This window comes from Anolis carolinensis, chromosome 4, assembly GCF_035594765.1.
Source record: "Anolis carolinensis isolate JA03-04 chromosome 4, rAnoCar3.1.pri, whole genome shotgun sequence".
NCBI lineage: Eukaryota > Metazoa > Chordata > Lepidosauria > Squamata > Dactyloidae > Anolis > Anolis carolinensis.
This window is the reverse complement of record NC_085844.1, coordinates 139,894,606-139,966,694: the sequence shown is the minus strand read 5'-3', so window position 1 is coordinate 139,966,694 and position 72,089 is coordinate 139,894,606. Positions and strand designations below refer to the sequence as shown.

Sequence of the window (72,089 nt, the reverse complement as noted above, 5' to 3'; positions counted from 1 at the left end):
CAGAGGAAGTTCTGAACTAGTGTGTGCAATCTTTGAGGGAATGGATACTGTCTACCGAGTTTACACTTAGGACTTCATCACATTGATGAGGTCTCATGTCCAATCTGTGACAAATCAGCGGGGCAACAGGACAATCCCGGTGCTCTGCCTCACCGGCAGCGACGCTTCCCCATTACATGTTCCTGCACAGCTTCCCCCCCATGCTAGCCCTTCTTTTCCTAATGGAACATGGGGAGGCTTCCGTGTTTCTGGCAAAGCATCATAGGATGCTTGCACTCTTGTTGAACCATGGAGCCCTACCAGAAGTGAGTCTACATTGTCTGATAGGCGGCATAGCACTCCATGGCTAAACTGGGGCAGAAGCATCCTACAACACTGAAATTTAGTCATATGATGAGGTCCTTAATCTAGCCAAAACAGAATTGTTTTGCTCAGTATTAAAGGAATATAATTCTTGGCTTGACATTTTCCATTCCTTCCATCCTCTGGAAAGGTCAGGTGTTGGTATGTAGCCATGTCATTGATAAGGAGGGTAAACCTGATTTCTCAAATATCTACCATCCTTGGACATTATTCTTTTTCAATGACAGTAAACTTTCCTTTTGAAGAAAGTTGGGAACAGGATAAAACTTTGAGGGACGTGCTCTCAACAAAGCAGGTAAATGGGTAAAGCCCATTCATTCATCCCTCTTTCAAATTACTTTTTTGTTTCCAATAAGGCAACATTGGAGATAAAATATTGATTGACCTTCTAGAGGTCTTTAATAAAGTCTAAGCTGACTTAGATGCATAGTCTGCAAGTTATTATGCACCCTTTGATATTCCCTTGACTGTCTTGGCTAAAGAGGTAGAATAAGTGAGTTAAAACTTTGAAATAATGCCCCAGTCTCTTTGCTAGCATGTTACCTCTTCAGACTCAGTTCATCAAGAACCCTGTATGAAAATGCTTTGACTGCTACTTATTCGTCCTGTTCTAATGAACACAGAAATGTCTATGGGCAACATAATTTATGGGTGAAAGGAATTCCAGTAACCGTCATTTCATCTTTGCCATAATAAAGCAGCCAGGGGCCTGACAGCTTTATAAAATACTATTGGAACACAGGCGAGGGAAACTGCTTCTGAAGGATGGCCTTCGAAAGTTTGTCCGATCTTTGAGATGAACTTCATATTTGGGAATAGCGATAGTTAATAGTCCAGGAAATGTTTTAAAAACCATACAGCTCCCGTTCCTTAAGAGACCTTTCCTTCTCCACAAAATGAAAGCAAATCAAATACTTTATTGAGTAGGCTTTGATGACCTCTGAAGTTTTTAAATGAGCAGATCTGTAACTTTAAAAAAAGGCATATGAAAACACAAACTAACTTCAGATGGTGACTTTAACCTCCAGTGCTCTCTATAACTAAAAAACATTAAATCTTTTTATCTAAACTCTAATAAAATCATGTCTTGCACAGTTTCAGTGACTGCTTGGAACTCCATTTAAAACATGTTTCTGTAAATTCAGATTATGTGAATGGCAAAGGCAGCTACATTTTTTCCTCATTTTTTCTTGTGAAAATAGTATATTAACTTTATTTTACAATGAGCAACCAAAATCCAGCACAGAGACCGATATACTTAGCCCATTGATTTCAAGGTGGTTAAGCATGCCTATCTCTGAGTGCTGGACTATAGCCAGCAACAGTTGGTTTGTGCTAAACATTGAAAACACATGGGCAGTTTTTTAAAACATGTTCATAATCATACGTATACATATAATACACATACTACACTTCTATTTTTATTTGGGAAATGTTTCCCATCAAATAATATAATATGAAATACTTTTTTAAAGTAGCATTTGTGGACTGTATACAAATCTTCTCAATTAAACATTTTTCCCCAGCAAAACTGATATGAACCTTGAAAGATTTGGACACCTTTAGTAATGGCGCTCCACGGCTCCATTCAGTCATGCAGGCCACATGACCTGGAGATGTCTATGGACAACGCCGTCTCTTCGGCTTAGAAATGGAGATGAGCACCAACCCCCAGAGTCAGACATGACTAGACTTAATGTCAGGGGAAAACCTTTACCTTTAGTGACATCTTTTAAGGAACTTATGGTGCTCTGTCTGTTCGCTATCTATCTTCCTATCCCATTGCTACATTGTTCAATGTGTTGTTGAAGGCTTTCATGGCCAGAATCACTGGGTTACTGTGAGTTTTCCCGGCTGTATGGCCATGCTGGGCTGTGGTGCAGGGGCCGGGCTATGGCGCAGGCTGGTGAGCAGCCTGCTACAATAAATCACTCTTACCATGGGGTCATGAGTTCGAGGCCAGCCCGTGGTGGGGTGAGCACCCATCAATTAAAATGAATAAATAAATAATAGCCCCTGCTCGTTGCTGACCTAGCAACCCGAAAGATAGTTGCATCTATCAAGTAGGAAATAAGGTACCACTTATAAAGTGGGGAGGCAAATTTAATTAATTTACGACGTTGGAATGAGGAAGTGTGGTCACATTGGATGATGAAGCAGCTGCTCCCCCTTGTGGCCAGAATCGAACATCCCCTCAGGAGAAGGTTAAATTGCCTCTGCATCTGTCTCTGTCTGTGTATATGGGCATTGAATGTTTGCCCTATATGTATATAATGTGATCCGCCCTGAGTCCCCTTCGGGGTGAGAAGGGCGGAATATAAATTCTGTAAATAAATAATAAATAATGCTCCAGAAGCATTATCTCCTGATGTTTCGCCCACAATTATTGCAGGCATCCTCAGAGGTTTGAGGTCTATTGGAAATTAGGCAAGTGGGGTTTATATACCTGTGGAATGTTCACGGTGGGATAAATAACCCCATTTGCCTATTTTCCAACAGACCTCAAACCTCTGAGGATGCCTGCCATAGATGTAGGCAAAATGTCAGGAGATAATGCTTCTGGAACATGGCCATACAGTGTGGAAAACTCACAGCAATCCATTGCTATATTCTTTTTCTAATGCTCTGTAACATTTTGCCAATATTTCATGGGACATATAGCATCATGACCAAGACACAGTGCTAAGAATTATTCAATGGAGAGAGAGGGGCATGCCTCACTCTTCCAGAGCTTCCGAGGGCAAGGAATATGTTTAGCTAAATAAGCTAAGAGCACTGAGAGGTTTGCATTTTTGGAAATGTTGAGAAGCAACCCTCACCCTCATTATTTATTAAAAAGAATTACTGAGGAATTATTGCCCTTGCGCCAAATTGACTTCATTTTCCACGCTATACATTAAAGCAAGGGCCCCCAATTTCTGGTCCTGTGGATATTTGGGTCCAGCTCCCAGAGACTCCACCAAGCTTGGCCAGCTGTCAGGAATTCTGGGAGCTGGAGTCCAAACTAGATGGAAGATCAAAGGTTGAGAACCACTGCATTAGAGCATCTCTCACTAACTATGACTACTGATAAAAACAACACAAGAAGGAGAAAGAAGCCTTAACTAGAAAGAAAATGGCATGAGAAAGCAGCAGTGCAGATGCACCCAATGATAACTATAAATGCAGTGCTTCATTTTTTCCTGTGTATGAACAAAAGCCATTCAGTCATATGAAGAAAAGTGATTCCTGTTTGAAATATAATAAATGGGAGGTAATACCTGTTCATTGCTCTCAACATTGAGTGGAGCATTATCCACTGGAAGGAAACATGTTCAAGAACAATGTACAGATTCTACATTGTCTCCTCCCTTTATGTCAGTGGTTCACAACTTTGTTTTGACCAAGGACTACTTTGACCAGGGACCACTCTTCAACATTAGTACCAAAAGGGTTACAAGTCGGGTTTTGGTCAACTTCAGATTTAGTTTGGTTACTTGGGGTACTGATTCAGAAAATTGCATTGGATAGACCACATCAGTTCTAGTTTCTTATACAGAATATATGCCATCTAATCTAGAGCTGATGTGGTCTATCCAATGCAATTTTCTGAATCAGCACCCCAAATAAACCCAGGAACAGGCCTAAAAACAAAGACACCAAAGCACCCCCACTTCCAGGTTCCACATGAAACAACTCTGCTCAGGGGGAGGGAGGAGGAGGAGAAGCAGCAGTCAGAAGGCTTGTTGTTGCACCTTTCATGGGTAGTCAGCCTCTCCCTTCCTAACATCCCTGTTGCCTCGGCACTATAAGAGGGTTTTGCAAGACTAGTCACTCTCATTGCAACATGTAGTAATGGTGAGGCATCAGACCACATTTTAGTTCTTGGGAACCACTGGTGGTCCATGGGACAAAGGTTGGGAACCACTGCTTTATGTGAATAAGACATTAAAGGCAGGTAACTGTCCGCACGGAGCTGCGGACAGATGCAATGACAAGATTTCCTTGCAAATATCCAAGCACATTGTCCTCAAATTGTGGTTGGATCTACACAGCCATATAATCCAGTTTCGGAATCCAAATTGTTTGCTTTGAACCGGATTATATGAGTCTACACTGCCATATAATCCAGTTCAAAACAGATCATCTGGATTCAAAAACTGGATTATATGGCAGTGTAGATCGGGCCTTTGTCTCTATCTAATTCACTATCAGCCATAGAATATTTCGGGGAAGGGGGGGAAGGAACCTAACCCACAAGTTAATCTTTTTTCCCTTCCCTTTTTACTTTACTGTTTGAGAAGTATGGCTGAAAATGGTGAATCAGCTTTTTAACTTAAGTAAGGCATATGACTGCCAGAATGAAATACGGGACATTACAGGAAACTATTTGAACTTTACATTCATAATTTCAGTTAAATGGCACTTTAATGAAAGTTACTGCATTTCCTAACAGCTGAAGTTATAAATGGCTTTTATTAACAACTTCTGTTCGTTGAACTTCGAGATGGAATACATTCATATAACCAAACATGGTGATGCATAGTTAATGTACAGAATCATAAAATCGTATAAATTGTCAATTCTTTGATTGGGCTAGAAAAAGCATGGGTCGTTTGACTCAACCTTCTATCCCAAGGCATGACGGAGCAAGAAAACACAAATATGTGACAGACTTCAACCAATGCAAACAAAAATGTAGTGTATTTGAGAGGGAGGTGGTGTCAGAGCAGAGCTCTAAAATACATAGTATGCACTTTGCATTAAAAGAATTGGGACTATTTGTGACTGTAACACAAGCTTATGCAGTCTAGGGAGGATGTGCTATCCCCTTTTCAGAGGTCTGAAAGAGAACCCTAGACATCTTGCTTTAAGTTCAGTCTCTGATTGAAGTAACAGTTTGAAACAATTTTAACTGCTATGGCCCTATGCTATGGATTTGAAGTTTAGTGAGGTGCTAGCACTCATTGACAGGGAAGATAAAAGACCTTATAAAATCATAACTCCCATGATTCCACAGCATTAGGCCATGGCAAGTAAAGTGATGTCAAATTGCATTAAATCTGTAGTGTAGATGTACCCTGTGACATGTTATTACACAGGGGAAGCCAACAGGTGGATTCTTGTTAGTGGCACAGATGCAGGTCACTTGAGGCTACACACGCATGCAAGGGGACTCCCCAAAAGTAGTTGTCAACATCTATGGGGTGCTATTATAACTATTAAATAGCCTAGGAAGTGACTGAACTGTCTGGGACTGCTTCTTATCCTCAATACAGGGGAAGAATCATAGTGTAGCAGTTTCACATTGGAGTAAAAGTCTGGAGACCATGAGTTTGATTTACTGCTCAGCCATGGAATTTGATGGAGTGACCTTGGGCAAGTCACACCCTTTCAGCCTCAGACACCCAGAATACTTTTGCCTTAAGGTCACCATGTGCTAGAAATGACTTCAAGGCAAAATGGTAATCTCATTCCTCTTCATCTCTCTCAAACTGGATCTACACTGCACTATATCCCAGGATCTGAGCCCAGATCATCTGCTTATCCCAGATTATCTGGCAGTGTCGACTCATATAATCCAGTTCAAAGCAGATAACCTATGATTAGATCCTGGGATATAAGGCAGTGTAGATCCAGCCTCAGAAGATCTCCTGTGAGGACAAAAGGCTAGGTAGCTGAATGGAGGAGATGCAGAAAGCTGCACATGTAGATTTATGTTCTGCATGGGCAATGCAGGATCTGGCTCAAGTGTGTACTCTAGAGCCTATATCACTATTTAAGAAAATGTTTATGTGCTGCTACTGGTGGAATACTCATGGCTCCTTTGTCCCATACAGCAACTACACATAATTTCAGTATAGTTACCTTAACAACTGTAAGGTGCCATCTGTTGTTGTTGACCTCCAACATAGTGACTACAATGGGCCCTCAAAATCCCCCCCCCCCCACACGCACACACACCAAAATCTTCTGATGCTCAAGTCCCATTATATTTAATTATTTATTATTTACCTCATCAACCCCAAGGAGGCCTCAGAGAGGCCTCACATATCAGCAACAATTCAATGCCTTCAAATAACATATAACTGGTAAACATCTACATTAAAAACAAGAGAATTAAAACATCTAAAAAATAACATTGATTATTAAAATCACATAATCCAAAGTCATAACCCAGGGCCATTCTAATTGTCATTGCACAGATTCTACGTTCATTACCATTATAGGCAATGTATGTATGTATGTATTTAGTGACATTAGCAACATATTCAGTTTTTGTCCCTTACTCATTACTGTCCCTGTATCTCTAATGACGCTTCACAAGAAATAGTCCAAACTCCAACCGGTATGGAAGAAAGGTTAGTTTTCTCAGCTCATTGCTTTGCTTAAAGGCCCCATCTACATTGCCATATAATTCGTATAACCCAGTTCAAAGTAGATAATGTGAATTCAGAAACTAGATTATATAACAGAGTAAATCCAGCCAAACTAAAGCAAACTTGGGGTAAAGGCACAAAATCTGGAATATTCACTGGAAGTAGCTATGCACTGTGTAGACAGACAGTGCAGGGTTCAAGGTGAGTCCAGGATTATTGTTTCATGTGTGTGTGTGTGTGTGCATGTAAGTGTCTAGTTTTCTAGAAAAAGATCAGGGTCATATCCAGAAAAAAAATTCGGGGGGGGGGCATTGGAACTTTTTTTTAGTGAATCATGGAGAGTAGTTCCATAACACAAAACAATTTAGAAATCAGGCTCCATCGATAAACTTCAGCGGACACTTAAGACAGATAAACTTCAGTGGATACTCATGGGGATTTGGTTAACCAGTTAAAATTCATGAGTAAACCAGGGGTTTTTTTAAACCTGAATATTTTCGAGGGGGGGGGGTTGAATCCCTAACCCTCCTCCCTACCCTTGGCTACAGCCCTGCCATAGATGCCCATTTATTCTCCTCTCCAGTGACTTTTCCATAGTTATTATTTGCACACATACTATTTCTCCCAACTTTAAATCTTTAGTTTTTCAGTTGCCTAATTTTATGAGCAATTTCCTTAATAATAAGGTCAATTAGAACATGGAGTAGCACTTCCAGAGAAGCAATGGGTAAGCTGTCAGAAGCATGATTCAAATTTAGCTCAGACAAAAAAGCCATGGGAACAATCTCTACAAAGCGGTTCTGCCTAGCCATTTTGGCATTGGTTGGATAATGTAATAATCCAGGTATTTTCCACTGATAGATTTCAGAGGTTTGTTGTTTCCTCTCGCAACACTAGTTGCAGAGCCTCGTTGGGATTATTGGGGAACAGAAGTGGTTTGTTAGTTCAAAACTCTTAGGAGGACAGCTTTTTCATCATTCTATGTGAAATTATGCTGGGTAATTACTTGAAGCAATTGCATAATTTATGAACTGAGCGAGCCTAGCATATTTCTTTCTTCAGCTGAATAAGCTTCCCTTTAAGATGTAGATGTGAAAAAGAGTCATAAGCATGTATACATTTTATGTCTTTTGTGGTTTTGCTAAAGAAGCCCCCAGTTTTCTTACAAACAGATTCTAAATGGATCTATACATTCAGTTCTGGACTTCTAGAGAGTATTATGGTTGTTATCATTCCTTTTCTTAGCAGCAATGTAGTTTTAGATAACATCTTAGCAAAAAATTGACCCACAACCTGTTGTTGGTGTGTTATGTGCATATTGCTAAAAATAGCCATGCTGTCCTCTCCTCATCATACATGTGGCTCTTTGTACTGTGGGATTTTTCAGATCCTAGACTGAAACAACCACAATAAAGTACAGTTCTATATCCACTTACATGGAAATAAGCCACAATAACTGGATCCAGTTTGGTTTGCTCTCCTATAAGTATTCATAAGATTATAGCTTCAGTTTATGTTTTGCTACCAGTTAATCAGTTCCAATCCCATTTGGGTGTCATCATTTCCTTCTTGAGAACTTGTGAAATACTAAATGACAGGTTAAATATTTTGCGGCTTAACCAAAGCCACTGTAGAGAGGCCATCTGCTAATATAGGTTGATTTTATTGGGAATTCTGCAATTGGAAATACTCTGAAATTTAAACTGTTCCACAAGACTGGCTGAAATGGTGACACTTTTGCTTTCTGATGGTTCAAAATTTACAGAATTTAGAAATATTGGGTATAATATTGCCTTCAGACAATGTGAATAAGATGTATGTGAATATAAAGCATCAGTGGATTTTGTGTTTAGATTTGGGTCTCATCTCCAATGCGCATCATTATGTATAAGAATGCAAATGCAGGTATTCCAAAATATGAAAAAATCCAAAACACATTTGGTCCCAAGCATTTTGAGCAAGGGACAGTGAACAAGTACTCAGCATCATTCATTGAAAATTAACAGCTTCCAGTCATATTGATTGCCACAGGAGGAAAGCATGTGAACTAAAACCAATGGGCAAGATCCAGCAGTGAGCTTTCTTTTGCGCAAGCAACTTCTATAGGCACCATTGGGCTTCTGCAGCCCCCATCCTTGTGAACCATAAAGACCTTCTCCAGATGCCTAGGAAATCTTCCAAGGTTTTCCTGATATAAAAGGTGAGGTTGGATGACACTTCTGGTGTAGGACTGAATTTAGCCGGAGCACACGGCGATAAAGTGAGTTAAACCCTTGTGCCGGCTGGACTGATGACTTGAACATTGGGTCGCTGACCTGAAAGTTGCCAGTTCGAATCCAACCCGGGGAGAGCGCGGATGAGCTCCCTCTATGAGTTCCAACTCCATGCGGGGACATGAGAGAAGCCTCCCACAAGGATGGTAAAAACATCAAAAATATCCGGGCGTCCCCTGGGCAACATCCTTGCAGATGGCCAATTCTCTCACACCAAAAGCAACTTGCAGTTTATCAAGTCTCTCCTGACACGAAAAATCCCTGGATTTAGCTCATTGTGATTTCTGAATTACAAGTTATTACACGTTAACTAAAAATATGGCATAGCACGAATTAGTTCTTTCTGACTTGAGTCTTTTTAAAATTCTTTGTCAGTTAATTAAAGCCATATATGCTTGCAACCAGACAGTCTTTGGGGAACTAGTTCATATGTATTCTAAACAATGCATTCTTATTCAAATTTTTATACATTTTAATCCAAAATGTTTGGATTATCTGCAACCAATCTGTTCATTTGCCTTTGTTTAATTCAGCACACTTCCCCAAGCCAAGACAAGTATATGGAAATAATATTGATGTATACAGTGAGGGCAGTGCCTAATTGCCTTGATATCGTAATACAAGCACATTAATTTAGTGTACAAAGTAAATTAATAGAGATTGTTGAGATTGAGCCAACCCCTTTTTATTTTGTTATTGAAAGCAAAGAGGAGGCTGAAAATTGAGCTGGAATGTGCAGTGGTTTTTAAAAGCTGTTCAAAGGAAGAGGAAGGCGATTCATAACAAGATGACTAGTCCTATAGCACAGACATCGGGAAGTTTAAGCAGTCTGGGCTAATGTGGGCTGGAATTCCAGAGTATGACATTTCCAAGAGGTTTCATGTTTTCTAATTCTAGAAATAAAAATACCAGGCATACATTTGTCTTCCTTTTGCACCTTTGGTCCTCCATTTCCAGATTCTGCATCCACAACTTCAACCATCCAAAGCTTTAAAAATATTCAAAAAGTGCAATTTTATAAAAGGAACACAATTATACCATATATATAATGGGACAACTATCCATGGATTTTGGAATTCATAGAGTGTCCTAGAACCAATTCCCATATGAAGGACCCACTGTTTTTTTTGTTTAGTGGTTTGTTTTGAAGATATGTAGGTTTGTTCTTAGGGATGGGTTGATTGGATGGTGCCTCAGACATCAGTAGTAATAAAGAATACAATTGCTCCCTTCTTATTTGAACCTGAGTTTACAGTGTTCCCTCACTTATCGCTGGGGTTAGGTTCCAGGACCACTCGCAATAAGTGAAAATCCACGAAGTAGGGACACTATATTTATTTTAATATTTATACATTATTTTAGTTGTTATACACTATTTTAAGCCTTTATCAACCAATCGTGTGTTGATAAATCGCCTCTTTCTCCTGTTGCCGCTTGGGCTCCTTTTCTCTCCCTTAGGCTTCTCCTTCCTCCCTTCCTTAGGCTGTAAGTTGTAATTTTTTAATGATTTATAAAAGTCTTTTAGTGTTTATTGAAAAACCGCGAAATAGTGAATCCGCAGAAAGTGAACCGTGAAGTAGCGAGGGAACACTGTGTTCCCAGCCATGTTGAAGCTGGCTTGGTGACACTGGGCAGGGCCCCAACTGCCACCTCCCTTCTCTGCATGTTGCTGTTACCTATGGCAGCAACAATGCGACCTACCGGATGCTCAGAGATCCCCCTTCCTCCTTCTGTGTCTTGTAACTTGTGGCTATCAGGATAGCTACAACCAGTTCTTCATCCTGCTTCAGGATACAGGCGGACCCCTGAGTTATTTTAATTTGGGGTACAATCACATTAAATCTGAGGATGTTCTGTGGCTGTCCCTGGGCTGATCCAGCTGATCAAAGTGCTATAATTGTGTAATATATACACTACTACCACTTGCTGCTGCTGCTGCTGTTGTTGTTGTTGTTGTTGTTGTTGTTGTTGTTGTTGTTGTTAAACCACCATTATGACTAACTCTAATTATACCAGACTCTGAATTTTGATAGCATTGATTGTAGTTGGCCATTGTAGGTTTGAAGGAGAATTCATATAATAAAATACTGGAATTTGATACAAGACCAACTATTTGTTATAAGGGGTTGATTAAAATTCTGGTTTGCTAGAAAAATTGAATTACTGCGTCGCAAAATGATGTATGTCTAAACAGTGTGTCACCAACATGAAATGTTTGGAAAGCTCTGCTCTACATGTCCACCTCATCTACCCTTCTCCTAGATCTGTGTGATGAAGAAGACTCAAGGTAGTGATTCCTATGGTAGGTGTGAGAGGTGAGAGTGTAACATAGAAAAAGCCCAAGCTGTACTGTAATATAAGAGAAGAAAGTACAGTGGGTCCTCAAGGAGCTGGAGGAGGAAAAACAAATTGAAGCTGAATCCAGACAAAACAGAGGGGCTTGCCATCTAGGGTCCTAATCTGGGGATGGAGGTATGTCAACCAATTCTGTATGGGTTTACACTTCCCCTGAAAAACTGTGTTTGCAGCTTGGTAGTGCTCATGGATCTATCTCTCAAAACATCACCCCAGGAAGATGCAACAGTCAGAGTGCTTACTATCGACTTCAACTGATATGCCAGCTGCACCCCTTCCTAGATTTGAAGGACCTTAAGATGGTAGTGGGCCCCTGGTGGTGGCGCAGTGTGTTAAAGCGCTGAGCTGCGTAACTTGCAGACTGAAAGGTCCCAGGTTCAAATCCCGGGAGCGGAATGAGCGCCCACTGTTAGCCCCAGCTCCTGCCAACCTAGCAGTTTGAAAACATGCCAATGTGAGTAGATCAATAGGTACCGCTCCGGCGGGAAGGTAACAGCGCTCCATGCAGTCATGCCAGCCACATGACCTTGGAGGTGTCTTCGACTTAGAAATGGAGATGAGCACCAACCCCCAGAGTCGGTCACGACTGGACTTAACGCCAAGGGAAAACCTTTACCTTTACCAACCTAAGATGGTAGTGCACTATTGGTAACCTCAAGATTGGACTTCTGCAATGCGCTTTTCATTGGGCTACCTTCGTACCAAGTTCGGAAACTCCATTTGGTTCAAAATACGGCAGCCAGATTGGTTACAGCACTGGCTCTCAACCTGGGGTTCCCAGATGTTTTGGCCTGCAACTTCCAGAAATCCCAGCCAGTTTACCAGCTGTTAGGATTTCTGAGAATTGAGGGCCAAAAACATCTAGGGATCCCAGGTTGAGATCCTCGGGGTTACAGGAACATACAGGAGTGAACATATTACACCTATACTAAGATCACTTCACTAGCTGCTAGTTAGTTTCGGGGCAAAGCACAGTGTTGTTTTTGACTTTTTAAGCCCCACATGTAAAATGTTTTCTGATGATTGTGTGCTTTTAGCAATGTTGTAATCTGCCTCAAGTATGAGTCATGAGGAGAGGTGGGTAAGTAAGAAATTAAATAATAATAATTATTATTATTACATAGAATCCAAATAATTTGTAAAGTATTCACAAAAGCAACATGAAAAACCAACTAGTAAAAGAAGTGACAATTTTCTAGGCAATAAAATATTATTCTAAGTGCTGAGACAATAAAATATGCCTGCAACAGAAGCCCTTTTGGAGTTAATTCATTACAATCCTGAACAATTAGTGATTGAAAAGTGTAGATTTATTGCATGCTCAAAATGATGATCTGGAAAGCCCACTGAGAGTGAAGGATCTTATATTTCCATAAGACAAATCTTTTGGTTAGATTTTAAAAGCTGAATCATATTACTTTAATGAAATGCACATTGCCATCACTATATTAATTTGTTTCATACTTCCTGTATTGTTAATAGTTGACTTTCTTCTCCCCACAAGCAGGGTGGTCATAATTATGCTGTTCTTCATTGTGTCTTATGAATAATATTTTTATTATTGTCAGGCCCAACTGCTCGTAGAAAGGAGAAAAGGAATAGGATCATTGCCATCTTCTTGCATAGGGCAGAGGCCTACCTTTAATCACTTTGTGTGTGTGGGGGGGGGGGGGAGAGAGAGAGAGAGAGAGAGAGAGAGAGAGAGAGAGAGAGAGAGAGAGAGAGAGAGAGAGAGTTGGCTCTTGTTCCAGATGGGCTTTCTCTGTTCCTAATAATCATTAGAGCAGTCAACACAGTTATGTGCAACATTTAATTACTCAGTACATGAGAACTGACAGTTGAGAATTTGAAAGTCAGAAAAATCAAGATTCCATAGAAAAATCAGGATAGAGAACTTTTTCTCGTATACTTTGTATGGGAGTTATAGTAATAAACCATGAAATGAAACCCTGAGCAAGACAGTCTCTGTAGTTACACCCCTGTTGTGATCCTCAAGGTGCCTATGTTTATTTAAACCATTTTTAGCAGTTCTCATCTTATCAGGACTGGATTTTTAATAAACTTTCTAGCTCAATACAAAACTATACTAGAATTATAGAGTTGGAAGCAGCCTCATGGACCATCAAGTAAAACTCCCTTCTCAATGCAGATCTCCAATTAAACCTTCTCCAGTAGGCAGCAGTCTAGTTTCCTTTTGAGGACATCCAGAGAAGGAGACCACACCAGCTCTTTGGGAAATTGGTTCCACTGTTGAACTGTTCTCACAATCAAGAAGTTCTTTCTAATGTCCAATCGAAATCTACTCTTCTGCATCTTCAAGCCATTAGATCTGACTCCACCATCTTGGGGCAGCAGAGAACAACCCTGAACATCATTTCTGAAAAAGCTCTTGAGGTATTTAAAGAGTGTCATCATATCATTTCTCAATTCTTTCTTCTCCAAGATGAATACACCCATTTATCTTTCTATTGGTCTCTCATGAGCTCACTTAGAGTGCTTCTGCACAGATACTATAATCCAGTTTGAAAGTGGATTGCAACAAATTGTTTTCTCTGTGCAGAGCCTACTACACAATCACTCCAGGAACCAGTTCAATAGAAAGTGAACCGAGGAAAGTTTTTTTCTCACCCAGTTCAGTGGAATACACTGATATACATCGCATATTTGGGATCAAATATGCAATGACCAGCAAATATGCTAGACCAGGGCAGGGTACAGAAAATGTAGGCAGAAGGGTAGAAATCAAGTATTCCCAAGGGAACAATGAAATTTACTCTGTGATTACTTGTTTGCCTTCTGGCTACCTGTGTTTTTGGGTTATTTAAGTGCATCAGCGCTACCCCTGTTCTGACATGAGCACCACATTTTTCAGTCCCTGATTTCAGCTCTGCGTGGGATAGACTCTGATTGTCTGCAGCAGATTTTGTGACTTCTTCCAGACTTTCTGGTGAGTATTTTTAATGTGCTGTTATCGCCTACAAAATAAGAAGAATATATAATGTTAGGTAAAGGCATTCCATGCAGTCAAGCTGCCACATGACCTTGGAGGTTTCTACAGACAGCTCTTTGGCTTAGAAATGGAGATGAGCATCAGCCACCAGAGTCAGACACATGAGACTTAATATCAGAGGAAAACCTATACCTTTACTATAATATTAGTCATGATAACTGCTAGATATGTGGGGCAATAAATAGTTGTTTTTTTCCCTCATAATTGCAGTTAAGGTGAGCACAGTTCTTTCTATGAGCAAAATATTCCTATATTATATTTTACAAGAGGGACTTAATAAAATGCTATAATATGTAACATTCATACAGAATTAGTAACTTTTCTACAATGTTTCCATCACTTTTTTCCACCCTCTCTCCCCCCCCCCCAAAAAAAAATAGCAGTCCGGCAGTATTCTGTGTCTATAAAATAAGCCTAGTGCTTGTTGACCTCCCTGCCCCATTCTTAAGATTTCTTTTCTTAAGTAATTGTTGTACTCTACAAATCTGAAATTCTCCCTGGCCCAAGACTATCCACCTTCTGGGTGGATAAAGAGGGGTCAGATGGAGTTGTTTCAGCTATACAGGAAAATGAACTGCTATTATTATGTGCCTTCCCCAGTCTGGTCAGTGATGCATCCCATCATCAAGCTAGATCAGAGGTCCTCAAACCTTTTAAACAGAGGGCCAAACTATAGTTTGAAAGAAACAGGAACGAATTCCTCTGCACACTGCACATATCTTATTTGTAGTGCAAAAAAAAAACATGAAAGAACAATACAATTATTTTAAAACTTACCAGTATTTCATTGGAAAGTGTGGGTCTGCTTTTGGCTGATGAGATAATCAAATTAATTAGGATTGTTGTTGGGTGTCTCCGGGTCATTTCAGACTCAGGGAAGACTAAAGTTTAGGGGTAGATGCCTGCTAAATGATCTTGGAGGGCCGCATCTGACCCATAGGCCTCAGTCTGGGTATCCCTGGCATAGATGCATGCACCCCAGGTCTGAGAAAATAGCATTTAAAGCTACCTGTTGGGTTCATAACTGACTGAGGTGAGATTTATAGGAAGTTTCCAGATATACTTCAGCAGATTCATTATATTGCATATGAGTGCTACATTGTTGTCACTTTTATGATTATTTTTTATTGTTTTATTACACTTGATTAGTCATCTTTCTACAAGAAGCCTGTTCCACACACAAAGTTAAACATGCATTACAGCATCGAAAGTTTAAGACTCTTTGTGAATATTTCTGCTGCTCCATGGGACGTACCTTAAATATCATGAGGTCTGCTTAATATATTTCATAGTGTCCATTAACTGAAATCAGCAAGGCAATTTATTTTTTAGAAAGAGATTTATGAGCTGCCTAAAAATTGCAGTCTAGAATAAGAAAAAATGAAAGCTTCATTAGACTGTTATTAATTTTTATGCAGATCATGCAAAGTTACAGCTTGCATTGATTTTCCTCTCTTTGTTGTCAATAATAACAACAATTTCTACATAATAAAAACAACAGAGATAGTGAAGGCAAGTGAAAAATATTTCAACTGTCTCCTGTGCCTTTCACTTTAAATGAATATAAATGTTTGGATGTGTCATAAATTTTAAGCTGCAGCTAAATTGCTGCCAGGGTTGTGAGGCACATCTTGTAGCTGTGCTTGAGTCCTTTCTTGGAGTGGAATCAAAACCAGTTGTGGAGTCAGCCTGCGAAAGAGGGAGGGAAATGATGTCATGCTTGTGAAATATGCCATTTTGATCAAATCCAATTAGCGCCACGGGTTGCTCTGTAGCATATTCAGAGTCGATTGGCTGGAAGAAATCACCACCAAGAAATGCAACAAAAACGGTAGGGTCCCTCTTGAAGAGACAGCAGCAAAGTAATTGCCACCGCAGGGGGCTCATTTTCGCTTCAGGCAAGTAGACAGCTCCATGAAATTGCTTTGACTTTACAAGGAAAGAGCGCACGCCTTTCTCTACTTGAGTCTCTTTCTTAATTTCTTCTTCTTTGTTTCAAAGCAAATATTTCTCACGGCACCAGAAAACAGAATTGTAAAAAGCTGTGGGGTGGATTAATAGTCCTTAATTTTCAAAGTACATTAAATATGCAGTTAAGCAATGTGTTGGTTAGAGCCAAACTAGCTTGCTGGCTCAGACCAAAGGTCCATGTAGATTAGCTTTCAGTCCCGGGGAAGAGGCAGCCGTGTCCACAAGAAGGGCAAAAAGGCAGGGCTGGCCCTACCATTAAGGCAGAGTGTGGCGGTTAGCTCAAGCAGCAAATTGCAAGTGTCTTGAAAGGGCAGCAAATGGTTACTATTTGCTTTTTAAATTATTGTATCTTTACTGTCAAGGATGGGGAGAGCAAAAATAACTTGCCTAGCTTTTGATACTATGCTTGGGCCAGCATTGCGTGAAGGTAGCACTTTATTCCTGCTGTCTGTGACCAGCATCAGAATTTTTGCACAGTACATGATTGCTGAATGCAAAAGCTCCATGATTAAAATCTCCTGGTTAATAGACCACTCCTCCATATATTCATCTAATTCGTCTAAATGAATTTATTTGTCACTTTCAAGTGTTGACCTTACAGCGTAACGCCATAACAAATGTATAAACCCATTTCACATAGCACTCCAAATCACAATAAATATCCTGAGGTATTTGGGACCCATTCAACCTACACCATTTTAGCACTATTATTCTAATTGGTCACCCTCCTGTAGAATCGTGGGATTCTCAGTTTAGAGTATTCAATCAGATAGAAAATCAAGGACAGGTTTCCCTGAATTAAAGCAAGGAAATGTGGAATTGAAGACTATAGGTTGTGACTACATTGACTGGTAATCCAAGACTGATCTGGCATGTCATATACTCACCTGGCATTTATATATGTCACACAGGGATTCCCCATCTGCTGTGGAGGTGGGAGAGAATCCCAACCGCCAACAGCACCAGATGAAGTTCAGTGCCACTGGATGGCCACCCAAACCTTCTGTATTGACACAGTCTCTGGCTGTGACATGGGTCCTATCTGTTGACCATCACCTGCAGTGATGCTGGCCAAGACAAAGAGGGATGGGTGAGAAGAAGAATCACCTCCTTCTCTCCACCCTTCCTCCCCAGAGTGCACTAGTGCCCTGAGTAGTGTCACTACAGGCAACAGGTGACAGATAGGACCTGTGTCCCAGCCAAAGACTACTACAACATGGAGGGTGGGAGGAGACAGTGGCTGCCTTCCTGTGTCCCCAGGCTGCCCAAACCCAGGAAACACAAAATAAAAGTGGGAATAATTGAAACTAGCTCTATTCTGGGACCAGTCCAATTATTCAGATAGACCCAAAGCTGGGGGATAGTCTGAATTCTGGGACAGAATTTTGACTATCCTCTGACTTTGGCTGAGGTAGCTTTGCCCCATGTTACTCCAGATCAGCTTCATGCAAATGTTGGCTGCCATAGAGCTCATTTGACCCTATACCAAACTAAGTGTAGATGTGCCCTTTGAAGGGATCTAGAAACTCTCAGTTGGTGCTAGAATTATGCTTTCTCTCTGCAAGTTGTTGTTCTGATTGTGTGCCTTCATACCATTTCTCAGTATGACAGTCCACAGATTTGTTCAGAGGAGATTTGCCTTTGCTTTTCTCTCAGACTGAGAGATTGTGACTTGCCCAAGGCTACCTACTGGTTTTTATGGTTGAGAGGGGATTCCCTGTTATTCAGAATTCCAAAGCTTTAACCACTATGCCACCCTGGCTCCACCCAGCATATCACTTTCCTCAAAATTTTGCTGTTTCCATGTTATTTCTCAGACCTGCCACCACAACCACAGTTTGATCCTCTAATTCATGACTTTCCCTGCATACCATATTCCTTTCTGTCTTGCCCTAGATTCTTTCTTCTTCTTCTCAGTACTCTGGAAGAATAAATTTCGAATGTCAGGCTGATTATGCCATTGTTACATAGCATATGTAAGTCAGCACACATTTCAGTCATGATGGATCACTATATCTTCCATGTGTCCGCAGGTGAAGATGGAATGATATTAGATGAGAAAAGAAGCCATATAGAACTGGGGATTAGCTATTCTGTGATTACAGTTGCTGGGGTACCATCTGTCATAACCTGAGTGGCCTCTCAAAATGTCATTCTACAATCTAGTTATTTTTCCTTTTAAAGCTGAAAGTTATCAAGGCACAATCCAGAAAACATTAATCACAATTATATTCCATTCCATTGCTTTCCATGATATCTGACTGTATTAATGCTTGCTGGATTATGCCAAATGTATCTCAATGTGGGGCCTTATGCTTTTCATTATTTCCTTATGATACTTATTTAGCATACTTGGAACCAGTTGAGTTTATTTTTTTTTTCTCTTTCATCTTTGTATTTGGACTCATTTATCAAACTTAGGGTGAGAAATGACAACACATTTGCCCCATGCCCTATTTCAATGTGTGGCATGAAAATAGAAGCTGCTTCCTCATGCAAGAGCTTGATGAAATTTCCAAACATTCCAGTCAGATGGTTAAACTAATCCAGGCATCCACAAATTGCGACCCAGAAAACTCAGGACACATCACCACAGCCATGTATGGGAATTCATCACAAACCAAGTCTAAAATCAGTGCTGTTGAATGCATGGCTGGCAGACCACCAGAGATGGATAGAGAGCTGTGCTTGTCCTTGGAGATTTCCACACAAGACTCTAAAATAGATTCTGGCATTACAAACCTATCTTGCTGACTGCAGGGGCACTCCAAGAAAGTCACTCTTCTTATCGCACCAGTCCTTACTACACGTGCTTTCAGTAAGCTGCAAACGCTTTCGACTTTTACCCTCAGCAGCTTGGATGTAACTCCTCCCAACATTTTCCCTCTTCATTCATGTCCCTCCTTTTTGAATGTTTTTACAGAATAATAACACAACTCCATGAGTTCACAGTCTTGTGAGATTGGAGCTTATTCTTTGTGCAGGTTTGCGCAATTACTATATATACTCGAATATAAGCCTAGTTTTTCAGCCCTTTTTTTTAGGGCTGAAAAAGCTCCCCTCGGCTTATACTCGAGTGAGGATCCTGGCCAGCTTCTATTCAGGTCGGCTTATACTTGAGTACATAGGTATTTAGAGTTAGACAGTCTTATCTTATTAAAGTCTTATTATTATCTTAAATTACAGTTTTATATAAATATTCAAAAAATTTAACCTACTGATGCCTCAAATAATGCAATTTTATTAATATCTATTTTTATTTTTTTTAATTTGACCTGTAGCTGCTGCATTTCCCACCCTCGTCTTATACTTGAGTCAATAAGTTTTCCCAGTTTTTGTGGTAAAATTAGGTGCCTCGGCTTATATTTGGGTTGGCTTATACCTGAGTATATACGGTAATTTCTTCTGCATTTTCCAAGTTCACAAGCACCATCCCTTCAAAGACTTACATATTAATTGAATTCCCAGACTTTTACTATTTTGAATATTCTGCAAGGGATGTATTTATGATTGGCATATCTTGCTTGCGTAAACTGGAACTTTTGCAAAGCAGATATAGGAAGGCTTGCAAACAGCAAGGAAATCCTTAATCAAGAAGGCAATTCTCTATCAGTGTTTGGAATTACCCACAAAACTGTGTAGTTACTTAAATTGTTTTTTTAAGGAAGCGAATGGGGTGAAAGTGGGAAGTTATGTCTCTGTAGCCATAAGTCCTCTTGCTAGAAGTAAAATGGCAAGGAGCCTGAGGATGAGGAAGTGAGTCAGTTGAAAGTGATGCTTACAACATGCCCCCCAAAGTAAGTACATGCTCTGAATGCTGTGCAATTGTGAGCATTTCCATTAATGACTGGGGAACTTTAATAGGCACTATAAGCCTAGTGCAGTAATCTCCCTTGTGAATCTTAAGTGCTGGTTGCCTGTATTAAGTCTGTCCTGTTGAACAGAGACATCCATGTCAGTCTGCATAGCCCCATTGTGAAATGATCGGGTGTTTATACTTAAGCCAGAACTCTCTATGCTTTGATGGTTTGACATGTTCTTTCCAAAATGGAATGCATGGGATTTGTGGCATTATCAGGAAAAGTAGACAAAACTGTAGTTGTTGCAATGTTGTGTTTGCTGATACCTGCACTAGTCTGTAATACTATGCAAACATGTGAGAAGGAAGCAAAAGCTCAGCTGTGGTCCAAGTTCCTTCTTTATTTTTCATTCCTATCTCCTGATATGGGCGAACTAATGGAAATCCTGAACTGGCATTAGGATTATCCTTTTGGCTGGATGAAGTAAAATAAACAAAACCAAGTAACATGGTAATACCATTGGTTTGCCTATCCAAGAGTTACATTTTATTCTGTCTGGATGGTGCATTCTGTCCTTAAGTGGTAGGTGCACAGTCTCAGAGCAACCCTCTATTTATTCACCTCTTCAGTGCTGAGGTGTCAATGTTATCCCATAATGCTTTTTAATCAAGTCATCTTATACATCATTAGTGCCATTTCCAGGAGGATAAAGACTCACCCTTAGACATTAATGTTATTGTCATCTCTAGGTAAGTTGACTGCACAACTGCCTTTGGAGAAGAATTGGTTCCACATGTGGCTTCCAGGGCTGTATCTGGAGGCACTTGATAGAATCAAATCACATCAATCTTTCAGTAGTTTCATTTGTTACTAGTTCGCTTTGATGCTCAGTTCAAGGTGTTATTTTTGATCTCTAAATTTCTAAATATCCTGGGACCAGAACATTTCCACAGTCTCTTCCCCCCATACAACGTATCTAAGAACATATGGGAGAATATCTGGGAGAACTTTTAGGCTACAGTGTCCAAGATCTTTAACAAGCTTTATGAGAGGCATGCCTAACGCCTTACTGTCTGCTTTTAGATGCTGTTGTGAAGCCTTGTTATTCATCGGAATTTAACTTTGCTTTAGTTTGTTCTTTTAGTCTGTTGGTTTTTAGATCCGTCATAATTTTTATTTGCTTCATGTTATTGTGATCTTGTTTATTATATTTCTTCTTGTAAAGTGCCTTGAATATCCCCACAATCAAGAGAAAACCAAAAAAGATCAATTAGCTTAAGATAATATTGTGTGTGTGTAACACTCATAACTTATAGGAAGAATGATGCAAAGGTGAACAAGCCTTCTGTACTTATACAGAATAGTGCATTTTTCAGACACACACCCGACATGGATTGTCACCTTGTTGTGAGGGGGCTTGCGTGCTCCAATGAACCTGTGAATGTGACAGTCAGAGTCATGTACTCCCAGGAGGGGCCTCAGGGGAGGTTCCAGTCCAAGCACAATCCAAAGACCTGAAGACCTCAACGGTGGATCATGAGGAAGATAACATGGTACATGTTACAACGGCTGTGAAGGTAGAAGAAGGCTGCAGCAGATTGAGAAGCCATCATCGTCATGTTAACCATGCTGCTGGTTAGGGCCCTCACTCTGTGAAGATTGTGTGTTGATCGACTGTGCACCGACACATTAAAAAAACTCACACACAGGCATCTTCCAAAAAAACCTCCTGGAAAGCCATCATATTTGGGCAATGAGGGATCGCCTAGGAAGAAGAGTGTATTTCAGAATGTGATACTTTTGTCTCCACACCATGACAAGCTGCATCTGCTGGATTACATTCTTCTATACAACTGCCAGAGCTACAAGAGCCCAACCAGACTTCCTTTGTATCCCAGAAATTGCTTATATCAGTGGTTCTCAACCTGTGAGTCCCCAAATGTTTTGGCCTTCAACTTCCAGAAATCCCCACAGCTGGTAAACTGGCTGGGATTTCCGGGAGTTGTGAGCCAAAACATCTGGGAACCCACAAGTTGAGAACCACTGGCTTATATGAATGTCCTGAGCTATGCATTCAATTTTTAAAAAAATAGATTTCACTATACTTCCCCATGTTGACTACTCTGACATATCAGTCATCCTCTCATCTGTATTTGTGCAAAAGTGAAATCTTTCTCCCCAAGTGCTATGATGCCTGCATTCATATACAGCTGTTTGGTTCAATAGTTTGGCTGTACATAATGTATTCAGAATGGGCTGATGAGAAAAGGTCAGTGCTTGCTGTGCATTTGTGAACTGGGACCATAGTGCACTTGGTGTTGACTATTCTGGTCACCTATTAAAGGAATTGCGATAGATTGTCTGGACACCCAATTTTTTTTATTCTCTAAAATACCACTACATAAAGTCTGCACTGGACTGTGGGTGCTGGGCATCTCTTTAGTAAGGAGAACCTTACAAATATCAGTAAGTGTGTCTCTTTAAAATTTGTGAAGCAGGACAAATGTATTTGATAAAGAATTTTAAATGACTATAAAAACAGCAAAACAGCATTATTGTGCTCCATTGTGTATAATAAGTATCCTTTTGAGTACATTTTGCCCATCTTTCTGTCTTCAGGAAATGGTGCTGCTGAAAGATAAACAAGCTCACCTTCAGAAAATTTGCTTACCTATGCTGTTGTTGTTTCTTCCCTTTATCAACATGAAAAGAATGCCTCCCAAAGGAGAAGAAGCTAAAATTACTAAGCTGCAAATGTGTGTGCCTGTTTGTAGAGACTTAGCAGGGTAACTGATATCTCTCTAAAGCGTTCTCCTTCATTCCAGTGTCACTTCAGAGAGGACGGGCTGAAAGGATTATTTGCCTGTTCCTGACCTACCCTCATTGTCTGAACAAGCAAAATGATTGAATGAGCAGTGTAATTTAACCCGTAAGGAGATAACTGAATGCAATGTGCCCACCAATATTTGTGATTAGCATTTCCCATGAAGTGTCTGGGTTGATTTCAAGGAGCCTAAGTCACAGATTGATATCAGATCTCATAAACTGTGGCCTGAGTCTTTGGCTGGAGTATGTGGGTCTTGCTTGAGAAAGGAGCTAGCTAATTTATGTTACACAAAAACTAGGTCTCAGCAATTTAGATCCTGAATGCCTCTCAAGCTGACTTTTGCAATGCACTCTACCTGGAGCATCTTTGAAATGGTTCTGGAGCTACAGCTAGTTTGAAATAAAACTGCCATATCTTAAAGGGTATCTGGTATTCAAATCATATATCGTCAGAACTGAAACAGTTTCAGTGGCTCTCTAACCACGTTTGAACTCAGTTCAAAGTGCTGATTCTGTTATAGTCTTTTTCAGAGAGGGAGAAATATAGGGGCACAGTGATGCAGATTTGTGAGAAGTACAGCAAGTAAACAAATCACTATCAAAATAATACATTCATTAAGTATAGGGAACAGTTACAGTCATTGTGTTATATAACACAGTAAGAAATGAATAGATAGATTAGATAGATCCCAACCTTTCAAGAATTTAGTTGGACAGAACATTAACTGAATGGGGGAAAGAGTTGATAACAAGATGTGTGCAGGTTGTAGAACACAATGGCTTGAAAGGTATGAGAGATGCATAGATTAAAAAGTATCGAAAAACATCTAATTGTCTCAAAGAATAATTTCCTCATTCATTCTGAGCAGCTATTCTGAAATGTCACCAGAATAGAAATGACATAGTTCAATTTATCAATGGAAAATCAAGTATGAAACAACAATGTGCATCCCACACCAAAATGAAGGTAGAAACATGCCCAGAACAGCTGAATAAGGATTGACCACACTTTGTGGGTGTGAAATGCTAACTGATGGAAATGCTAACTATAGGAAAACTGTGGTTATAACCCCGTTTTGACAACCAAAGTTGCCCTTTATAAAGCATCTAAAAGGAGATTAGAGTATATTGAATAGATTAGTATGCAGTGTAAGGGGGACAAGGACATCTAATGTCTGTACTTAAGATTAAGGTATATTTGGTTACAAGTTGGCCACCCCCACTTTCTCTCTGTACTTGTACTTGTATATTTATTGTTTCTGACTCTTTGTGACCTCATGGACCAGTCCACACCAGAACTCCCTATTGGCCATCGCCACTCCCAGCTCCTTCAAGGTCAAGCCAGTCACTTCAAGGATACCATCCATCCACCTTGCCCTTGGTTGGTCCCTCTTCCCTTTTCCTTCCTTTTTCCCCAGCATCATTCTCTTCTCCAAGCTTTCCTGTCTTCTCATTATGTGGCCAACATACTTCATCTTTGTCTCTAACATCCTTCCTTTCAGTGGGCAGTTGGGCATTATTTCCTGGAGTATGGACTGGTGCGTTGTGTTTATATTGTGTGTTAGGAAAAGGCCAATTGGCTAATCAATAAAAATTGTTTATCATTATAGGAAAACTGGGAAAATATGATATCATTATGTGTGTGAAACTAAACAGAAGTACTTCATGCTTCAGCATTTTGTTGCAAGACTCCATTTGCAACTTCAGCTGAGATTTCCAACTTGCCATTGTGGTAGAGTCCTTCAGCAGACCTGGCAAGTCCACCGTTAGGTATGTCTTTACTTGTTTTTAGTGCATTTTGCTGCTCCCAGGGATACCAGCCACTTTTTAATAATCTGATTTATCTCTTTGACAAGATGAACAATTGTAAAGAAAGGCAGAAGGAGGGGGGTGTTACCAAAAGTCATACTGATGCTTAGCTCCTAGACTGAATCTTACAGGGGTTTTTTTTACTTAAAACTGATCTGCATACTACAGGTTAGAAACATGTGTTGAGGCTTTCAGTGTTTAGAATTAGCTTCCAGAACTGAAGTGGCTCCAGATTACAGGAACTGATAGGAAAAGTAACTGTGTATATATACATGTATGTGCATGCCCATGTTTTCAAATGCCAAATTAACATTTGCAAGTCATACTCCTTAGTGAGAACCACAATACTGTCATTGGTGTAGCCGATTCACATGAAACCATGTATGTTTAAAGATTCACATTAATAAAGATAAAATGCTTTCTTGGAGGAAGTTTTACATTTATAGAGAATCCAAGCAACAGCTTTCCCCAGCTTTCCAATCTTTAAATGTGGCTGCCCTCATATTTACCCAATTCTTCCAAATCAAATATAAAAGAACTGGAGTTTAAAATGAAAACAGAACATTTGATACTTATAAAATCAATAAAATTCCCACCTCACAAAATCTGAAAATTATATGTCAATCATTATAACTTATAAGAAATCATTTGATGAAAGGTAAAGAAAACACAAGTTTAAATGGCTTAAATGAGCATGATAAAGTATCATGTTGCTTGACAGTTTCTGAAAAGATTGCAAAAGATAAGAATCTTTCCTGTTTCTCATGTTCTTACATTCTCTTTTAGACTGACCATAAGGCAGAGAAGCAACCAGGCATGGATAGAATTCAAGAAAAATCAGTCCAGAAGAGACCCAGGGCACATCTACAGTGACTGTTGAATGCAGCTTGAAGCCGACATCAAATGGCAGTAGCTACAAAAATACATCCCACCAAAGCTTGCTCAAAGTGCATCAAGCAGAGTTGGGGAAAGTCTGAGTTAAGCCACTTAATGCGCTTCAGCAAGACCTAAATCTAAACCACACTGCATGACAAAATTGGCTGTGCCGTTTGAGGCACAATAAACACTTTTAACTGGATTTGAAATAAATCCAAAAATCATAAAAAGATTTCATCTGCAGCAGCAATAAAATCAACAATGGTTTTGCTAGAAACACTAATGGAAGTTCTAGGCTTGCTAGGGAGTTTCAAAATTAAACTAACCTAACAAGAAAGCCCTCAAAGATTGAGGGAACTCTAAACAGGGGACTCTAAATAGTGCAGATTTATGAGACCAGTCACATCTTGGGAATATGGTGGTCCTGAAGATGAAAAAAAAAAACATTGATTCAAAGTAATATGAGATTTTAAAAGTGAAACGCTAGGTTACCAGGATGGCCAAAGAACAATTAATCTATGACTAGGCCAAGTTATTCCTAGACTCATAATGGGATTTATTTAAGAGGAGGTCCCCAAACTAAGGCCTGTGGGCCAGATGCGGCCTTCTGAGGTCCTTTAACCAGCCACCACTCAAGACTTTAGTCTCAGGGTTGCCCTAAGTCTGAAATAACTTGAAGGCACACAACAACACCAATCCTAATTAACTTGACTATCTCATCAGTCAAAGGCCGGCCCACACTTCCCTTTGAAATTATGTTGGTTAAAACTGTACTTCATTTTAAATATTGTATTGTTCTTTTGTGAGGGGAGGGTTTGCACTGTATATAAGATATGTGCAGTGTGTATAGGAATTTGTTCCTTTTTTTTTCAAACTAGTCTGCCCCCCAATAGTCTGAGGGATCATTTATTTATTTGTTTGTTTGTTTACTTCATTTTTACCCCGCCTTTTGCAACCCTTGAGGGGACTCAAGGCGGTCATGAACTGGACTTAGTTTAAAAGGTTTGAGGACTCCTGACTTAGTATCATCCTTGCTCTGACCTTTGTGACACAAACGCATATGGTGTCTGGAGAAAGTTCCGGTCTGGAATAACTAATTCCTCCTTCATCCTGCTCCTTCTCCACTTCTTTGAAGCTCTTCTGTTTCCAAATCGGCAGCCAGTAGAACAGATGTGCTGGTAGATTTCTGAGATCATCTGGAAGAAAAAAGTTATTTTAACAGAAAAAGATTCTGCTGACAGAAGCGTACAGAAGGATATCTCTGCTTGCCAACAAATTTCTGCTTAATTCTAATCCCCTAGATTAGAATTAAGCAGAATTAAGCAACACCTATTTGATTTAGGATTGTACTATACAGTAATAGAGATCTAATGAATTAAATTCTTGCAAATAAATTGCAAAAGGGTCACTGCTTCTGATTTATTTATTTATTTCGCGTCAGAAGTGACTTGAGAAACTGAAAGTTGCTTCTGGTGTGAGAGAATTGGCTGTCTGCAAAGACGTTGGCCAGGGGACGCCTGGATGTCTTGATGTTTTACCATCCTTATGGGAGGCTTCTCTCATGCCCCCGCATGGCGAGCTGGAGTTGGCAGAGGGAGCTCACCCACTCTCCCCGGATTCAAACCGCTGACCTGTCAGTCAGGAGTCCTGCTGGAACAAGGGTTTAACCTATTGCACTTCCGGGGGCTCCTACTGCTACTGATGTAATTAATTACCTTATGTCATCCCCTGCCTTCATCCCCTTTCTAAGTAAAAAGAGTGAACCTCTTTCCATTGCTCATTGGGCCAGCATATATCTAAATAATTCCTCGCATCAAATGGTTTAACATTATGTCTTCAGGCATTGTTGGGGGTGAAAGAATACTATACATAAAGTGAGGTTTTACGTAGGACATGGTCACTTTATATCCTTCCAAGAAAAAAAACATGCTGTTTTTAATGGCTGCAACCAAAAATAATCCAAAAAAATGTGTGAATTAAAACAGAAGCTCCCTTTATTTTGGTAAGCTGCTTTGAATCTCCTTTGAGAGCGAGATAGCAGGTTATAAATACTATCAATATAATATAAATAAAATATAATTCTATCATTGAAGATATTCATAACTTCTCTCACAGTCCAAAGACATCCTTTCTGTCCAAATGGGTCCAGTTTCTTGGTATAACACCTTCTTTTACCAAAAAAAATTGTAAAGGAAACAAAATACCTCTTTTCCAGTGAAACAATCCATAATCCTTTTCTCCTTTGAAAAAATATTTCTGCTGGGGGCCTTCAAGCCACAGTCTGTATTGCTTAATCACAAGAAGACTTTGATACTAGCAAGATCATGTAATATAGATGTTACTGGGAGAGGTGAACGTGCATCATATGGAAGTCTTGCCATATATTGTCTTAAATCTATAATGTAGTTGTTGACTAAAATGCAAATCTACTAAAAGGCATAGCAAATCCTCAGCCCAGCATTTTTGGAATATTATTTTAATTTTAATTTAGATTTCTTTCATAAGTTTTTTTTGATGGGTGGAAGAAATAAATAATTTAGAAATGTTTCCTGGAATTGCTATTTTTGCCTGGCTGATGAATCCCATTCCCTGACAATCATGACTCAACCATGAATCATAGAATCATAGAGTTGGAAGAGACTTCATGGGCCATCCAGTCCAACCCGCTGCCAAGAAGCAGGAAATCGCATTCAAAGCACCCCCGACAGAGGGGTGCTCCAAAGAAGGAGCCTCCACCACAGTCCGGGGCAGAGAGTTCCACTGCCAAACAGCTTTCACAGTGAGGAAGTTCTTCCTGATGTTCAGGTGGAATCTCCTTTCCTGTAGTTTAAACCATTGTTTCACGTCCTAGTCTCCAGGGCAGCAGAAAACAAGCTTTCTCCCTCCTCCCTGTGACTTCCCCTCACATATTTGTACATGGCTATCATCATGTCTCCACTCAGCCTTCTCTTCTGCAGGCTAAACATGCCCAGTTCTTTAAGCCGCTCCTCACAGGGCACATTCTCCAGACCCTTTATCATTTTAGTCGCCCTCCTCCGGACACATTCCATCTTGTCAACATCTCCCTCCAATTGCGATGCCCAGAACTGGATACAGTGTGATTCCAGGTGTGGTCTGACCAAGGTGGAATAGAGGGGTAGTATGACTTCCCTGGATCTAGACAATATACTCCTATTGATGCAGGCCAAAATCCCGTTGGCTTTTTTAGCTGCCGCATCACATTGTTGGCTCATGTTTAACTTGTTGTCCACGAGGACTCCAAGGTCTTTTTCACATGTATTGCTGTCGAGCCAGGCGTCCTCCATTCTGTATCTTTGCATTCCATTTTTCCTGCCCAAGTGAAGTACTGACCCTGCTTAACTTCCAAGATCAGATGAAATCTCATGCCTTTGGGATATTTAGACTGCAGCTTCAAAAAAATAAAGGATGATAGTGGAAGAGAAACCCATTGTTGGCACTCCTTCACTTTAGTTCTATTTGAAGTCCATACAACAAAGCACAATCTGCATCCATCTATCCCCTCAAATATACTAATTGACTTGGGTATTGCAGAAACCATCAACACCCTTGCCTATCAGTGCACACCAATAATGCATTCTTGTGATCCTATACCCAGACAAGATAAGAGCTGCAGACAGTCTCAAAACAAATTGGTTAGAAGCGATCAGCAATTCCCATATGTGGATCTCGGAGTATTCAAGTATGTTCATAGTTGTTCTAATATCCTTCATTTCCACATAGATCAGTAAAAAAGAATAATGAACAGTGGGCTTGGTAGGTCTTCCATCAGTCCTGTATATTCAGTTGTTGTATGAATATGTCTTATCAACTATCAGGACAACCTTTAGTGCCTCTCAACATTAGAGACTCTATTCATACTACCTTTCTCCATCTCTTCCTGCAAGCAGTGGTAAGGTTACCTCTGACCTTGAGGATTTGACCCTCTTCCTATCCACCCAGAGAAGCAACTTGCCAAAGTGGTCCTCCCACAAAACCACACTTGTGATGTATTCTGAAAGCAATTCCCTTGTTCCAGTAGTTCAAAATGCCACAGAAATCCCTGCTTCTGACATTTACTGTATCCCATAGTTTCCTCTGTTATTTACAGTAACTCAGCTTATTTCATTATATCCTCTGCTATTTTATCTTTCTTGTAGCAACGTCTATCAAGAAATCCCCAGTTCCCCTAATAAAGTGAAGAATAGAAATCTGGGTTGTTGTGAGTCTTTTGGGCTGTATGGCCATGTTCTATAAGAAGCATTCTCTCCTGATGTTTCACCCACATCTATGGCAGACCCCTCAACCTCTGAGGATGCCTGCCATAGATGTGGGTGAAACATCAGGAGAGAATGCTTCTAGAATACAACCCGGAAGACTCACAACAACCCAGTGATTCCAGCCATGAAAGCCTTCAACAACACATTGAATAGAAATCTACTTCTATCTCTTAGTATTTTTTGTATATGGAGACAGTGACCATTAAAGTAGATCCATTTATGGATTGAGCTATGTCTGGACTTACTATTCAAAACGATTCAATGATTCTGCTCTAATCAGAAGTTGTCAAAAGAATGTATGCCTATGATGATATCAGGCAAAAAATTATTATTATTATTATTATTATTATTATTATCATCATCATCATCATCATAACATGAGTCATCAAGGCACAGCTCTCACCACCTTCTTAGCTATATTGAAGTGACGCAAGTTGCTTCTGACACACAAAAAAAGCTATATTGATATCCTAAATTCTGACTGTGAATGAAGCGACTTCAGATATTTCTTTCCTGTATGTTTTGTTTTAATATTGTGTATGTTCCTATGATGCGTTGTTGCTTAGGGGTGATAGATATAGAATGCATAGGAAAATGCTATTGCCTATCATGCAACAGTTCATCCAGTGTATGCGCACAGAAATGACATTTTGATCTGATCCAGTGAAACTCTTTTTATGTTTTTGAGCTCAAGTACCCATCCATTTCAATTGGCAAGGTTTGGAGACCATGCTCTATGACAGTTGTTCCCAACCTGTGGTCCGTGGACCACCAGTGGTCTGCAAGAACTAAAATATGGTCCATGGCCTTACTGTTATTACTGATAATAACACAGCACAACCAAAATTTGGCTTCAACATTTGATAACGTATTGATTGCTGATATGTGGTGGTACATTATTTTTATGTGACTACTCAAGTTGTATTTAATATCTGAGGTCCCATCTACACTGCCACATAATCCAGTTTCTTCATCCAGATTATCTGCTTTGAGCTGGATTATTTGGCAGTGTAGACTCACATAATCCAGGTCAAAGCAAATAATCTGGATTCAGAAACTGGATTACATGGCAGTGTAGATCCAGTCAGGGAGGTAATTACTAATGCTGTGTTAGTACTATGACAGTTATTAATGTTCTGGTGCTATATATAGATTTTGACCTTTACATTTCATTACTAACGTTTATGCTTTTCAAAAATATTGAATACTTGAATTCTTGTCTCAGTCATGAGGAAACTCTATTGAAATCAGCTGAATGTACTACTAAATAAATGCAATTAAGATTTGGTCTTAAGGCACTTTTCCACAGAAAAAAGGTCAGAAAGGGAATGACACAATCAGGATTCTTATCAGTCTTTTATTGGCTTGTTATAAAAATATAAAATTGGGAAGAGGGGACTTGCTACTTGCCCTTTTACATTAAGGATTAGAGGCAAATTTATAACTGACAAAGGGAGACTTGAGCATTTTATGATGTTAAGATCTTATGAATACTGTTCAATCAGCATAAGGAAAAGAAAGAGGAAAATTATAATGGGTTGCTGTGAGTTTTCCGGGCAGTATGGCCATGTTCCAGAAGCATTCTCTCCTGACGTTTTGCCCACAACTATGGCACGCATTCACTGTTAGAAACTAAATCAATGGGGTTTATATATCTGTGGAATGTCCAGGGTGGGAGAAAGAACTCTTGTCTGTTTGAGGCAAGTGTGAATGTTGCAATTGGCTGCCTTGTTTTGATTAGCATTGCAGCTTCAAAACCTGGCTGTTTCCTGAAACATTTACACTTGCCTCAAACAAACAAACCCTGGACATTCCACAGATATAAAAACCTGCCATAGATGTGGGTGAAATGTCAGGGGAGAATGCTTCTGGAGCATAGCCATACAGCCTGGAAAACTCACAGCAACCCAGTGATTCTGCCCATGGAATCCTTCGATAACACATTGAAAATTATAATGCAGTTGTGCTCATATGCCAGTTTTAAAATTCTTCACAATGAAATAGCCCTGGTCCAAAAACTGTATTTGCAAGGTATCTAGCAAACTTTGGTTTAGTCTCCCAGTGTTTGCTATTGATGGAACCCACATTTAATAAAGATGACTGTAACAAAATAGGATGGGATAGAAAAATCATTTGATTCCCATTTTTAAAAAAAACTTTTTGGGCCCTTCCACACAGACATATAACCCAGAATATAAAGGCAGATGATCCACAATATCTGCTTTGAACTGGGTTGCTTGAGTTCACATTGCCATATAATTTAATTCAATGTGGATTTTATACAGCTGTGTGGAAGGGGGCCTTTGTGACACTTTCTTGAGTGAAAATCGTTTGGTTTCGATCCAAGTACAGATTGTGCATCCCTTATCCAAAATTCCATAATCTTCCAGAGTTTGAAATGGTCCAGATGGGTACCTGAGGGCCCTTGCACACAGTAGTGTGGGCTCATATAATCCCATTCAAAGCAGTTAATGTGGATTATCTGCTTTGATAATCTGGATTATATGGCAGTGTAGATCCAGGGCCCTTCCACACAGCCATATAACCCAGAATATCAAGGCAGAAAATCCCACACTATCTGCTTTGAACTGGGCTATCTGAGTCTACACTGCCATATATTCCAGTTCAAAGCAGAAAATGTGGAATTTTATTCAGCTGTGTGGAAGGGGCCTGAGATAGTGACATTTTCCCTTTCTGTTGCTCCAGTGCCCACAAACGTTGTGTCATGCACAAAATTATTAAAAGAGTGCATATAAAATTGCCTTCCGGCTATGTCCCCTTCTACTCTGCCATATAATCCAGATTATCAATGTAGATAATAGACATTATCTGCTTTGAATTTGATTATATGAGTCTACACTGCCATATAATCCAGTTCAATGCAGATAATCTGGATTTAATTTGGCAGTGTAGAAGGGGCCTATATGTTTAGACTGGGGTTCCATCTCCAAGATATCCCATAAGGTAAATATCTGCAAATACAGATTTTGCAAAACCATGGCGAAAATATCAGAAATCCAAAACATTTCTGATCCCAAGCATTTCAAGTAAGAGATGCCAAACCTGTATTTCATTTCCATGATAATGTGAGTCAACCCCACTTGAAATAAAACCACACAGAGGAAAATAGTACCAACTGAGACCCCTTCCACACAGCTGAATTAAATCCTGTATTTGCTGCTTTGAACTGGGTTATATGTCAGTGTAGACTCAGGGCCCTTCCAGGCAGGCCCTAAATCCTGGAATCTGATTCCAGGTTTTCTGTCTTTCTGGCAGCGTGGAGTCAAATAATCCAATTTAAAGCAGAAAACCTGGAATCAGATCCTGGGTTAGAGGGCATGTCTGGAAGGGGCCTCAGATAACCAGTTCAAAGCAGATATTGTGGGATTGTCTGTCTTATTATTCTGGGTTACATGGCTGTGTGGAAGGGCCCGGACTGTAATGGAAGCTAAGGGCATTTGTATAAAACTCAAAAATAAAGTCATGATACTATTATTGTCGCTGCTGTTCACAGTCTTGGACAGGGAGGAGGTGCCATTTAGATTTCTCTGCAACTCCTTCGAAGGTCATCATTGGGGTGCCCTTCGGCTTCGTACATCCAAAGGCGACCCTCTGCTGGTTCTCTGCCTGCCTTGGGGCAGCTTTGCGTGCCAGTCAATCAAACGCAAGTCCGCCAGTCCGGCTCCTGTCTCGCCCGCGTGGGCGGGACTGCGCCACGAAGACATAGGGGAAGGGGTCGCGTGGCCCCCGCCGGACTGCGCAGACTCGCCTGTCGGCGGCGACACCAGTCCTCCCACGTTGGCCACAGCGAGGACAGGGAAGCTTCTCCGGCTCCTTCCACCCTCTGAAGCAAGTGTCTCCTTTGCTTTGTTAGGCGCCCTTGGCCGCTTTTCTCCCTTCTAGGATGAGGAGGCTGGAACTGACAGTCCGTGGAGATCGGCCAGGGCGTCGGAGGGAGCCTTGGACCCCGAGCTGGCGGCTTGCTTCCGGTCCCCGGCTGCTGGGAAGGGGGAGACAAGGCAGGCATTAGGCACGTCGGCTGATGGCCCTAGAAAAAGCAACCCATTACAGGGTTGCTGAGAGTTTTCCAAACTCTGTGGCCATGTTCCAGAAGCATGCTCTCCTGACGTTTCGCCCACATCTATGGCAGGCATCCTCAAAGGTTGTGAAGACTGTTGGAAACTAGGCAAGTGAGGTTTATATATATATATCTGTGGAATATCCTCTACTAGACGCAAGTGAAAATGTTGCAATTGGCCACCTTGATTAGCATTGAATGGCCTTGCAGCTTCAAAGCCTGGCTGCTTCCTGCCTGGGGGAATCCTTTGTTCGGAGGTTTTAACTGGCCCTGATTGTTTCCTGTCTGGAATTCCCCTGTTTTTTGAGTGTTGTTCGTTATTTATTGTCCTGATTTTAGAGCTTTCGATGCTGAAAGCCAGATTTTGTTCATTTTCATGGCATGTGGACAATTTCAACAGAAAGGAGGAAACCATGAAAATGAACAAAATCTGGCTACCAGTATTAAAAAGTCTAAAATCAGGACAGTAAATAAAGAACAACACTCTCAAAACAGGGGGATTCCAGAAAGGAAACAATCAGGGCCAGCTAATACCTCCCAACAAAGTATTCCCCAGGCAGGAAGCAACCAGGCCATTCAATGCCAATCAAGGTGGTCAATTATAACATTCACACTTGCCTTAAACAAGACAAGAATTCTTTCTCCTACCCTAGATATTCCACAGATATATAAACCCAACTTGCCTAGTTTCCAACAGACCTCACACCCTTTGAGTATGCCTGCCATAAATGTGGGCAAAACGTCAGCAGAGAATGCTTCAGGAACGTGGCCATACAGGCTGGAAAACTCAGAGCACCCCAGTGATTCCGGCCATGAAAATCTTCGACAACACAACCCATTAAACGCTGTAACACAATTTTTGTCCCTGGGTTATAAATGTCCTGTCCTAATTGGATCCATAATTAAAAAATGGGAAATTTTTATTAAATTGCAAACATTTTATTTTGTGGGACATTTTGGGATAGTTTTCCAATGAATATCTCCTAGGGACCTTCCACATAGCCATATAACGCAGAATACAGTAGAGTCTCACTTATCCAACATTCGCTTATCCAATGTTCTGGATTATCCAACGCATTTTTGTAGTCAATGTTTTCAATAAATTGTGATATTTTGGTGCTAAATTTATAAATACAGTAATTACTACGTAGCATTACTGCATATTGTCTGTCAAATTTGTTGTATAACATGATGTTGTGGTGCTTAACTTGTAAAATCATAACCTAATTTGATGTTTAATAGGCTTCTCCTTAATCTCTTCTTATTATCTAACGTATTCGCTTATCCAACGTTCTGCCGGCCCGGCCCATTTATGTTGGATAAGTGAGACTCTACTGTATCAAGGCAGATAATCCAAATATATGCTTTGAATTGGGACCCCTTCCACACAGCTGAATAAAATCTCACGTTATCTGCTTTGAACTGGAATATATGACAGTGTGAACTCAGGTAACCATTTCAAAGCAGATACTGTGGGATTTTCTGCCTTGATATTCTGGGTTATATGGCTGTGTGGAAGGGCCCTGAATCTGTAGAGAATGTTTCAGTTTGTTATTATCTGGGGGAGGGTTCAGTCACAATCTCAAGGCCTCTAATCTGAAGTAGGTTTACTACATCAAATAGCAAGTCCTTAATATGTTTTAAGAGTTACTTAGGCAATGTTTGAATATCAATATAGAATATAGTGTTTTAATAGAAGATGCACAAGTTTCCATATGTATATATGATAAAAGATTGTACTTGCCATAGAGGTAGGATTTGACACTCTTCCTTAATAAGTGTGTATGAGATATATAATTGCAGTTGGAAAGTAGTGTGTGAGACTATTATTACTAATATTGAATGGGTACTGCTTACATACACTGGGTTGGATTCATATTTAGACATCTCTAATTGGGCAAGTAGAAAATGGCATCTTCACTTGCTCCTCACTACAACAGCTTGTTTAAAACTAAAACTATGACATGGGATTGAGGACCTTGTTGGAATGGTATGAGGCATGGAAAGAAGCAGATGCCCACAAATCAGAAAGGAGTCTTTTCCATTATGTCCCCAGAAAGCAGATTCTATCTTCAGCCCATCTTGCCTGATGAAAGTTCATTCCAAGATCCTCAATAGGTGTACAAGAAGGTCTGAAGATATACATTTACAGTTATGACATTTTACGTAACATACCATGTCTTCAGCATGAACCATAGGCAGAGAAAGGAAAATGGCCTGCTGTGGGTCAGACTTGGCCTTTTTCATTTATAGGATGACTCTCCCTTTCTCTTTTATATGCTACTCCTACTTAGCTTCTAAGACCAGACAGGATTAGGGGCCCTACCAGACAGCCATATAACCCAGAATATTGGTAGAAAATCCCACAATATCTGCTTTGAACTGAAATATCTGAGCCCATACTGCCATATACCCCAGTTCAAAGCAGATAATGTGGAATTTTATTCAGCTGTGTAGAAGGGGCCTGGGTGTATTTAGTCAGCTGAAAATTTTCATCAAGTATCACAAAGAAGTGTACAAGCTGCCAAGTTCCCCAGAGCTTTTTTACTAAGCCAGGTAGTAAGGGGAGCTGGTGTTTCCTGATTCTTCATACAGTCAGGTGTTTCCTGATTCTTCATATAACTAATCAAAAGTCAAAATGTAGCAGCTATTCCTTCTCTCTTCACCAATGGATTTCCTTTGGTAAGAAAATAGATAGGCAGAGTGGGGGGTCAATTCAGAAGAATTACATATTATATTTCAGTATATTATATTGTTCATTTATATATCTAATATCTAATCTTTTTTTCTAATATTGGCACCTTACAAATGGTAAAATACAAAAAGTTAAAACATTTATAAAGTTATAAATGAAAAACCAAAAGATATTAAAACCAATTAAAATGAATCTACTAAATCCAAATGTAGCATCACACCCAATTTGTTGGGGCATCGTTCTCAAGCAGGTTATATCTCAATACTCGGTTTTTGAAGCAGCCAAGAGAGAGTGGAATGTAATTCTGAATTAACAACTAAGGCAAAAGGACATAGACTTTATTGATATCATAGTAGGAGGTGGGAAGTTTGAGGTCCCTTCCTCAAAGCTGTATAAAATCCACATCAAACTGGATTATATGGCAGTGTGGACTCCGATAATCCAGTTCAAAGTAGATATTGTGGATTATCTGCCTTTATATTTTGGGTTATATGGCTGTGTGGAAGCACCCTGAGACAAGGATTTGTCTTTGTGATTAACCTCATTCTATTTTAAGACTGACTAAATACAGACTGCATGGGTTCAACATCCAGCTTCGCTCTTCACAACCCCACCATTTTTGTTTGCCACCTATCCACTCACTGGTGACTGTTTTGTATTTCTGGGGGCCCTTCCACACAGCCCTGTATACCAGAATATCAAGGCAGAAAATCCCACAATAGCCGCTTTGAACTGGGTTGTCTGAGTCCACACTCAGATAATGTGGGATTTTCTGCCTTGATATTCAGGGATATAGGGCTGTGTGGCCCTGGGCCCCTCTACACTGATCCATAAAGCGGGCCTGATCCAGCATTCCTCTCATTTGAAAAGAACTTGTATTCAAAAAAGATCCTCATGACAGAATAATTTAGCAATGCCTGTAATTTTATCCTGAAAATTGTGGAATCTTTTCCTTTCAAACACTTCTCCAAACACACATTTTCCTTTGGGTTCAATCCCTTTTTTTCTCCTCAGTTCCAATCAACAGAAAACTTAAGTAAATTAAGTAGAAAACCTAAGTTAGCCTGTGTTTGCTCACTCTACTTCTTTGTAAACATTCCTGTCCCCCTCTTCCTCATTATTTCTCCCCCTCTAATACTGAACAATTTAGTTAAAAATGGTATTTTGCCTTGAAGTATGGGCCTGTTTTATGAGGCTTGTGTTATTTTGTGAAATCCTGAATTATAAGCATTATTTTAAAGGATGAGAAGGGGTGAAACACAGAAATGAGGTTCCTCTGATGTTTCATCTGACTGTGCTCTTAAGACAAGTCTGTTATTTGCACTCTGCAAATGGCTCTCTGTTGGATTAAAAACAGATTCCCCAGGTGTTAGACCTTTTTCTGGGAAAGATTAAGCCTGGTTCATTTAAGACTCAGGATCCTTAAGCAGAGTTTACAAAAGGAAGTGCTGAATTTTTGGGTTTCTCTGAGATCACTTTTAGTAAAGTAAGGCAAGTAAAGGTAAAGGTATTCCCTGACATTAAGTCTAGTTGTGTCCAACTCTGAGGGTTGGTGCTCATCTCCATTTCTAAGCCAAAGAGCCGGCGTTGTCCACAGACACCTCCAAGGTTATGTGACCGGCATGACTGGCTGGACTGCCGTTACCTCCCCGCTGGAGCAGTATCTATTGATCTACTCACATTTACATGTTTTTGAGCTGCTAGCTTGGCAGAAGCTGGGGCTAATAGCTGGCATTCACTCTGCTCCCCGGCTTCAAAACTCTGACCTTTCAGTCCACAAGTTCAGCAGCTCAGCGCTTTAACACACTGCGCCACCAGGGGCTCCTTGAGTAAAACAAACAGATATTCATATCCAAAAACTTCACTGATTACATACAAAAACCAGCACAAGTGTGCAAGTATATGTGTGATACCTAAGCCTTGGCTAATTACAGCAGTGGTTTTCAACCTGTGGGTCCCCAGGTGTTTTGGCCTACAACTCCCAGAAATTCAAGCCAGTTTTGCCAGCTGTTAAGATTTCTAGGAGTTGAAGGCCAAAACGTCTGGAAACCCATAAGTTGAAAACCACTGAATTACAGGAAAGTTTTAAGATAAAAAAACAACTCAGCAAAACAAGCACTCTGCCTTGAGAAAGAAAGAAGAGTATTTTATGCCTTTGCAAACACCTGAAAGGACCTCTGGTCATATGCTATAGATCCCCACTATGGGTGAATAAGCAAATGGGGAAAGTTTTAGAAACATTTTGTATAGGTATAGAAGAAACTCTTGGAGACCCATTGCTATAATAGCAAACTTGTGGGGAGTATAAAGGAAATGCTTGGTGGGGTAACAGTTATGTCAACCATCTCCTAGCTTAACAACAGGAATGGAAAGAGGGGCATATACTCAAGGAGAGTTGAAATTCAGCATTTGAAGTTGGCATATTGTTAGAAGATATTAAGAACCACTATAATATACACCTGTGCTTAATCATTTATGTTCACACATCCTAAACACCTAAACTTCATTACTAATCACAATTTATTATTGCAGCGTCCCACTAGTTTCATTACCATTCTTAATTATTGTGCAAGTATTAATTCAAAGGACTATATATTTCAGCACATTTATGAAGTAGTATCTCAAGCAGCGCAACAGAGAAGCAACAGGTGTAATGAGTCTACTTTTTTGCCTTCCTTGGCAGAAAGAACTGCTTTAGGGGCAAATAAGCTTCAGCTGCTAGTTTTTTCTGGAACTGCACTGCTTAAGGGCTCATATGTTGATTCTGAAAGGCCCAAACACACACACATACATACCCTTCTCAAGTGAGGCACTAGAGCAAGTGGGAGATCATACAAAAACCAGAGAAGGAACAGAGGCAGAGCTTGCTTTTTCAGTTCTCTGCCAGCAGGAAACATAAGCCCCCCTTCCAACACAGCTGAGTAAAATCCCACTCTATTGCTTTGAACTGGGATCCATGGTAGTGTGGATTCAGATAACCCAGTCCAAAGCAGATACAGAGGGATTTTCTGCCTTGATATTCTGAGATATATGTCTGTTTGGAAAGGCCCTAAGTGGAACTGTAGAAGAACTGTTCTGAGTTTCCGCCTTTCCTTTTACATTTTTCTTTTATATTGTGTCTTTTGCAATATGCACCCTTTTCTGATTAAAAATACTTCAAATAATTAGTCAGCCAACAAACCATCCACTCTAATTTAATTTAAAAGGAAATATTTTAATATGGGTTGAATTAACCAGTAAATGTGGGCCTGAACATCCCTTAGGGTTCTGTACTCAGCATCAGCATGCTGTAATGGTTTCAGTGTTGGAGACCAGTGTTTTGAATCTCTGGTCATCTATGGAAACCCTCCGGGAGACCATGGGCAAGCTTCACTTCAAGAAAGCTTCCAAGAAAAGCCTATGAGAGGACTGTCATAAATAAAGAGTTGACTTGGAGCCACTTAACAAACTACATAAAAGTTTGAATGGGATTAAAACAATCTAAGACAGTGGTTCTCCGAGTGTGCTCCCTGGAGCCCTTGGGGCTCTGCGAACCATATTGAGAGGCTCTGTGCTTTCCTCCTCCCCTCCCCTCCAAAATTTCCCTCCTCTTCCCTGCTCCTCCCCCTCCCCCAACACCAAAAGCCTTTTTTCCTTACCTCCCTTGCTGCCCAGATCCTTTCCTCCCCACCCTCCTTGCTTCCAATAGTAATTTAATGTGTGTTCTTAACTGCTTAATTTAAATTTCATGTCATATAATGTCTGGTGTTTTAACTTAATTTATTAGTGATTTTTGTTTAAATTTGTGGTTATTGTCTTTGTCACAGGCACTGAATGTTTCCCTTTGTTTGTTGGTAGCCACCCTAAATCTCCACGGGGAGATAGGGTGGGATATAAATAAAGTTTTATTACTATTTTATTATTATTTCAAAACCCTATTTCCCTCCCACTGCTCAGGGGTGCTTTGATTGTGCTTTTCCTGCATGGCAGAAAGAAGTTGAACTGGATGGCCTCTGGAGTTTATTAGTAGTAGTAGTAGTAGTAGTAGTAGTAGTAGTAGTAGAAAGCTAAATGGCCATTGAGGGTGCTTTGGTTGTGCTTTTCCTATATGGCAGAAGGGGGTTGGACTGGATGGCCCCTGGGGTCTTCCACTGAAATATTGTTAAGTTTATGTTGGTTAAAATTACTCTTCATTTTAAATATTTTATTGTTCATTTTTTTCCTTTTTGCACTACAAGCAAGGTATGTGCAGTGTGCATTAGTTCACACAAACACTTTCCATCCATCTGCCACTGGCCCAGTCAATCTGTTAGAAATGTTTGCCCATGCCTTATATATATACATCATATATAATATATAAACATTTCTTGAAGCTCCAAGTGAAACAGTTAAAATCATGGAAATGCCTTGGATCAGGGGTGTTTGATTACAGAAAACTAAACAAGTCACTACATCTTAATTTTGTAGGGTTTTTTCACCTCCTTCCAGGGATTCTGCAAAATGAGGATGAAACAAGGAAGGGAATCAGAAGACTTTAACATCAGTGCCTTCCTTCCCTTCTGATAACTCCCTTGCACTTTCCCAAAAACACAGGCCTTGATGTGGAGCAGCTTGGACATGCAACATCACTCTTAAACTGTAGGTTTCTAAGGGCCCTTCCACACAGCCATATAACCCAGAATATCAAGACTAACAATCCACAATATCTTCTTTGAACTGGATTATCTGAGTCCACACTGCCATATAATCCAATTCAATGTAGATTTTATAAAGATGTATGGAAGGGGTCTAAAATTATGAATGGCTTGAAAAAATATTCTACCTATATATGCTATCTTATCCATTTTACAGAAGATTGTGAAAAAGCTACTCTTTAGTTTTTTTATAAGCCCACTTTAGCCATACTCATAGATCCTATTCAAGGCTGAAACAGTTTGAGAACCCCTTATCTAAGATATGGGCATTGTTTTACCTTTATATGACATTTTGAAAATGCCCCCATTTGCCATGTGGATCAATAATTTGTGGGCTAGCGTAATGAAAGGAAAGATTGTTTACAGGTATTCAGCTGAAAACTTCAACCACTATGGATTCATCTACCCTGTAAAATTAATGCAGTTTGGAATCATGGTATCAAATCATGGGAGTTGTGGATTTAAAAGATGTTTAGTCTTCTTTGCCAAAGAGTGCCTCACCAAACTACAATTCCAGCAGAGACTGGATTGCTATCTATGGGGAGTGTTTTGATTGTGCTTTTCCTATATGGCAGGGAATTGGACTAGATGACCCTTGTGTCTCATCTAGCTCTACGATTTTATGACCATTCCTTTTCCAAACCAAACAGAGTGTAGGGGCCTGAAGCAATTCATGGTCCCTGCTGACTGGATGTAGAAATTGAGCTTATCTTTAGATCTGGGCCACCTGGGTTTGCGGGTGACAACCTGGTGGGTGGTGAGGGTCTGAAATGAATTAAATACTTGTCTTAACCTTATGCTTTGGAAAAACACTATGTCTGAAAAGGCTGATTTTAAAATAATTCTATGTGTGGGTGGCCCTTACAAACACCTCGCAGTTTGATAGCCTGAAAGATCTAAGGGCCTTTCCACACAGCCATATAACCCAGAATATCAAGATAGAAAATTTCACAATATCTGCTTTGAACTGGCTTATCTGAGTCCACACTGCCATATATCCCAGTTCAAAGCAGATAATGTGGGATTTTATTCAGCTCTGTGGAAGGGGCCTAAGTCTATGAAAGCTTGTGCTACCAAGTTCTTTTTCTCAAAAGTGTCACTACATCACTTTATGCATAGATTACACTGTTTCTCAAGTCACTCCTGACACGAAAAAACAAAACAGTGTAACATAATTTTTGTTCCTAGGTTATAAATGCCATTTCCTAATTGGTTGTATCATAAAACATTGAAAATGTGTATTGAACTATAAAACCTTTTCTTTCCGGACACAGCACATTTTGCTACAGTTCTTCAATGAATATCTCATCTACTCTCAATATTTTCAACATAAAACTCACAGCAACCCAGTGATTCTGGCCATGAAAGCCATTGACAACAAATTCAACATAATTTGTGGCAGCCACAAAAACAAAGTTTCTGGAGCATAACAACTACTTTCAAAATATATACCACATAATTAAATAGGAAATAAAATGTTCAAACCAAAAACAGAAAGAAAATTCTTAACTTCTTACCTAGTGTATCTGGTATTCTTATCGGCATTACTTTTATTTTAGTTTTATTATACTATAGCACTTGGGCTTAAAAACCAAGAAATATCGACAGTGCCTCATGCAATCACAGCGGATCAGGCAAGACATTCTGAAAACAGATATTCTGTCCAAAGAGTAAAGATGGAAGGGTTACAGTCCTCACATCTTCATTGATAAAGATATAGGTGATATATACCCTGAGTCCAACAAAGTTCTCAGTAATATAGTCATTGTGAATTTTCTAGGCTGTATAGCCATGTTTCAAAAACATTTTCTCCTGAGGTTTTGCCCACATCTAAGGCATCCTTAGAGATTGTGAGGTCTGTTGGAAATTCGGCAAGTGGGATTTATATATCTGTGGAATGTTCAGGTTGAGAGAAAGAACTCATGTGTGCCTGAGGCAAGTGTGAATGTTGCACTTGGCCAACTTGATTAGCATTGAATAGCCTTGCAGCTTCAAAATCTGGCTGCTTCCTGCCTGGGGGAATCCTTTGTTGGGATGTGTTATCTGATCCTGATTATTTCATATCTGGAATAACCCAGTTTTCAGAGACAATTTCAACAGAAAGGAGGAAACCATGAAAATGTACAAAATCTGGCCACCCGTTTTTTTAAAAACTCCTAAATCAGGACAGTAAATAAAAAACAACACTCTGAAAACAGGGGAATTCCTGACAGAAAACAATCAGGGCCAGCTAACACCTCGCAACAAAGGATTCCCCCAGGCGGGAATCAGCCAGGCTTTGAAGCAGCAAGGCTTTTCAATGCCAATCAAGGTGATTAATTGCAACATTCACACTTGCCTCCAACAAACAAAGATTTCTTTCTCCCACCCTGGACCTTCCACAGATATATAAACCCCACTTGCCTAGTTTCCAACAGACCTCATAACCTCTGAGGATGGCTGCCATAGATGTGGGCGAAACGTCAGGAGAGAATGCTCCTGGAACATGGACATACAGCCGGAAAACTCACAGCAACCCACTGTCCTGATTTTGGTGGTGTTAATTTTAAAAACGTGTCTGAAATCATGAGTCTCCGATGAAATAGTCAAAAGAAAAAAAGTCTAGATTTGAATGTGAAATATATCCTATTTATTTTGTTGTTCAATGGGTTCTCTTCTGGTTTTAAGGAGGGGAAAAAGGAGGGAAGGCGAAAAGAGAGGCTGAAAGGGAGTGCTTCTCGTTCCTTCGTCAAACTCCGCGATTTCCAAAAGGCCGCACGGAAATCTTACCATTACTAATGCTTCATAAAACGAATTGGGAACAAGTAAAGGGCATTGTAAAGACTATGGAGTTTTCAGATGTGTAGGAAAGTGAGTTTGTTTCAGCATAAATCGAAAGAGAGGAAGCTGGGGAAGAATGTAAGCCGGCCTTTTGGGATTGATTGATTGATTTTTATCTTCTAGACACAGCCATATATCCCAGAATATCAAGGTAGAAAATCCCACAATATCGGAATCCGCACAGCCATATATCCCAGTTCAAAGCAGAAAATGTGGGATTTTATTCAGCTATGTGAAAGGGGTCTCGGTTCGGATCTCCGACTAGGTGCTCGAAATTCAGTCAGAAATATCTCCAGCCTAGTCCTGGCCAGTGGCCACATCTCCTTGAATATAAATCCCCAATGAGATATTTATTTCCTACTAGTTCTATGGGGAGAATTATTCTTAGCCTCGGTTTGGAGGGAAGTACCTAAAATGAACAGAACCAAACAATGTAGGGGAAGTGAAACAGGCTACTAAGCAATCGTGTATTTATTTATAATCAAGTCTCATCCTTATAATCTAAGTGCGAGAAAGAAATGATGCCTTTTCTAGGCAAGTCATGCTTTCCCCTTATTGGTCTAGATAGAAAACCGACTGGTGTCATTCGAGATTTATGGGAAGTGGCTCCATAAAAACGTTTGCCAGTCGTAAATTGTTATTTTTTTTTTCTCGAGCCAAATTAATCTCTGTCACTTCTCTCTGTGTGTTCGTGTTTGGGACTTCTAGGGCATCCTTGACCCATTTATTTTCTGTTCCATCGGCTGCAAGGAAAAATATCCAAAGGCTACTTTCACTCAATGACGATCCTCATTTTGAAGCATGACTAGAAGTTGGAAGTATTCCTGAAAACCGCTCTTTTTTTTTTAATTTCACCGTTAAGTGACAGGGATGTGAGAGGACAGGAGAAAGGAAGATATTTATTTCGAGCGAAAGGTGCTTTAGGCCCCTTCTACACTGCCAAAGCCAAATAAAATTCAAAATATCTCCTTTGAACTGGATTATATGGCAGTGTAGACTCATATAATACAGTTCAAAGGAGATAATGTGGATTATTTGTTTTCATAACCTGAATTTTACGACAGTGTAGAAGAGACCAGAGTCTCCCCATTTTGTTAGCTGGATAAACTATCTGATTTTTTGTACAAAAAGACCTGAGGACGATCATATTACTGGAGGGAGGTTAACGCGCAGACCTTAAATGTATGTTTCGTTGTTAGCAACCAGGCCTTGAAGCTAAAAGGCTATTCAATGCTAATCAAAATGCACCATTCACACTTGCCTCAAAGAAAGACCAGTTCTTTCTCCCACCCTGGACATTCCACAGATATATAAACCCCACTTGCCTAGTTTCCAACAGACCTCACAACCTCTGAGGATGCCTGCCATAGATGCAGGCGAAACGTCGGGAAAGAATGCTTCTGGAACATGGCCACACAGCCCGGGAAAACTCACAGCAACCCTATGTTTCTTTGTAATCTATTCACAAAACATTATCAAGGGTCAAAACAGGACTGCCTTATTCCATTAAGGCCTCATCTACACTACCATATAACATCTAGATTCAATGCTTTGAATCAGTTTATATATCAGTGTGGATTCATATAAACCGGTTCAAAGCTGTTAATGTGGATTATCTGCTTTAATAATCTGGATTATATGGCAGTGTAGATCCAGGGCCCTTCCACACAGCCTTATATAACCCAGAATATCAAGGCAGAAAATCCCACAATATCTGCTTTGAACTGGGTTATCTGAGTCCACACTGCCATATATTCTAGTTTAAAGTAGATAATGTCGGCTTTCATTCAACTGTGTGGAAGGGGCCCCAGTCTAATCCATGTACAGGTTAGCAGTGGTTTTTCCGCATTCCTGACCTAACCCACTTCTTGCCCCATACTACACAATTATAGCGATTTGATACCGATTTACTTCCCATGGTACCAAGCAATGAAATCCTGGGATTTGTAAGGGGTGTTTAGAATTTTCTGCTGGAAAGCTTTAGCATGATGGCAGTTTAGAGGGAGCTGCTACACCAAGCTATAAAGCCTAGAATTCCAAAGAACAGAGCAGTGGGAGTTAAAGCAGTATCAAACTACAGTAAATTTTGTTGTGTGGGTGCACCTGAAATCTTACTGAACTCCCTGGGACTTGTCTTGAGGCAGCTCTCCTCCAATTGATTGCAGCTGGAAACATAGGCCTGGATCGTGCCCTGCCTTAAGATGCATCTAAGCCTGCCTCTGTTTATGTACTGTCTATCTGTCTTTGTCAATTGTATAGGCATTGAATGTTTGCCATATATGTACCTGTAATCCTGAGTTCCCTCAAGGGAGATAGAGCGGAATATAAATAAAGTATATTATCTATTTTATTGTTTATTCGTTCAGTCCCTTCTGGACTCTTCCTTCGTGACCTCATGGACTAGCCCACGCCAGAGCTCTCCATCGGCTAGCCACCTTCAAGGTCAAGCCAGTCACTTCAAGGATCCCATCCATCCATCTTGCGCTTGGTCGGCCCCTCTTCCTTTTTCCTTCCATTTTCCCCAGCGTTCTCTTCTCCAAGCTTTCCTGTCTTCTCATTATGTGGCCAAAGTACTTCATCTTTATACTATACTATATTATTTACTATGCTACGTATATTATTATCTATACTATACTATAAAATGAATGCAGTTTGACTCCAGATCCACTACCATGACTCCATGCTTTGGGATTCCAAGAGCTACAATTTGGTGGGAAGCTAGCGTGTATGTAATGTATGCATGAATGCATATGTGCATGTGTGTGCATATGCATATGTGCACATACATACGGACCTCAGGTGGTGCAGCTGGTTGAACTGCTGAGCTCCTGAACTTGCTGACCTAAAGGTTGGAATTCCAATCCGGGGAGCAGAGTGAGCTCCCGCTGTTAGCCCCAGCTTCTGCCAACTTAGTTAGAAAACATGCAAATGTGAGTAGATCAATAGGTACCGCTCCTGCTGGAAGGTAATGGCGCTCCATGAAGATGCTGGCCACATGACCTTGGAGGTGTGCTTAGAAATTGAGATGAGCACCAACCCCCTGAGTCGGACACAACTAGATTTAATGTCAAGGGAAACCTTTACCTTTTATATATATAGGTAAAGGTTTTCCCCTGACGTTAAGTCCAGTCATGTCTGACTCTGGGGGTTGGTGTTCATCTCCATTTCTAAGCCGAAGAACCGGCATTGTCCGTAGACACCTCCAAGGTCATGTAGCCGGCATGGAGCGCCGTTACCTTCCCGCTGGAGTGGTACCTATTGATCTACTCACATTTTCAAACTGCTAGGTTGGCAGAAGCTGGAGCTAACAGCAGGCGCTCACTCTGCTCCCGGGATTTGAACCTGTGACCTTTCGGTCTGCAAGTCCAGCAGCTCAGTGCTTTAACACACTTCGTCACCGGGGCTCCTTTTATATATATATATATATACCCACACACATATATACATAAATATACATACATACACTTATATATGTATGTAATATATAATAATATAATATAGACAGAACAGGGCAAAGACCTTGTAAAATTACGATTCCATAGTACGATTCCATAGCACGGAGCCGCGGCATGATCATCCTACTGTTCTTTTAACATGTTAGATCAGTGGTTCCCAACCTTTGGGCCTTGAGGTGTTTTGGACTTCAACTCCCAGAAATCCCAGTCAGTTTACCAGCTGTTAGGGACTGTGGGAGCTGAAGTCCAAAACACCTGGAGGCCCAAAGGTTGGGAACCACTGTTTTAGACAAACGACCACCTGCTCTTTCAGCGCCAAGAGTTGTGGATCTCCGGTGCGTCAATCATCATGCATTATTTCCCCGGCGCGCAATGAAGCCCTTGGCGCTCGGAGCTCCGAAAGGGACCACACACCGTCAGCACAACGGAGGAGAAGGAAAGGAAAACCCAGGGCGGTAGAAAAGGCCGAGGAGAAGCGGGCAGAGGGGAAAGAAAATATTTGGGCAAGATGGGGTTTTCTTTTCCTTCCCGGAAAGCCCCCTCGATGATCTCACTCCCCGCAGAAGCTTGCCTGGGGAGTGCCGCTTCTGACAGAACAGGAAATCCTGGGGTGCGTCTCCACTGTCGAATAAACGCAGTTTGACAGCACTTTAACCTCCATGGCTCAACGCTATGGTGTCATGGGGCTTGTAGAGTGGCGAGACACCAACACCCTTTGGCTGAGAAGGTTAAAGAGTGACCTTGTAAAAGTACAGCTTTTACAAAATAAAATAATAATAATAATAATAATAATAATAATCCTGTCTGGAAGTCCTCTTTTCTGAGTGGCGTTCTTTATTTACTGTCCTGGTTTTAGAGTTTTTTAACACTGGTAGCCAGATTTTGTTCATTTTCATGGTTTCCTCCTTTCTGTTGAAATTGTCCCCATGAATCACCCAGGGCCAGCTAACACCTCCCAACAGAGGATTTCCCCAGGCAGTAAGCAGCCAGATCTTGAAGCTAAAAGGCTATTCAGTTCTAATCAAGATGGCCAGTTGATCTGTCTCAAACACACAAGAGTTCTTTCTCCCACCATGAACATTCCACAGGTATATTGAAACCCACTTGACGAGTTTCCAACAGACCTCACAACCTCTAAGGATGCCTGCCATAAGGTGCTTCTGGAACATGCCCATACAGTCTGGAAAACTCACAGCAACCCAGTGATTCCGGCCATGAAAGCCTCAAAAAAAGTTTTTGCAGCTTAATAATTTTTTTACATATATTATGACCCAATTAGGAAATGACATTTATAACCCAGGAACAAGAAATCGTCTTGCATAGTGGGGTCTTTAGTTCTCAAACCCAATTTGGATCCCCAGATATTATTGAAGGATGAGAGGTGGATGCATATTCCTGTTTGGACTTCAATGGAGAAGCATGACTAAAAGAAAAACTATACCTAAAGCCTATGGACTATTGATTAAGAATGATACCCTATGTACTCACTACACAGATAACTACATCCATCTTTAACTGAACTTAAATATGATATATGCCTGTATGGTGAATTAATACAAGATGTTTGTGAGTAAACAAGAAATGTTATTTTCCAAAGAAGCCTTTTTTATCTCTGAGTGCATATTTTGAACTAAAAAGGTTTTAAGGGAGTGTATATATTTTGGGCAACTGCAATTACAACTGCAACTTCAACTGCAAAGAAACAACCATCCCCTGCTAACCATATACAGTAGAGTCTCGTTTATCCAACATTCTGGATTATCCAACGCATTTTTGTAGTCAATGTTTTCAATACATCGTGATATTTTGGTGCTAAACTCATAAATACAGTAATTACTACATAGCAGTACTGCATACTGAACTACTTTTTCTGTCAAATTTGTTGTATAACATGATGTTTTTGTGCTTAATTTGTAAAATCATAACCTAATTTGATGTTTAATAGGCTTTTCCTTAATGCCTCCTTATTATCCAACATATTCGCTTATCCAATATTCTGCCTGCCAGTCTATGTTGGATAAGTGAGACTCTACTGTATATAGGTAAAGGTTTCCCATGACGTTAAGTCCAGTCATGTTGGTGCTCATCTCCATTTCTAAGCCGAAGAGCCGGCGTTGTGCCAGAGCGGTACCTATTGATCTACTCACATTGGCATGTTTTCGAACTGCTAGTTTGGCAGAAGCTGGAGCTAACAGCGGGTGCTCACTCCGCTCCCCGGGACCTTTCGGTCTGCAAGTTCAGCAACTCAGTGCTTTAACACACTTCGCCACCGGGGCTCCAACCATATATATGTGTGTATGTATATGTACAGTAGAGTCTCGCTTATCCAACGTAAACGGGCCAGCAGAACGTTGGATAAGCGAATATGTTGGATAATAAGGAGAGATTAAGGAAAAGCCTATTAAACATCAAATTAGGTTATGATTTTACAAATTAAGCACCAAAACATCATGTTATACAACAAATTTGACAGAAAAGGTAGTTCAGTACGCAGTAATGCTATATAGTAATTACTGTATTTACGAATTTAGCACCAAAATATCACAATGTATTGAAAACATTGACTACAGAAATGCGTTGGATAATCCAGAACGTTGGATAAGTGAGTGTTGGATAAGTGATCTACTGTATGTGTATGTATATATGTGTGTTTATATATATATATATATATATATACACACACACACACACACACACACACATACATACATACACACACAACATATATATATATTGTAGTGGCATGTCTTTGTCCTTGGCAGTCTAAAGATACGGTTCTTCACTTTAACAGTTGAGTTACCTGTGTGCCATTACATGAATGCTTATGAATATCACTTGTTCAAATATATTTTTGTAGTGGCATGTCTTTGTCCCTGGCAGTTCAAAGACATGGTTTAACAACTGAGTTACCTGTGTGCCATTACATGAATGCTTATGTCTGTCACTTGTTCAAAGGGTTGGCTTCTAAGAAGGTTATGTTTTTCTTGACTAGTGGTTTTCAAAAGGTGATCTCTACACGTTTATGAAGATTCACATATGACATCGTTTTTTCCTTTTCAAGAAGGTTAGGATTGTCATTTATTTCCAAAGGGATGTGTGCCCAGAGACTGCGTGCAGCTATTTCCAATAGACTGAGATTGACACCCTGCTCTAAGCTTTGGATTCCTTCTCTGCCAAAGACAGCTGATGCCTTCGCCTTACCTTCTCGGGTGGGGTGCTTGAAAGCCCCGGAGGCGGGCAGCTCTCCTCCTCCGCCGTGGAGTCCCACGCCGGGCCCGTGGTGGTGGGCCAAGGGGCCGCCCTGCGCCTGCCAAGGGGGGTGGTGGTGTGCCGGGCCCAGGTAGCTGCCCCCGCCGCCGCCGGGCCCCGCGTAGACCCCTGCCTGGTTGGCGGAGGGGTAGGCGCAGGGAGAGAGGAAGGGGCTCACCGCCGAGAGACCGGGGGCAGGCTGCCGAGGAGCAAGAGAGACAGAGAGAGAGAGAAAGTTGGAACGCAGGAAGGCAGAGCAGCGCCCTGCGGTTAAAGCGACCCTGCCAAAACTAGCCTAAGATGGACAAAGCCCCCGAGAGCATGCCCATTGGATCCATTAGTGATGTATCTACATCAGGGGTCCTTGTTCATTGGCCGGGCCACCGCTCTTAAAGAGACAGCCGAGTTAATTAGGATTGTTGTTGTCTGCTTTCAAGCTGTTTCTGATTGAAAGGGTCTCCCTCAGTCTGAATGGATTTGAAAGTAGACGAACAACAGAAAACAGAGGAATTCCAGACATGAATCAATCAGCACCAGCTAACACCTCCCAACAAAGAATTCAGCCAGACCTTGAAGCTGAAAGGCTATTCAATGCTAATCAAGCTGGTCAATTGAAACATTCACACCTGCCTCAAACACACAAGAGTCCTTTCTCCCACCCTGGGCCTTCCACAGATATATAAAACCACTTGACCAGTTTCCAACAGACCTCACAACCTTTGAGGATGCCTGCCGTAGATGCAGGCGAAACGTCAGGAGGGAATGCTTCTGGAACATGGCCACACAGTCTGGAAAACTCACAGCAACCTAGTGATTCCGGCCATGAAAGCCTTCGACAACACATTAACTCGACTGTCTCATCAGCCAAAAGCAGACCCATACTTCCCATTGAAATCCTGGTGAGTTTATGCTGGTTCAAACTGTGCTTCATTTTCAATAGTTTACTATTTTTCATATTTTTTTCTTTTGCACTACAAATAAAATACGTGCACTGTGCATAAGAGTTGTACCCGTTTTGTGTTTTCAAACTATAGTCTGCCCACCCCCCAGCAGCAGTCTACACTGCCATATAATCCAGATTATCAAATCAGATAATCCATATTATTTTATTTGAGCTGTCTTATTTGAGTCTACAGGTGCCTTCCAGACGGCCATATAACCCAGAATATCAAGGCAGCTAGTCCACAATATCTGCTTTGAACTGGATTATCTGAGTCCATACTGCCATATAATGTGGATTCAATGTGGATTTTACACAGCTGTATGGAAAGGGCCTACACTGCCATATAATAAAGTTCAAAGCAAATAATTTGGATTTTATATGGCAGTGTAGATGGGGCCTGGGGGTTTTAAAAAGTTTGAGCATGCCCTGCTCTACATTGTGAAGCAGCTTGAAGCTGTTATGAAATCCTGGGCATTGTAGTCTCTCTATGGCAGAGAAAGCGGCAGCTACATTCCCCCAACTCTATACCCTTGAGCCCTGGCAGTGAAATTGGTGTCCAACTGAATTAATTCGACCCCAAGGACTGAGTAGACATGTCAAGGACATCCATAATTTGTTATTGACTCTACCTAACGACACGGGCAATTTCAGGACTGTACCGTTTACTAAACGCTTGCTTGGTTGGTTGGTTCTACAAAACGTAACATTCGAAATTGTCGAAGTTACCAAAAGTGGAAAGGGCACATAGCTCTTCTGTTTTCCCCCTCCTCCTCCGCCACCCACCAGACTCCCCGATCTCTTGCGGTTCTCCCGACGGAGCATCTGGTTTTACCTGCGGGTATTTCATCTCTGTATCTGCGGTCGCTTTATCCAGAGCGCTGACCGCTTGCCCGGCGGCGGGGAAGGCGGTTCTGTTCGCACTGGGCCAGTCTTCCAGTTTGGGAGGGTAGGCAGGCCCCTCCGTCCCGGCCAGAGCCCCTGCGGAGGGAGGAAGCGAGAAGGGAAAGGCGTTAGCAGCCCCGGAGGAGCCCTTCCCTGGGCAGCCCAGCCTCCCAGCCCAGGATCGGCCCCGCATTTGCCTTCGGGTTTCAGGGATGTCGTGGGGGTCGGGCAGGTCGTCCAGACTGCAGGGAAAAGCGAAGAAAGCCCCAGAAACGCGCTTGGGACCTGGAGGGACCTTTCCCCATTGTTATGCACAGCCCTCTTACTGCCCTGTAACAGCCTCATAAAAGCAGATCACTAACACAGCACATACACATACATATATATACCTGTATAGAGATAAATATATACAATATAAATATATACAATACACCATATATATATATATATATATATATATATATATATATATATATATATATATATATACACACACACACACATATGGAGCCCCCACCCACAGCGGGGTTAAACCGCTGAGCTGCTGAACTTGAGGACCTAAGGGGTGAGCTCCCGCTGTTAGCCCCAGCTTCTGCCAACCTAGCAGTTCAAAAACATGCAAGTGTACCACTCCTGCAGAGATGAGCACTAACCCCCAGAGTCAGACATACTAGACGTAATGTCAGGTGCTCCATGCAGTCATGCCGGCTCTTCAGCTTAGAAATGGAGATGTGCACCAACCCCCAGAGTCGGACAGGACTAGACTTAATGTCAAGAGAAAACCTTTAACTTTATCTATACCTTACCTATACAGGCAGTCCCTGAGTTACAAATATTCCAAACATTCGACTTACAAGCTACTCATAATTAAGATCAGAAGGGAAATTCATGCGGAAAAAGTATTTCCTGCTGAAGCTTTAGCACCAATCCTTGTTTCCACAACAAGCCATTTTTTCCAAATCCGAGTCTCACAGGGAGAGAAAGTGCGGCGAAAACAAACACCACAGGGGTATTAACCCTATGCTACTCACAGCTATGCACACACACACATAGATATATAGATATATAGATATATAGGGCTGGAGTTATACTTAAGAAACGTACCCCTTTCCAACAAATTCAACTTAAGAACAAACATACAGAACCTAGCTTGTCGGGAACTTGGGGACTGCCTGCATATAGACGCGCACACACACATACATATACATATATGTGTGTGTGTGTATATATATATATATATATATATATATATATATATATATATATATATACACATACATACATATATATGTGTCTGTCGGGTTTCATTCCTGGACTGCACAAGTTTCTTGTGTCATTACGTTTCCAGTCCTCAACAAGTAGTTAGTTTGTCTTCTGCTTTTCTTTCTACCTATGAGGATGCACATTTTATCTCTCTCTAGGCAAAATGTAGGTGCATTTATCTTTTTACCTCTTTAGAAGATGAGATTTAGTAAGCTAGTTAGCTCAAAGATCTTTTCTATCAAGAATGTATTTCGTTTACTTCAATAAATATTTTTGAACCTAAAGTTCTGACTCTGCAATCCTAAACCATCCTGAGGAATATAAGCTCATTTCAGCGCATTACTGTACACATAAGTTTCTACAGGTTATGAAACTTACTTCTGGTACTCTGCTATATTTATGGTGGAATCGCCCTAACTGAGGATCATTTTGAGCCTAATAGCTCAAATTCCCCAACAAAGGGTTATGGGCCCAGACATGTGCGCTGAGGGGACAAGGGGAAATAGCTTTACAGGATCTGTTAAAAAGGAGCAGAGAAAAGAGATTTTTGAGTTCTGTTTTTTTTTTTAAATTAAACTTTGGTTTTTGGATTTTCTTGGAGCATTTTTTTCATTTTAATTTTTGGAAGCTGAGAACCTTGGAAAGGAACCAATATATATTGCTGGGGAATCTGAGCTGTTAGGCTCAAAATAACCCTCAGTTTGTTTGGCATCCAGGATCAATTCCAGTGGGCTTTTCCAATTAAGGTAATTTTCACCTTCATCCTCCAATTTAGGGTGAGTACAAAGAAATTCCTGCTTTTTATGCCTGAGGTTATTTGGAGCTATTGATTCAGAAAATTGCATTGGATAGACCACATCAGCTCTAGCTTAGTGGATATGGCTATTATGATTTTCTATGGCGAGCTAGAGGTCATATGTTCTGTATCTCAAAAACTAGAAACTGGTACAATTTTTGGAAGCAACCAGTCACCTATGTTCCAGAAAGAGGGCTAACCTTTGAGGCACCAATATGTGTGTTTCTTGGTGTAATGAAAGCAACGCGGATGTATTTCTGAAACACTGCTTTCTAGCCGATTCAGACTCTGGGTGGGAATTCTCCAAGGCTAAGGGTGGGATCCAGCCCAAGCCCCCAAACCCGAGCTACCGCACCGGCTCTCATATAGCAGAGGCCTTACAGTCATTGCAAACAGCTTTTGCCAAGACTTCATTTGAAACATACTCTCCCATTTCCACGCCTGTTTCCTTTAAACGGGCCAGTTTTGCGGGACTCCATCCCACATCATGGAGAAGGCCCTTTCTGAGGGGAACCGCCGTATCCAATTGAGAGGGGGGAGGGGGGAGATTCATTGCTCAGCCAAATCCAGTTGTCTGCTCTTGGATCCAAACTTATTTGGGGGTGAAATCTATCGATTTATAGTTCAGGAGTTACTGCCACCGACAACATACAGTAGGAAGAGAGAAGTTTCCTTAAGCAGAGAGGTGGACTTTTATAAGGAAAAAGGGGCGATATAAACCCTGACTTTTTTTACTTTTTAAAAAAAACCCTATGATTTGGGTTGTTGTGAGTTCCCGGTCATATGGCCCTGTCCCAGAAGCATTCTCTCCTGACGTTTTGCCCACATCTATGGCAGGCATCCTCATAGGTTTTGGGATATATTGAAAACCAGGGAAGTCAGATTTATGTATCAGTGGAAGGTCCAGGGTGGGAGAAAGAATTCTTCTCTGTTGGAGGCAAGTGTGAATGTTGCAATTAATCACCTTGGGTTCGCATTGAATAGCCTGGCAGCTTCAAGGCCTGGCTGATTCCTGCCTGAGGGAATCCTTTGTTGGAAGGTGTTAAATGGCCCTGATTTTTCAGGTCTGGAATTCCCCGGTTTTCTGAGGCTCCTTCCACACAACTGAATAAAATCCCACATTATCTGTTTTGAACTGGAATATATGGTAGTGTGGATTCGGATAACCCAGTTCAAAGAAGATATTGTGAGATTTTTGCCTTGATTTCTGGGTTATATGGCTGTGTTGAAGGGCCCTAGGTGTTGTTCTTTATTTACTGTTCTGATTTTAGAGTTGTTGTTTTTTTTAAAAAAAAAATACTGGTAGCATTAGTGGTAAATAAAGAACAACAGTTTGAAAACGGGAATTCCAGATATGAAACATACAGGGCCAGCTAACACTTTCTAACAAAGGATTCCCCCAGACAGTAATCAGCCATGCTTTGAAGTTGCAAGGCTATTCAGTACTCATCAAAGTGATTAATTGAAACATTCACACTTGCCTCAAACAGACAAGAGTTTTTTCTCCCACCCTGGACTTTTAACAGATATATAAACTCCACTTGCCTAGTTTCCGACAGACCTCACAACCTCTGAGGATGCCTGCCATAGATGTGGGCAAAACGTCAGAAGAGAATGCTTCAGGAACGTGGCCATACAGCCCGGAAAACTCACAGCAACCCAGTGATTCCGGCCATGAAAGCCTTCGACAAAACAAACTATGAATTGTTCAATGAAAAAGAGAGAAGTGCTAAACAGCAGGGATTGTGTGGGGTTTTCATACCACAAGGCGACAGAGTCCCTTTCCCACCAAACAAAATAAAGGAAAGGGAATTTAAATTTAATTAGAAAATACTGAAACCGGAACCCATTTTCCCCTAGTTTTCTAGGAACAACCCGGAGTCTTAAAATATATAATCTGGAGCCGTCTCTTTCTACCGAGGAGTTTGTGGGTCTCTCGGATCTAATGTAATTGTAGCTAATCCGCAAGAAGGAAGGAAAGAACGGGGTCTTTTTTAGCCGCAAGGAGGGCATTTGAGGAGGTGCACCATTGTGAGATGGACTCTCTGCCCCCCTTTCCCGCTTTCTTTAAAAAAAAAAAAGGGGGGGGGGAAGGGAGGCATGCGGGCTCAGACTTTGCGGTTGGCAATCTATCATCGCTTCGAAAATATTTTCCACATTTTTCCATAAGAAGTTCAAGATGTCCGAGCCTTCTCTCCAGCAAGAGCCGGAGTTCTGTCTGCGGAGCCCGGGCCCTCGAGGCGGAAGGCCCCAGAGACAGGATCTAAGGGAGTCTCTGCCTTCAAGTCCCTATGCCTTCCTCACACTGGGAACGAAATGGTTTTGGAATTTGGGGGAACACTCTTAAGACACAAATATTTGGGCTTAGAAAAGAAACTAAAGCAAAACCGTTGATTTTAAAAAAAGATTATTGGGTCGCCATGACGGTTAGTGCTTGGATGATAGACAAATACGGGGTGGGTTGCTGTGAATTTCCAGGCTGTGTGGCCATGTTCCAGAAGCATTCTTTCCTGACGTTTTGCCCGCATCTATGGCAGGCATCCTCAGAGGCTGTGAGGTCTGTTGGAACTAGGCAAGTGGAGTTTATATATCTGTGGAAGGTCCAGGGTGGGAGAAGAACTCTTGTCTGTTTGAGGCAGATGTGAATGTTTCAATTGGCCACCTTGATTAGCACTGAATAGCCTTTCAGGTCTGGCTGCTTCATGCCTGGGGGATTTTTTTGTTGTTGGGAGGTATCTGGCGTTGATTGTTTTCAGAGTGTTGTTCTTTATTTACTGTCCTGATTTTAGAGTTTTTAATACTGGTAGCCAGATTGTGTTCATTTTCATGGTTTCCTTTCTGTTGAAATTGTCCACATGCTTGTGGATTTCAATGGCTTCTCTGTGCAGTCTGACATAGTAGTTGTTAGATTAGTCCAGCATTTATGTGTTCTCTAATAATATGGTGCATAGATGCAGACGAAACGTCAGAAAAGAATGCTTCTGGAACATGACCATACATCCCGGAAAATTCACAGCAACCCAGTGATTCCGGTCGTGTAAGCCTTCGACAACACATTAAATACAGGATGCTTTAGGCTATATATCAGGGGAACCCAAGAAAAACCTATGAACTTCATAAGGTGATCATAAGTCCCTGCCTTATCATTATACTGGCCGACAAATACTTTGGTGCCTCAAATGTTAGCCTTGTTTTGGATATATCTGACTTGCTCTCATTTCAAAAATGGCACCAGTTTCTCCCCATCGGCTCTAGTTTTTGAGATATAACACATAGGGTATCTACCAGTCCAGTCGCGAAAACCAGTGATAACCATATCTAAGGCCCCTTCCACGCAGCTGAATAAAATCCCACATTTTCTGCTTTGAATTGGAACATAGGGCAGTGTGGACTCAAATAACCCAGTTCAAAGCAGATATTGTGGAATTTCCTGCCTTGATATTCTGGGTTATATGGCTGTATGGAAGGGCCCTAAGAAACTAGAGCTAATGCTGCAGCTCCAGCGCCTCAAACAACCCCAGGAACAGGCCTAAAAACCAAGACAGCAACGATGTGTTCGTTGTTGGGCTGTGCTGTTATTACTATTACTGCTGTTACTGCTGCTGTTACTACACTCCTGGACTCAGGATACATGGGAAGTGGCTTCAGGGAATCTATCTCGCCACTAAATTTCTATTTCACCATCCCAAATGGAAATCATCACGAGAGTCGTTGTGGGGGGCTACATGAATGCTCACTGTGCCATTTTTTGGAATGCGTTGACATTCATTTGGATTCCCGGAAACATTATTTGAGGAAGCGCAGTAGCTCTAAAAAAAACCCTTTCCCTGGTCAGCGCTTGTGTGTCTTTCTTTCTCCCCTCCTCCTCGAATGAATTAATATTCCTGGCCTCTGGTTTAACATTTTGCGGATCTCTGCATTCAAATCCAGAATGAAGGCAACAGAATAGTAAAAAGGGTAAAAACCAAAATTGGAGGCAAACTACTTTTGTGTTGTCGCAGGCTCTGAGGATGCCTGCCATAGATGTGGGCGAAAAGTCAAGAGATAATGGCCATACAGCCCGAAAAACTCACAGCAAAACTATTTTTGTTTGCATGTAGGTTGCCACATATACCATTTATTCTCCTGGCATTGAAGCACAGCTACTTAATCTCGAATAAGCAGTGTAGTGCCACTCCGGCTGGCAAGGTTCTACGTTCAGCTTGGCCACTGAAATCCAGGGAGTGAACTCGCGCAACTCACACATTCTCAGCCTCAGAGGAAAGCAAAGGTAACCCCCTTCTGAACAAACCTTGCCTGAGGTCCCATCTACACTGCCCTGTGGTCAGTATAGACTCATATAATGCATCTTGACTGCATTGAAGTGCCTTATATGACTCGACACTGACCGTATAATGCAATTTGAAAGGGGATTATTGGGAAGTGTAGAAGGGACCTGAGGCCTCTTCTACACTTACCTGTCCTAACAAGTATCCAATAACCACAAGATATTAAATATCATTAAACATTATCATTATATACAATAAACGAATGTGGATTCCAGATAGGCTTTTACAAATCACACTCAAACTGCTATATTCACAGTATGATACATAGTAGTTACATTCACAATATGATAAATTTCCTTATTTGTTTTCTTATTTCTTCCTGCAAGATGAGTAGACTCCTGATAGACAACCCGGTTCGAAATCATTTGATTGTGATTGGTAAAAGTCTATCTGGAATCTACATTCATTTATTGTATATAATTATACTGTTTAATGATATTTAATATCTAATAATGGATACTTGTCAGGTCAGCCCTTGGGAACCCTTTTTGCTTTTTAGCCCCTTCTACACTGCCATATAAAATCTAGATTATCTGCTATGAACTGGATTATATGGCGGTTTAGACTCATATAATCCTGCCCAAAGCAGATAATGTGAATTATCTGATTTGATAATCTGGGATACATGGCAGTGCAGAAGGCTGCTGAGTCTGGATCTACATTGCCATATAATGCAGTTCCAGAAAGCAGGTTAAATGCACCGAACTGAATTATATGAGTCCACGGCCCCATCTAAACTGCCATACAAAATCCAGATTATCTGCCTTGAACGAGATTATATGACAGTGTAGACTCATATAATCTAAAACATAACGTGGATCATCTGCTTTGATAATCTGGATTATATGGCGGTGTAGACGGGGCCTTCACTGACATATAAGACAATTCAATGTAGTTAATCAGCAATCTTGAAACTGCATTATTTGGAAGTGTAGATGGGGCTGGAGTTGCTGGGAAACTAACCATCTTGCATGCACACTGAAATGGTTCTCTTGTCTCTCTATGTTTCTGTCTTTATCTCGTTTCCTTCTTGTTAGTTTTATGGTACCCTCAATTAACATTTTGCAGACGGTCAATTCTCTGACACCAGAAGCGACTTGCAGTTTCTCAAGTGGATCCACTTCAAGGGTGGGCCCCTCCCCCCCCCTTTACTCACCGCTCTGCTCCATGAAGGCCCGGATGCCGAGGATGTTGCTGACGGAGTGCGCCGAGGGCCAGGAGCGGGGCAGGCTGACGTGGGCGGCGGAGAGCGGGACCCCCGGGTGGCCTCCCAGCTTGGCGGCGGCGGCGGGGTAAGGGTACTGGTAGATGTGGTTGTAGGGCAGGGCGGGTTGCGGCGGGGCAGGGTGCTTGCAGCTGCCCCCTCCCTCGTAGGGCCCCCCTCCGCCTCCTCCGCCCCCTCCTCCGGCCGTGGGGGCTGCTCCGGGCTGCGAGAGACTGCCGATCTTGTTGCGGAGGATCCTGCTGATGGAGCTGACGGAGGGCACGTTGTACTTGTCGCAGACGCCGTCGGCCAAGAGGCGGTCGCGGATCTCCCAGGCAAAGATGCCCGGGTCGCCCTGCTTGTAGTCCCGGATGTGCTTGACCACGTTGGGGGTGGTGACGCGGGGCTTGCTGCCCCCGATGGCCCCCGGCAGGATGGAGCCGGTCTCGTGGTAGCGGGCCAGAATCTTGCTCACGCAGCCGTGCGAGACCCGCAGCTGCCGGCTGATGTCGCAGGGACGGATGCCCAGCTGGGCCAGCTCCACGATGCGCAGCCGGATGGCGTTGGGCAGGGGACGCCCGTTCACGAACACGCCGCCCAACTGGTTCACCTCGCCGTAGCTCTGCTCTGGAGCGGGGAGCGGGGAGCGGGGGAGGAGGCCAAAGGGTTAGGAAAGGGCCGAGCATTTCTAGCTGCATCTAGGGTCCCTTCCACACAGCTGTACAAAATCCACATTGAGCTGGAATATATGTCAGTGTAGATTCAGATAACCTAGTTCCAAGCAGATACTGTGGATTTTCTGTCTTGATATTCTGGGTTATATGGCTGTGTGGAAGGGCCCTAACAGGTATAGGCAACCCTTCTTTTCTGACACCATCCTATCCTTCCTTCCTTCTCCCTTTCCTTCCTCCTTCCCTCCTCCTTTCTCCTTCCTTCCCTTTTCTCTTTCCTCCCTCCCTTCCCTCCCTCCCTTCCTTCCATCCATCCATCCATCCTTCCCTTCCACCCTTTCGTCCTTCCTCCCTTGCCTCCCTTTTGTCTTTCCTTCCTTCTCTCTTTCATTTCTCCTCACCTCCCTCCCTCTTTCTCCTTCCATCCTTTTGTCCTTCCTTCCTTTTCTCTTTCCTTTATCCTTCCCTTCCTTCCTTCTCTTTTTCCTTCCTCCTTCCATCCTTCCCTTCTACCCTTTCATCCTTCCTTCCCTATTTTCTCCCTCCTTCCCTCTCTCCCTCTTTCTTCTTCCTTCCTTCCATCCTTCCTTTCCTTCCTTTTCTCTTTCCTTCCTCCTTCCCTCCCTCTTTCTCCTTCCTTCCTTCCTTCCTTCCTTCCTTCCTTCCTTCCTTCCTTCCTTCCTTCCTTCCTTCCTTCCTTTTTGTCTTTCCGTCCTTCTCTTTCCATCTCTTCCTTCCACTCTTTCATTCTTCCTTCTCTCTTTCCTTTATCCTTCCCTTCCTTCCTTCCACCCTTCCCTTTCCATCCTGTCATCCTTCCTTCCCTGTTGTCTTTCCTTCCTTCCCTCTTCCCTCCCTCCTCCCCTCTCTCCCTCTTTCTCCTTCGATCTTTCCCTTCCTCCCTTTCTTCCCTTCCTTCTCTTTTTCCTTCCTCCTTCCATCCTTCCCTTCTACCCTTTCATCCTTCCTTCCCTATTTTCTCCCTCCTTCCCTCTCTCCCTCTTTCTTCTTCCTTCCTTCAATCCTTCCTTTCCTTCCTTTTCTCTTTCCTTCCTCCTTCCCTCCCTCTTTCTCCTTCCTTCCTTCCTTCCTTCCTTCCTTCCTTCCTTCCTTCCTTCCTTCCTTCCTTCCTTCCTTCCTTCCTTCCTTCCTTCCTTCCTTTTTGTCTTTCCGTCCTTCTCTTTCCATCTCTTCCTTCCACTCTTTCATTCTTCCTTCTCTCTTTCCTTTATCCTTCCCTTCCTTCCTTCCACCCTTCCCTTTCCATCCTGTCATCCTTCCTTCCCTGTTGTCTTTCCTTCCTTCCCTCTTCCCTCCCTCCTCCCCTCTCTCCCTCTTTCTCCTTCGATCCTTCCCTTCCTCCCTTTCTTCCCTTCCTTCTCTCTTTCCTTCCTCCTTCTCTTCTTTCCTTCTCTCACCGGGAAGCCAGTAGAGGCCCCCAAGTTAGAAAGTTTGCCCATGCCTGATCTAGAATGAAGGCGCTAGGGTACAGTTTAAGCGCGCTGGGAGAGCATGGATGGAGAAGGAAGACTTCAATTAAGGCGGAATTAACGGATCAATTCCAGAGGACGGGGGAAGGGAGAAATGGCCGCCTACACCTCGCGCCCTGCTTCGCTTTCTAGAGCCTGGGAAGACGGGAAGGGAGAAAGGGAATGGGACTGCATGTATGCCGCCTTCCCGCGGCCTAAAGGAAGCCCAGGGATGGGGCGCGGGATTCCCCCAAGGCCCGCCGTGCCCACCTCTGTCTCCCGCCCCTTCCGCCGCCTTGCCCCCGTCTCTCGCTTACCCATAGCAGCCACTGCCAGCCCGGAGGGGAGGCTTCCCCCGATGCCGGTGCGCGGCCTCTCTCCCCGCCGCCCTCAGGCAGCAGCAGCGGCGGGCGCATAGGGCAGCAGCGAGGCGGGACCTCTCCGAAAGCCAAGCAGCGAGCGATCTCCCGGGAAAGCTGTGGAACCCTTTCGGAGGAGGCGCCGGCGCCGCTTGACGTGTCTCGCGCGTCACCCTCGAGGAGGCTCCGAAGCTTCAAGCCGCTGATTGGCTCCGAGGGGTGTCGCCGGGCGCAGAGGCCTCAGGGGGAGGGGCTTGGTGTAGAACCGCCCCCCAACGAAGCCCCGCCTCTGAGCCCCCCTCCTCTCCCTCATCAGGCCAGACTGCCCGGAAAGAGTCCAAGGGAGGTGTGGATGGGTCGCATTTGCTTCTATACTAGTGGTCCCAAGCTTTGGAGCCCTAGGTGTTTTGGACTTCAGCTCCCACAGTTCCTAAACTGGCTGGGATTTCTGGGAGTTGAAGTCCAGAACACCTGGAGGTCCAAAGGTTGGGAACCACTGCTCTAAATGCTCTCGCTCTCGGCCCTAAGAGAAGGAAGCAAGCAAGTTCAGGGACCCGAGACACCTGTCACTGCTGACCTCCCCGAGCGTCTGGTGGAAACTCTGGCTCTCCCTGGTTCCAAGGGAAGAATGCGGTGCTGGGAGAACTTGTCTCAAATGTGCCGATTTCCGAAGACATTTGGAAGGTCCCCTAAAATCCGAGTTTAGACCTGTTAAGCCGCCGGAGTTTCAGGGACCTCACAAGCACAGAACCAACCTGAACACAGCATATTTGAGAACACAGAAATGCTGGACCACTCTGACAACTACCACGTCAGATTGCACAGAGAAGCCACTGAAATCCACAAGCGTGTGAACTATTTCAACAGAAAGGAGAAACCATGACAATGAACAAAATCTGGCTCCCAGTATTAAAAATAACTCTAAAAGCAGAACGGTAAAAAAAAAAACAACACTCAGAAAACGGGAATTCCAGACATGAAACAATCGGGGCCAGCTAACACCTACCAACAAAGGATTCCCCCAAGCAGAAATCAGCCAGACCTTGAAGCTGAAAGACTATTCAATGCTAAACAAGGTGACCAATTGCACCATTCACACTTGTCTCAAATAGACAAGAGTTCTTTCTCCCACCCAAGACTTTCCACAGATATATAAACCTCCCATACCTAGTTTCCAAAATTCCAATATACCTCACAACCTCTGAGGATGCCTGCCATAGATGTGGGCGAAATGTCAGGAGAGAATGCTTCTGGAATATGGCCATACAGCTCGGGAAACTCACAGTAACATAGTGATTCCGGCCATGAAAGCCTTCGACAACACAATAACGTTTTTGATCTCAAAAGAAGGAGGAGGTATTTTAGAACAAACAAGTAGTACACGTTTGTAATTTACCTTGATCATGGGAACAAGTTTCTTTTTAAAAGAAATCACTTCTCGAAATGCCACTTTCAGATTTATGTTGCCAATTGCGAATGCTGCTGGTGATAATATATATATATATACATGCATATATACAATAGTAGACATAGGGGGAAATGGAACTAGTCTCTAACGATCTGCGTTTTTTTTTAAAAAAAAAATTGGGGACCCATGTATCAGCCTTCCGAGATGTATTCAGCAAGAAATCTCAGCCATTTCTGTGTCGATTTGTTGTCGAAGTCTTTCTGTGTTCGCAAATAATATACTGTGTCCAGGTTGGTTCATCAAGTGCTCTTCTATGGCTAACTTTTTTGGTTGAGAAAATCAGGACAAAAAATGAACACCACTCAGAAGATAGGAGAATTCCAGACAAGAAACAACCTGGGCCAGTTAACACCTCCCAACAAAGGCACCCCCCCAGGCAGGAATCAGCCAGGCCTTGAAGCTACGAGGCTATTCAATGCTAACCAAGGTGACTAATTGCAACATTCAGACTTGCCTCCAACAGAGAAGAGTTCTTAATCCCACCCTGGACCTTCCACAGAAATATAAATCTCACTTTCTTATCTCCCAACCTCCGAGGAAGCCTGCCATAGATGTGGGCAGAACGTCAGGAGAGAATGCTTCTGGGACATGGCCATACAGCCCAGAAAACTCACAGCAACTCAGTGTTGACTGTTTCCCAGAAACCGTATTTAAAAACCGGAGTCGAAAAGAATTTTAAAAACATTATTTGGATTCCGACACTAATGTTCATGGGACCTCCTTAAACATACCTGAAATGTACCAAGTTGTTTTCAAAAGCCTTCGCTGTGTTTAATGCCATTTTCACACAACTTCTTGCTTTTCCAATCTGTTACACTCGTTTTCGTATAATTTCTGTCCCACTTCGCTTGGATTGGCATGGGATTTAACGTTGAAAATGGTGGTATCTCCGTACTTGCTAGGTGAGGGTCGTTAAAGCCTTCCACGCGTGCCTGAACACCTTGCTGGGACCCGCGGGGGTCGCGCGTCGCTTGGCCAGCTTTCTCAGCATCGCGTCTGATGTTGTGTCAATGTTTGTGTTCTGGACTTGGGTCCGCTTCAATCGCCCAAGGCCATCGCCAGCCCCGTTGGGAGCCCACCCATTTCGATGAGAGAGACGAAGCCCCTTAGGGCGCCTTAACTGGAGCCGGAGTGGGGCCCTGTCGTTTGAGTTTATGGACACACAAACGCAAAAGGATCTGGAAGCAAATCGCTCACGGAGGGGGTGAAACCTGGGGCACAGATCTCACAGGGATGATTCTATGGACCTGAATGAAAACACACCGATCTAGAAGTAAAGAGGCAACCAGTTTAATCTGGAGCATTTCTAAGCCGAAGAGCCCTGCCTGAGCGGTACCTATTGATCTACTCACATTTGCATATTTTCCGAACTGCTAGGTTGGCAGAAGCTGGGGCTAGCAGAGGGAGCTCACCCCGCTCCCCGGATTTACACAAATCTGTTGTGCAGTGTTTACAGTGGACTCTGCAGAAGATGCTTCAGCTGTCCTTAAAAAAAAGAAAGAAAAGCCGGCCTGTTTAATAAGCCTTGCAAATGCTGATTTGTTACACTATGTAATTATTTTTAAAAAACAAAATGTTCCTGGTTCGAAAGCCCAGTGCTTAATTGTGCAGTACATGGTTTGAAAGTAGTTGTTATACTCCAGAAACGTCGTTTCTGTCGCTGCCACAAACTATGTTGAATTGGCTGAGACTCTACCAGATATTCATTGAAAAACTATAGCAAAATGTGCTGCAGGATGCCCGGGGAAAAACAAAGTTTTTGCAGTTTAATAAACCTTTTCCATGTTTTTATGAACCAATTAGGAAATGATATTTATAACCCAGGAACAAAAATCGTGTTACATAGTGTTATCAGAAAATGTTTGGTTTTTATACGTATTTCATATATTGTACCTACATACCTGGGACCGCTGCAGTCCCTCGAAAATTTGGCAGCCTGCCTCATTGAATCCAATACAATGTGTATAGAATTGCTCTTCTAGAACGTCTGCTAGAATCCCCCCTTTCCCGACATCAGAATGATCAGAAATGTCAGCCCCGGGAACAGCAAAGAGACATTTCCCGAATTCCGGGAAAGCAGGTGTCCTGCGTGGCCCCGTCCCTTGCCTCCTTTATCGTCCTCTCCAGGCGTCCACCCGAGGTCCCTGAGATCTCTGTTTCTCCCCGCAAAGGCTCACAGATGGAAAAGATCAGGACCCAGGCAGATCGTAGCCTTGCCCTGACCCTGATCTTTTACCTTGACTGGCCAGCCCCCAAAACAGCACTGTTAGCTAGCATGCGACATATATTTATATGCCAATTAGCAAGCAAAAAGGTCATAAATAACTAGATGGGTGGGGGCAAATGGCCAGCACGTGACCCGATTTTTCCGGCTGTATGGCCATGTTCCAGAAGCATTCTCTCCTGACGTTTTCACCCACATCTATGGCAGGCATCCTCAGAGGTTGTGAGGTCTGTTGGAAACTAGGCAAGTGGGGTTTATATATCTGTGGAAGGTCCAAAGTGTCTGTTTGAGGCAAGTATGAATGGTGCAATTGGCCACCTTGATTAGCATTGAATGGCCTTGCAGCTTCAAAGTTTGGCTTCTTCCTGCCTGGGAAAATCCTATTGCATAATCTATTGGAAAAATAACTGTACCCACTCTCTGGGCACATATCCGCTTGGCAAATATGAATTTCCATGAATATGTGGAGACCATCTCTTGAAAACCACTAGTCAAGGAGAGCATGACCTTGTTAAAAGTCAACTCTTTGAGTAAGTGATATTCATAAGCATTCAAATAATGACATACAAGTAACTCAGTTGTTAAACTGAAGAATCATGACTTTGAACTTCCAAGGACAAAAATATGCCACTACAAAAATATATTTGGTCAGCAGAGGATGGTTGTTTCTTTGCAGTTGTAATTGCCCAAAAGATATACACTTCCTTGAAACCTCTTAGTTTAAAATAAGTCTTCATTGAAAAATAACATATCTTGTTTACTCACAAACATCTTGTATTAATTCACCATACATTCATATTTCTTATTGAAGTTTAGTTAGAGATAGGATGCAGCTTTTCTGTGTTCAGTACACGGGGTATCATTCTTAATCAACAGTCCATAGTCTTTAAGTATAGTTGTACTCACTGAAATCCATAAGTCCTACTTCTGTACTGAAGTCCAAACAGCTATATGCATGCATCCACCTCTACTGAGGTCTGGACACATGCACCTACTTTCATTGGAGACCAAACACATACTGAATACAAAATGGAGTCCTGAGTCTGAACATGCTCAGTACAATCACATGTCTATAACTCCTCCCACACCAAAGAGGTACAATACAGTGGCAAATCAACATATACATAGAATATATATACATTAACAAATAAAATAGTGAGAGGTTTGGGAGGTAGCTATTTCCAACAAATCCTCAGAGGAAAAGTGTTCTTACCATACATCAAGGGAATCAGCTTACATAGGCAAGCTGATGAAGAAACACAACCTACAAACTATCTACAGACCCACTAAGAAAATCCAAGAAATGCTACATTCAGCAGAGGACAAGAGGGATCCTCTCACCTCTGCAGGAGTCTACCGTATACCATGCAGCTGTGGACAAGTCTACACAGGGACCACCAAAAGCAGCATTGCCCAGAAATGAATCAAGGAACATGAAAGGCACTGCAGACTAATTCAACCAGAGAAGCCAGCCGTAGGAGAACACTTGATGAACCAACCTGGACACAGTATATTATTTGAGAACACAGAAATGCTGGACCACTCTAACACCCACCATGTCAGACTAAACAGAGAAGCCATTGAAATCCACAAGTATGTGGACAATTTCAACAGAAAGGAGGAAACCATGAAAATGAACAAAATCTGGCTACCAGTATTTAAAAAACTCTAATCGGTGGTTGTCTCTCCACGTAACAATTGCATCAGTGGGTCAACTCCAGTTAAGATTAATCAACAGGACTCCAGCCTGAACAATTACAGGCAGTCCCCAAGTTATGAACGAGATAAGTTCTGTAGGTTTGTTCTTGAATTGGTATGTAGGTAGGAACAGGTACATTTTAAAAGAGTAACTCCAGTCAGCACCCTCCCATCCAACAGAAATGGAATCACCAAAACTTCTTACCCAATTTGAGGTACTGTATGTTTGCCAATGAGGCTATGGACTTGTAAAGAATTATAATCATCTTAATCAAATGACAATTCCCAGAAAAATCTGAGGAAAACCAAGATTTCAAGAATAGTCTTAATCTTGGACATTCTTAAAATTTTATATAATGTGATTTTATTTTGTAATGGTACCTGTTTTATATGAACTGTTGTTTTGTAGATTGTTTTATATGAATTGTTGTTTTTACATTGTTTTTACATTGTTTTTAGGCATTGAATTTTTGCCTATTTACTGTAAGCCGCTTTGAGTCTCCTCGGAGAGAAAGGCGGGGTAAAAGTGATGTAAATAAATAAATAAATAAAAATAGTATAAAACCCATACAAACATTGAATATTGGATTATTGGATTATGACCTGTTGGGATCATAACCTATTGGGGATTATGAATTGTTAGTATCATAACCTATTGGGTAGAAGCACAGCCCGCCCAAGGTAATTTCAAGTGTAAGCAAACAGTATTTTGGTGCCCCCCAAAACCAATCACCGAGAAATAAAAGGTAAAAGGTAGAGGTGAATAGAATGGATAAAAGAGTTTACCTTACAAACCAGAAGTTTATTTACAATATTATGTTCATATAGTAACATTACATAGAATTAACGCCAATCTTACATTTTAGAATGCAAATTTTTATTCAACTTCGCAAAATTTTGATTTTTTTGTTATTTTTAGTCTACAAGTGCTAAACATGCCCAGCTCTTTTAACCGCTCCTCATAGGGCTTGTTCTCCAAACCCTTGATCATTCCAGTATTTATTTATTTATTATATCACTTCTACCTCGCCCTTCTCACCCATCAGGGGACTCAGGGCGGCTTACAATATAAACATACACATCAAAAAACAGTTTTCATCAAATTTAAAAATCCATCAAGATTAAAAATTACAATAAAATGAAGAATATACATTAAGAATATGATTCAGGAAATTGTATTGGATAGACCACATCAGCTCTAGATTGCTAAATATGGTTTTCTGTGGGCGAGCAGATGGTAACTACTGGATGGCATATGTTCTGTATCAGAAACTAGAGTTGAAGTGATCTATCCAATGCAATTTTCTGAATCAGCACCCCAAATAACCAAACTGAATCTAAACTTGACCAAAAAACTGATTTGTAACCCTTTTGGTACTAATGTTGGAGAGTGGTCCCTGGTCAAGTGGTCACTGGTCAAAAAAAGGCTGGGAATCACTGCTATAAACCCAGAACACCATAGGTTGATACCATGACTGTTAAAGTAGAACCATAGTGTTGTCATTGTGTGGTGGGAAGGGTTATCAATTGGTAATTTGTAGTGTGGAGAATAGACTTCCCACAGCAAAGATGTTTGGGAGATACAGGTATTCTCCCCCCCCCCTCCCCAAAAGGCAGCTCTTTGCACAAGAAGTAAAGGAACCTAATGGGGAAGGAATTTAAATTTTTAACATGCTCCCAGGCTGCATCTATTGGTCTTTGCTCTCAACCAAACACGTTGAATCTCAGGCCCCTTCTACACTGGCATATAATCCAGATTATCGAATGTGATAATCCACATCTGCTTTGAACTGGATTATATGAGTCTACACTGCCATATAATTCAGTTCAAAGCAGATAATTTGGATTTTATATGGCTGTATAGAAGGGTCCTCTGGAGTCCTTAGGATGGGGCCCTCATGGTTAAAGTGGTGTGAAACTGATATAAGTAAAGAGCAGGTGCACCCTGACAATAGGCCTCAAACCAGTGTAGATGTGATTTAAATGGAATGGTCCCACATCCAGATTACACATTCAGTACATTCACCTGAAGCAGTCAGGCTTCCAACCTGCTAGTCCACGCTAGACTACAGTGGCATGAGGCCCAAGTGTAGATGGGAAGAGACCTATAGAGATGTAGTACAGCTGCTTTTGAATTATATAATCAACTTCACCATTACACAAATGACACGGGATGACTAAACTACTTTTCCTGTTTAGTCACAGGTAACACCTAAAGATCACACCTTGTCTGAATTTGTGGGGTGGGTTCATCAAACTGATTCTGTGACTATGTAAAGAAATTAGGCCCCAATTCATGCTATACAATCACAGCACTGGGGGGCAGGCATTTACACTGTAGAATTAATACAGTTTGACACCACTGTAATTGCCATGGGTCAATGCTATGGAATTCTAGGAGTTGTAGTTCTATAAGGTGTTCTCTGCCCAAGAGTCCTGCTCCAGAGGGCTTAGAGATCAGAATGTCAGCTTTTTGTCTCCCTCTGTTGGAAATCTGTGTTTCCACATCACAGGAGACTTCCCCAAAAATAAATCTTTAAAGAGGCCTGGCTCTGGCTTTCTGTTGCTGAAGACAGCTGGAACCAACCTGGCCAAAATGCAACCCCACTTTTTTTTAAAAAAGATTTTTTTTCCTTTCCTTTTATCTTTCCTTATTTCAGGTGTTCGTTGAAGTCCAGTGTAAATGTCATACAATGCCAGAGGTTTCGCTGGGCTATATAATGGCAATTCCATAGTGGTGGGGGGGGGGGGGGCAACATTTTCCCAACATAAGCAGCAAACCTAACTTTCCCAAGGTTCCCCACTCCACAGAACTTGGGGATTTCATATTGTCATAAAATTTTAAAACTGGAGGGGACCACAAGGGCCATCTAGTCCAACTCTTTCCATACAGGAATACACAACTATAGAGTGAGAGCTGTTTAATCTGTTTATTTGAGAACAAGTGTTTTGGAGAAAAAGAACACTTCATATTAGAAACAGAATTGTTTTAATAATAAATGTTGTGTGCGAGAGGTTTTAAGAGACAAGGTTTTAGTGGGAACTTGAGAAGACTGAATAGAGAAAATAAATGGATCTTGCATTTTATGCTTTTGTATATATACTGGACCCCCAACCCATTCCTTTTGTATCTGACTTTGGTCCCAGCTTGGGACCAGCATCAGGTTCAGCATCAGGAGCTCTTGAGGTCCTTCATCTGTCAGTTTGATGGAGTATATCTAGAGAGGTGAAGTTACCCCTCTGTCCAATTATGGAAGCCAGGGGGAAACAATATCTTCTGTGAAGAGATTGCTTTTTGTTTCCATGCATTTCATTTTGTGCACTTGACAGATATTTAAGTACTGCAGACTCGGAGAAGCCCTGCTGCTCCTCCTTCTCCTCCATTTACTTCCAGATAAGGTATTGGTCAGCCATGTGTTATCTTGGGCCCTAGCTCTGCATCATAGTCTTATGAGAAGCCTCCAAGGATACATCTAACACCGTAGAATTGGTGCAGTTTGACTCCACTTTAATTGTCATACTCAATGTTCTGGAATCATAGCACCAAATTACAATGCCCATAATTCTGTAGCATTGAGCCATGGCAGTTAAAGTGGGGTCAAACTGCATCAATTTTACAGTGTAGATGTACTGCAAGTTGCCCTTGCTTCTGAGAGTGAACAGGATCTGGCTTCCAAGGGCAACTCATTTCAGATTGTCGTAAGAAAGAAGTGGATGGGCTGAAAAGCTACTCCACAAAATGCAACAATAACTTCTCAGTGAGCCATACCAGAGATGCCCAATTTCAAATGATAGGGGCTCAGATGACTGAATGGCTCTTCTAGCTCCCAGATCATCACATAAAGAAAGTTAGCTTTCTCCCACACATCCTAACGTTCTCTAGGAAGCAATGAGA

The 72,089-nt window shown here is 41.6% G+C and overlaps 1 protein-coding gene and 1 long non-coding RNA gene across 3 annotated transcripts; one reads left to right on the top strand and one right to left on the bottom strand.

Moving 5' to 3' along the window:
- The first annotated feature begins 23,673 nt into the window (after nt 1–23,673).
- On the top strand, nt 23,674–25,855 carry LOC134298281 (uncharacterized). Its single transcript, XR_010005283.1, has 2 exons — nt 23,674–24,727; nt 25,553–25,855. It is a non-coding gene; the product is annotated as an uncharacterized LOC134298281 (long non-coding RNA).
- A 5,401-nt stretch (nt 25,856–31,256) lies between these two features.
- pax1 (paired box 1) lies at nt 31,257–62,851 on the bottom strand. Of its 2 annotated transcripts, none has more exons than XM_062977925.1 (5): nt 62,763–62,851; nt 60,258–60,932; nt 52,665–52,810; nt 50,842–51,088; nt 31,257–33,919 (listed from the first exon to the last, which is right to left on the bottom strand). In XM_062977925.1, the coding sequence occupies exons 1-5, from the start codon at nt 62,764–62,766 to the stop codon at nt 33,819–33,821; spliced, it is 1,173 nt and encodes a 390-aa protein (XP_062833995.1). In that variant the 5' UTR covers nt 62,767–62,851; the 3' UTR covers nt 31,257–33,818. The 2 variants fall into 2 exon arrangements, with proteins under 2 accessions (XP_062833995.1, XP_062833996.1); XM_062977926.1 differs by having other exon boundaries at nt 31,257–33,916.
- Between the last annotated feature and the right edge of the window lie 9,238 nt (nt 62,852–72,089).

Excerpts from the sequence above, each read along its gene's own strand:
- pax1 (XM_062977925.1), bottom strand. Across the intron at positions 51,089-52,664 it reads CAGAGATGAAATACCCGCAG|CCTGCCCCCGGTCTCTCGGC; the intron begins GTAAAACCAGAT and ends GCTCCTCGGCAG. Across the intron at positions 33,920-50,841 it reads CAAGCACCCCACCCGAGAAG|CAGCCGGGGACCGGAAGCAA; the intron begins GTAAGGCGAAGG and ends CCCCCTTCCCAG.